At 40.5% G+C, this 70190-nt stretch overlaps 1 protein-coding gene across 2 annotated transcripts; it reads left to right on the forward strand.

Moving 5' to 3' along the window:
• The first annotated feature begins 28503 nt into the window (after positions 1-28503).
• On the forward strand, positions 28504-60188 carry HMGN3 (high mobility group nucleosomal binding domain 3). Of its 2 annotated transcripts, none has more exons than XM_067702730.1 (6): positions 28504-28795; positions 48536-48586; positions 54576-54605; positions 57721-57771; positions 59055-59168; positions 59709-60188. In XM_067702730.1, exons 1-6 carry the CDS (start codon positions 28568-28570, stop codon positions 59742-59744), a joined length of 510 nt encoding a protein of 169 aa, XP_067558831.1. In that variant the 5' UTR covers positions 28504-28567; the 3' UTR covers positions 59745-60188. The 2 variants fall into 2 exon arrangements, with proteins under 2 accessions (XP_067558831.1, XP_067558829.1); XM_067702728.1 differs by lacking the exon at positions 59709-60188 and adding an exon at positions 59289-59702.
• Positions 60189-70190: the final 10002 nt, after the last annotated feature.

Consider the following 70190-nt stretch of genomic DNA (forward strand, 5'->3'; position numbering starts at 1 on the left):
CAGTTAATTTTTCCGACCTCCAAACATGGCAGTTTCACATGGTCCAACCTGATACAAAATGGAAATATGAGCAGCAGGTGAATGATTTCAACTAGCTGCTCAGAGTACATTTTTCCAGTTGGAAGAGAATCATCATAGGATTGGACACAGCTTCTAGATGCATGAGTTTTTCAGTTTATGACCAAAAGGGAAAAAAAATAGAGTTTGAAAGAAAAGATGATTTGAGGATCCCCTGGGATGGGCAGAAGAAGGATCAGCTAAGTGATGAGAGCTGAGCCGGGACAGCTGGCCACTCTGATGTGGACAGTAATCCTAGGATACAGTTTTCAGGAGAAGGAGGGATAGACCCTAAAAGCAGTGTTCAGGTAAATCATGACGGCCAATGGTCGAAAGCTTTTCAAAATTATAAGCAAGAGAAATGAAAGGTCTTCCTAAGGCTACAAAATCAAAGCAAAGTGATAACAGTTGAGATTAGTAAAATTGCTACTTAACTTACACCTCACTTTTGTCATTACTTCAAATCTTAAGCCCAAATAATAATTTATTAAACGATTTTTGTGGGAATTAAATGAAATCGTGTGTATAAAGGACTTTGCACCTGATAACTGCTGGAGAGTGTCAGTTCACTCGGCCTCTCTCCTGGCTTCTCAGGGTTTGATCACAGATCTTGCTAATGAGGGGCAAGTCTTGAAATAGAGCCTAGAATGATTACGCGAATAGCCGCTGGCGAGTGTGTGTCAGAGGGCGCTATGTCAACGCAAAGGTTGCTACATTTTTCTTTACAATACCAGGAAAATACTTATGTTTGCTCTCCCTCCTTCCTCAGCCTGAATGGCTTCTCAGCGATGGCAACCTGGCTTCCTCGGGCACTGCTCTAAGGTGATGTGATGAATGCCAACAATGACCCCCTTGGTTCCAGTTCAACACAGACTCTGAGTGCCGTGCTGCACTGGATACTTATTGATGCTTTCTCTTCCCTCCCTGCCTATGGCTTCTCTTTCCTGGTTTACCTCTACTTCCTTGCATCTATTCTTCTCTGGTTCCCTTTTTAAGTGTCAGTGCTCTATGCAGCTCTTCACTCATTTTCAAGTGTTTCTCCACGACTTTCTCCAAACCCACGACTTCCTCTACCACCTATATAGGCTCCTATACCTGTATCCCCATTCACATTGTCTGCTCCAGTCTCTGGCCTGTAAATCCAACTACCAAATGCAGAGATCCACTTGAGTGTCCCCAGAACATCTCAGATTAAACACAACTCTAAACTCCCCAAGCCTCTGATCTCTCATGTTTTTTTGCTGATGATTTATACTAGCATTTATCACACTATACAGCTGGGGGTTTAAAAATATATTATCATTTTTTTTGAAGACAGGGATTGTTTCCTATTCAACTTAGAATTGGACAATTCTGGCAAAGCACCGGCACACAGTAGGCATCCACTAAATATGAGTGAGAAAGTAAGTACAAGTCTTGTGACACTGCTGACTTGAATCTGACACAGAGCATCTCTGCTCTGCCTAAGGGTTTCCTTCTTCCCTTAGTATGTCTGGGTTATGTTTTGGTTACGGGGTTGCTTTGTTTTCAACTTTCTGATTGTTACTGGGTGATTCCCTTGCAACTCTCTCCTGCTTGCTATGCTTCAAAGACTCTGAGATTTCCATTTGTAGTTCAATGGTCCCATTTTTATCAGCCTCTGGAATGGAACAGGGTCTCGGAGAAGTTCAATTGCAACCACATTCATATCTGTGGACTGTAACAGGCAGGGAAGGAATTTGGCAGGAGTCTCCTTATCTCTTCCCAGAGTCATCCCTCGTGTCTTATTCATCGTCTGCTTCCTCCAAAAGGACCTCGCTTTCTCACTATTCCACACTCCAGTTTGAATGTTTATTCTATTGGTAATGGATCTACAAACCTTAAAAATGAGGGGGTTTATTACCCTTGAAATAAAAATGAGAGGGTTGAAGATTTTTTTTTTTAGCTCTTGTGGGATGTCTTTTTGTTATTGTTTTCCTTTCAAACTTTAAAACAGATACTCCAAATGCAGTAAGAGAATGATAATGTATTTGCAATTCCCATGCTATGTTATTAGGTCAAAATTTGGCCTTTCTTTTCTTTATTCCATGTCTGTGTCTGCCTAAATGTAGAGTGACCAAATAAAAATTAAAAAGTAAAAATATAAAATAAGAAAATAAATTATAAACACTAAAAAAAATTCCAGATACTCTATAACTGTTTTTTTATTAATGGAAGACTTCTACTAAAATCAGGATTTGGGAGAGAAATACAAATTATTTGCCTTTTACAACCACGTTATAATAAAATTCCTTTACCTAGAAATGTTGGGAACTGAGACATTCTGATTAATTGAACATTCTAGTTAATCAATCAAAAAATATTTCTTAAATGCTTTCTGAACACTGTCCTTGACATTGAGAAGAAATCAGAATAATTTTACAGTACAACTGAGGGTAAGGAGAAGTTTAAGACACATGCAAAAATGTATGAACAACTTAAGACCATAGTAGCAAACCGGATAAATCCTTAAATAGGCCCCTGAAACTGACAAAAATCCTCCTATAGCCCTCTGGTCAATTTATTCTCCCATCCTCCAAAATGAGTAGTCAAGCCTTCTCCACTCTCCTCAAGCTTCTGATTCAATATGGTGGCTGCCACGGCCACAACCACTGACTTCAGGTATACTCCTGGCACCTCTCCCACTCTGTGTGACCTTGACTCCTACCTCATAAGACAGAAGAACACACAGAAGCCCTCAGGAACTTCCTCATCCTCCTGATGCCGAATGTATTAACCCACCCCCATCCCTTTCGCTCCACTCTGATATAATAAAAGATCTACCCCTTCTCCTATGTAAGACCAATCCTTCCATGGTATGATGGGCTCCTCCCACACCCTTCCTTCTCAGAATTCTTAAATAGAGATGCTTATTCTTTGTCACTTCTTTCACCTTTTCATCACTCCCTCCCTTCAGAATCTCCCATCAGAATAAAAAGAGAAGATGTTTTTAAACAATTAAAAGTTTTAAACATTTAAAAACTTCTCTCAATGCAAATCAAAACTACAATGAGGTATCACCACACACCAGTCAGAATGATCATTAGAACGTCTACAAATTACAAATGCTGGAAAGGGTGTAGAGCAAAGGGAACCCTCCTACACTGTTGGTGGGAATGCAAACTGGTGCAGCCACTATGGAGAACAGTATGGAGGTTCCTTAAAAAACTAAAAATAGACTTGCCATACGATCCTGCAATCCCACTTCTGGCATATATCCAGACAAAACTATAATTCAGAAAGGTACATGCACCCCTCTGTTCATAGCAGCACTATATACAATAGGCAAGACATGGAAGCAACCTACGTGTCTGTCGACAGATGAATGGATAAAGAAGATGTGGTATGTATTTCAATGGAATATTATTCAGCCATAAAATAGAATGAAATAATGCCATCTGCAGAAACATGGATGGACCTAGAGATTATCATTCTAAGTGAAGTAAGTCAGAAAGAGAAAGATGAATACCATATGGTATCACTTATATGTGGAAACTACGAAACAGGAACAGACTCACAGACATACAGAACAGACTTGTGGTTGCCAAGGGGGAGGAGGGTGGGGGAGGGATGAAGTGGAAGTTTGGGGTTAGCAGATGCAAACTATTATGTACAGAATGGATAAACAGCAAGGTCCTACTATACAGCACAGGGAGGATTCAATGTCCCATAATAAACTATAATGGAAAAGAATATGAAAAAGAACGTATGTATATGTATAACTGAATCACTGTGCTGTATAGCAGAAACTAACACAACATTGTAAATCGACTATACTTCAATAAAATAAATGTTTTTGAAAAACTACTTCTCTCAACTCCCACTGCCCCCCCGCAGAGACCGTGCTGTCCTCTCCCCCTTCACCGGCACGTTTTGTAAAAGAGTAGTCTACACCTGCAGTCTCTACCTCCTCGACTCTCATTCACTCGTCAACCCAATTTGGCTTCTGCTCCATCATTCCTCCAGAAGAGCTCTTGCAAATGTGACCAATGTGCTCCGTGTTGATAAATTCGATGGGTGTTTTCAGAGAGCTTCAATGATCACTTACACGATACTAATTCATAGATCTATCTGTGAGAGGTGACCCCAACCCTAAGGCCAAATCATAGCTCTGCCATTTAATGCTTCTATACCTCAGAGAAGTTACTGAACCTCTTGATGCCATGATTTCCTCATATAAAAAACGTAGCTAAGTAATAACTAAACTCAAAGGCCCGTAGGAATTAAATGCATTAATTCTCTCACACACATATATAAACTAGTCAGATTAGAGCCTAGCAATCATCTTTCTTCTGAACCCTGGACTCACATATTGAACTGCACCCTGGACATTTCCACTTGGATGTCTCAAAGGTACTACATCAGTCTTCTATTTTTGCTGTAATAAAGTACCACAAACAGTGGTTTAAAACAAATTTATTATCCTATACTTCTGAAGGTTAGAAGTTTGACATGGGTCTCTATAGGCTAAAATCAAGGTGAAGGTAGGGCTTCCTTTCTGGAAGCTCAAGAGGGGATTCTGTCTCCCTGTCTTTTCCAGCTTCTAGAGGCCACCTGCATTTCTCGGGTCATGGTCGCCTCTCCATCTGCAAAGCCAGCAACATTGCATCTCTTTCTCTGACTCTCTTCTGCCGCCCTCTTCACTTTTAAAAAAAATTGAGATGTTACTCACGTACCATAAAATTCACTATTTTAAAGTATAAAATTCAGTGGTTGTTAGTATATTTACAAAGTTGTATAAGTATCACCACTAATTCCAGAATTTCTCCATCACCCCAAAAAGACATCCTACACCTCTTAGCAGTGACTCCACATTCCTCTCCTCCCCAACCGCTGACAACCACTAATCTACTTTGTGTCTCTATGGGTTGCCTATTATAAATGCTTTGTATGCATGGAAACGTATCGATACAATCCATGGCTTTTTGTTTCTGGCTTCCTTCTCTTAGTTCATCCATGCGGTGGCACGTTATCAGTACTTTATCTTTTTATGGCTGAAAATACTCCATTGTAGAGGTATACCACATATTGTTTACCCATTCATTCGCTGATGGATATTTGGGTCGTTTCTACCTTTTGGCTTCATGAATAATGCTGTTATGAACACGCATGTACAAGTTTTTGTGTGAACATGTGTTTTCAATTGTCTTGGGTATAGATCTAGGAGTAGAATCATATTGTAACACTATATTTAACCTTTACGGGAACTGCCAAACCATTTTCCAAAGTGGCCGAGCCACTTCACATTCCCATCAGCAGTGTACAAGGAGTCCGATTTCTCCAAATCCTCACTAACGCTTGTTATTTTTTTTATTTTCTTTTTTTATAAAAAAATGTCTATAGCCATCCTATTGACTATGAAATGGTATCTCATTGTGGTTTTGATTTGCATTTTCCTAATGACTAATGATGTTGAGTATCTTTGTATATGCTTATTGGCCATTTAGGTATCTTCTTTGGAGAAATGTCTAATGAAATCTTTTGCCTCTTTCTAACTGAGTTTTCATCTTTCTATCATTGAGTTGTAAAAGTTCTTTCTATAATCTGGATACCAGACTCTTCTTCTCAGATATATGATATGAAACAACTTTCTCCCATGCTGTGGGTTGTCTCCTCACTTTTTTGATACTGTGCTCTGATGCACGGAAGTTTTTAATTTTGATGAAGTCCAATATATTTATTTTTTCTTTGGTTGCGTGAGCTTTTGGTATTATACCTAAGAAGCCATCGCCTAGTCAAATGTAATGAAGATTTACACCTATGTTTTCTTCTGTTTTACAGTTTTAGCTCTTACATTTAGGTCTTTGATCCATTTTGTTAATTTTTGTATATCGTGTGAGGAAAAGATCCAAATTCTTTCTTTTGCATGTGTATATCAAATTGTCCTGGCACTGTATGTTGAAAAGACTATTTTTCCCCCCATTGAATGGTCTTGGCACGCTTTCAAAAATCGACTGACCATAAATATATGAGTTAATTTCTGGACTCCGATTTGTATTCCACTAATTTATATATTTATGCTTATGCCAGTGCCACACATCTTTGACTACTGTTTCTTTGAAGTAGGGTAATTTAAGAACAGAAAGTGTGAGTCCTCTAACTTTGTTCTTTTTCAAGATTGTTTTGACTATTTGGGGTTCCTTGTAATTCTAAATGAATTTTAGGATCAGCTTGTCCATTTCTGTTAAAAAGGCATTTGGAATTTCGATAGGGATTACATTGTACCTGTAGATTAATTTGGGTGTTATTGACATCTTAATATTAGGTCTTCCAATTCAAGAACACAGAATGTCTCTCCATTTATGCAGGCATTCTTTAATTTCTTTCAGCAATGTCTTGTATTTTTCAGTGTATAAGTTATATGCCTCCTTGGTTAAATTTATTCCTATTTTGCATATTAATCTTGTATCCTGCAAATTTGCTGAACTAATTAATCATAATAGCTTTTTCATGGACTTTTTAGGGGTTTCTCTATATAAGATCATGTCATCTGGAAATAGAGATAGTTTTACTTTTTCCTTTTCAATCTGGATTCCCCCCCCCCCACCCGTTGAATAGAAGTGGTAAAAACTGACATCATTTGCTTTTTCCTGATCTTAGGGGAAAATCTTTAAGTCTTTTACGATTAAGTATAATATTAGCTGTGGCTTTTTCATAGATGCCTTTTACTAGTTTGAGGAAATTCCTTTCTGCCCCTAGTTTGTTTTGTATTTTTTCCATGAAAAAGTATTTTGGTCAAATGGGGGTTTTTTTGGCTTCTATTGAAATGATAATGTGGAAGTTTTGTTCTTTTCTTCTATGTACATTTCATTGATTCATTTTTGTACATTGAAACAACCTTGGATTCCTGGAATAAATCCCCCTTGGTCATGGTATATATTCCTTTGTATATGTTGTTGGCTTGGTTTACTAGTATTTTGTTGAAGATTCATAAGGGATATTGGTCTGTAATTTTCTTATGATGTTCTTATTTGGCTTTGGTGTCAAGGTAATATTGGTCTCATAGAATGAGTTAGAAAGTGTTCCTCTCTCTTCTGTTTTTGGGAAAGATTTGTGAAGGATTGGTGCTAATTATTCTTAACTACTTGGTAGAATTCACTAGTGAAGCCATCTGGTCCTGGGCTTTTCTTTGATGGAAGCTTTACTGATTCAATCTCCTTACTTGTTATAAATCAATACATATTTTCTATTTCTTATTGAGTCATTTTTGGTAATTTGTGTCTTCATTTGTGTCTTCATTTCACACAATGAAATGTATCCATTTCATCTAGGTAATCAAATTTGTGGCATATTGTTATTTATAGTATTTCATCATAAGTCTTTTTATCTCTATAAGGTTGGTAGTAATATAAGGTTGGTAGTAATGTCCCTTTTTCATTCCTGATGTTAGTAATTGAAGCTTCTTTCTTTTTATCATGGTCAATCTATACTTAAAAGTCTGTCAATTTTTTTTTTAACGTCTTTATTGGAGTGTAATTGCTTTACAATGGTGTGTTAGTTTCTGCTTTATAACAAAGTGAGTCAGCTATACATATACATATATCTCCACATCTCCTCCCTCTTGCATCTCCCTCCCATCCTCCCTAGGTGGTCACAAAGCACCGAGCTGAATCTCCCTGTGATATGCCGCTGCTTGCCATCCCACTAGCTATCTATTTTACATTCGGTAGTATCTATAAGTCCATGCCACTCTCTCAAAAATTCTGTCAATTTTGTTGATCTCTTCAAAGAACCAATTTTTGGTCTGTTTCATTTCCTGTATTATTTTTCTATTCTCTATTTTGTTTATTTCAGCTGTAAGCTTTATTACTTCCACCCTTCTGATTGCTTTGGGTTTAGTTTGCTCTTTTTTAAATTTTCTTTTATATCTTAAAGTAGAAGTTTAGGTTATTGATTTGAGATATTCCTTCTTTTGTAAATGTAGATACTTACAGCTATAAATTTCCCTCTGATCACTACGTTTTTCTGTATCCCGTAAGTTTTGGTATGCTGTGTTTTCACTTTCATTCATCTCAAAGTATTTTCTAATTTCCTTTGTGCTTTCTTCTTTGAATCATTGGTTCTTCAGATGTGTGTTGTTTAATTCCCTGATATGTGTGAATTTTCAAAATTTCCTTTTGTTTTTTATTTCCTTCCATTGTGGTGGAAAGGACATATTTTATATGACTTCAGTCCTTTTAAATTTATTGAGACTTGTCTAATGGCTTAACATATGGTCTATCCTGGTGAACATTTCATGAGTACTTGAGAAGAATGTGTATTCTGCTGTTTTTGGGTGGAGTGCTCCACAATTGTCTCTTAGGTCTAATTGTTTTATAGTGTCATTCAAATCTATTTCCTTGCTGACCTTCTGCCTACTTACCTATTCATTACAGCAAGTGGGACACTAAAGTCTTATTATTAAAGTGATATTAAATTATGAACGTATTACTGTGTTGACTATTTCTCTGTTAAATCTTGTCAGCTTTTGCTTCATAGGTACTGGATTTCTGTTAGGTACATATATGTCTATATTTACTGTATCTTCCTGGTTGATTGACTTCTTATCACTGTAAGATATCCATCTTTGTATCTAGTAATAATTTTTGTCTTTGAGTCTATTTTGTCTAGTATTAGTCTCTGTTGGTTACTGTTTGTAGGTATCTCTTGTCTACCCTGTTACTTTCGACCTATTTGAGTCTTTGGATCTAAACATTGTTGCATCATGTCTTTTAAAAATTTATCTGCCAATCTCTGTCTTTTAACTAAAGTATTTAATTCATTTATATTAATGTAATTATTGATAAGATAGAATTTATCTGAAGATATCTATTATTCTATACATAGTAAAATCTATTCTCTTCTGCTATTTTGCTATTTGTTTTCTATATGTCTTATGTCTTTTGTGTTCCTCAGTTCCTCCATTACTGCCTTCTTTTGTATTAAATAGATATTTTCTAGTGTAGCATTTCAACTCCCTTGTAGTATTTATCTTTTACTATATATTTCTGAGTTATTTGCTTAGTGGTTTCCCTGGGGATTACCATTAATATCTCAAGGTCAACTAATTAACAACCTTAATTCTATCTGTAACCTTAATTCCTCTTTGCCATGTAATATAATTTACTCACAGGTTCCAGAGATTTGGACGTGGAAATTTTGAGAGGACCATTATTCTGTCTACCACAAGTACCTAAAAGTCAGTATGTCCAAGACCTTTTCATTAAATGTGTGCCCACAAACACACACATTAATAGACTCCACAAAATAAACAAGCAGATGACAAATTCCTGGTGCTCTGCCAGTGCTTCCCAGTCTCAGCAGCTAGCTGAATCATCTATGCTGCTGTGTATACTAGACCTAGGAGTAATCTCTAAAACCTTCTCCCCCTCTCTCTCTCCAAATCCCATTTATCATTAAATGCTAGTGATTTACCTCCCCCCAAATTTCTGTATTTCTACTTCCATCACCCTAATCTAAACCACTTTTATTAACCTTTTTTTTTCATTATTATGCCCCAGGAAGACCTTTTAGACATTTTTTTCCTAATTGCCCCCCCCATGAAATATAAATACCACAAATATACTGGAGAGCTGTGATTTACATATAAAAAGAGTAATTTTAAAGCTTACTCTTTTTGTTCAATAAAGGATTAAGAATGGCTAAGTAGGGCTTCCCTGGTGGCACAGTGGTTGAGAGTCCGCCTGCCGATGCAGGGGACGCGGGTTCATGCCCCGGTCTGGGAAGATCCCACATGCCACAGAGCAGCTGGAAAAAAAAAAAAAAAAAAAAAAAGAATGGCCAAGTTAAATTTCCAAGTTAAAAGGTCAGAATGGCAACCATCAAAAAGTCAATAAATCAAAAATCTACAAATAATAAATGCTGAAGAGGGTGTGAAGAAAAGGGAACCCTCCTATGCTACTGGTGGGAATGTAAACTAGTACAGCTATTATGGAGAAAAGTATAAGTTTCCTTAAAAAACTAAAAATAGGGTTACCATATGATCCTGCAACCCCACTCTTGGGCATATATCTGGAAAAGATGAAAACTTTAATTTGAAAAGATACATGCACCCCAGTGTTCATAGCAGCACTATTTACAATAGCCAAGACATGGAAGCAACCTAAATATCCATCGACAGATGACTGGATAAAGAAGATGTGGTATATGTATATACACAATGGAATATTCCTCAGCCATAAAAAAGAATGAAATAATGCCATTTGCAGCAACATGGACAGACCTAGAGATTATCATACTACGTGAAGTCAGACAGAGAAAGACAAAATATCCTATGGTATCACTTATATGTGGAATCTAAAAAAGTGAGACAAAATGAACTTATTTACAAAACAGAAATAAACTCACAGACACAGAAAACAAACTTATGGTTGCCAAAGGGGAAAGGGATAAATTGGGAATTTTGGATTAACAGATACACACTACTATATATAAAACAGGTAAAAAACAAGGACCTATTGCATAGCACAGGGAACTATAGTCAATATCTTGTAATAACCTATAATGTAATAAACTATATATATATATATATATATATAAAACAGAATCACTTGGCTGTACACTTGAAACATTGTAAATCAACTATACTTCAATAAAATAAAAAACAAAAAAATTTTTAAAACGCTAAGTTAGAAGGCTATCAAACTCTGTATGCTGAATAACTTTTAATGTAATTTATGGGCTTATATAAATTGTAATGCATCAAAAATATGCATATAAGCAAATGAGCAATTTATATAAATACATAATAATAGCCATGGAATCAAGTTCTTAAAGTCATTAAATTGTAATTTCCAACAAAAGTAAAATTATTAAAAAATTGAATTAATTTCTTAAAAATTATTTTTAGTGAACTTAACTTTTGACTTTTGCTTGATATGAGAAAATAATTTTTTTTTTTTTTTTGCAGTACGCGGGCCTCTCACTGTCATGGCCTCTCCCGTTGTGGAGCACAGGTTCCAGACGCGCAGGCCCAGCGGCCACGGCTCACGGGCCCAGCTGCTCTGCAGCATGTGGGATCCTCCCGGACCGGGGCACGAACCCGTGTCCCCTGCATCGGCAGGTGGACTCTCAACCACTGTGCCACCAGGGAAGCCCGAGAAAATAAATTTTAACTTAATTAGCTGCTAGATAGCCATTCAGATATTGCTGCCATTTTTTCTCTTTAGCATTTGATAAATGAATGATCAGTCCATTAACTTGTCAAATTAAATATCAGTAAATATAAACTATATTCATTTAATTCTCAAAGCTCAACTCACACACAAAAGCATGAAGATCAAACATAGACAACATCTACAAGGTGGCCAATAGCAGCCCATACCCATGCTCAGGCCATCTCTTGCAATATGAATTGAAGATTGAATAATCATGCCAGAGAATGTCCTTTGTCACAGCTATAGATTTCCCATAGTTGTGGAGCACTGATCTCGTGTACATTTTGTGTATCTTCCATGAATTCAACGCCAGTGCTGCTCATGCGATACCTCAACATAACACCAAAAGTCAATAAGAGAAATTAAATACTAAGGAATAAGATTTTATCTGCTAGGCTTGGGCTTTGGAAGTTAACAAACCATTGTAATAGCTAAGAAGTTTTGCTCCCAATGTACCAATTTTGTCCTGTCCTGGTCTAAACAATCATCACACAATATTTGTATTCCTAAAATAATCTCCTAGTAGACCTCAATTCAGTAGTCCCTTATCTGGGATTTCACTTTCTGTGTTTTTAGTTACCCACAGTCTGAAAATTTTAAATGGAAAATTCCAGAAATAAACAATTCATCAGTTTTAACTTGCTCATCGTTCTGAGTAGCGTGATGAAATCTCACGCCATCCTGCTCTGTCCAGTCCAGGCCATGAATCATCCCACCGTACCTCTCCCATTAGTCCCTTAGTAATCCTCTCGGTTATTGGCTGTCCCTGGTATTGCAGTGCTTGTGTTCAAGTCAAACTTATTTTACTTAATACCAAAGCACAAGAGTAGTGATGCTGACGATTCAGATACACCAAAGAGAAGCAATAAACTGCTTCCTCTAAGTGAAAAGGTGAAAGTTCTCAACATATTAAGAAAAAAATTGTATGCTGAGGTTGCTAAGACCTACCATAATAAGAATGAATCTTCTACCCATGAAATTGTGAAGAAAAAGAAATTCGTGCTAGTTTTGCTGTGGTACCTCCAACTGCAAAAGTTATAGCCACAGTGTGTGGTAAGTGCTTAGCTAAGATAGAAAAGGCATCAAATTTGTACAGTAAGACATTTTGAGAGAGACAGACCACATTCACATAACTTTTATTACAGTATATTGTTATAATTGTTCTATTTTAATATTAGCTATTGATCATCTCTTACTGTGCCTAATTTATAAATTAAACTTTATCATAGGTATGTATGTATAGGGAAAAACTTAGTATATATAGGGCTCAGTACTATCTGAGATTTCAGGCATCCACTGGGGGTCTTGGAAGGTAGTCCCCATTCATAAGGGGGGGGGGTCTACCTCCTTCTTGCCTCTCTGATCTGTTCCTCACGATGTTGTCAGAATGATTTTCTAAAACATAAATCTTGATCACCCCACCTCGTTCAATGCTTTCAACAGCCCTCAGAATAAAGCCCAAATGCCTAACACTGTCTACAAATCATTCATGACCTGGTCCTAGTTGCCATCACCTCACATAACAACTTTCAACTCTGTCTGCACTTCAGCAATACTGGCCTTCATGTCACTGAACCACCCTCTCACCACAGGGACTCTGCACATGCCGTTCTGCCTGGAAGCCTCTTCTCTGCCTCTTTGCTTGTTTAAATGCTATTTCTTCAGACTTTTGTTTAGTCATTCCTTCCTCAAAGAATCCTTTTCTGTTATCCCCAATTTCATCACATCTGCCTTTAATAAACTGTGATCTCACCATACCCTCCCTTCAATGGCACTCATCTCAGTGGTAATTTTATATTTATTTGTGCTATAAGTTCTATGGTCTCTAAGTTTTATGTCTATTTTTTCACCAGTGTCTCACAAGTATCTAGTATAAATCTGGTCCATAGTAAGTGCTCAATGAACATATTAAATGAATGCATAATTGATGAATTAATTATTTTAAAGAACTCAAAAGATAGAGTAGTTCAAAGAAGTAAAAAAAAAAATCAGTGAGCACCATACCATAATAGTGGGCAAAGCCTTGATGAGGCAAAATTAGAAGACTCCTATAACAAGTATAAACTATAAAAACAAGCATTATGACTAAAGAACTTGAGTTTTCTATTAAATTGTATTCCAGTGATCTTATTATAAAGTCCAATTAAACAACTGTGTTTGCTTCCGAGTTGCCATATTGTGGCTTTAGAGTGCTATCACGTGTAGTAAGTGCTACAACTGTTCCAACTATAATAACTCTTCGGTACTACGCATCGCATCCTAGGGACCTGCAGTGCCTTGGGGACATCATTGCGAACCACAATCATCACAGCACAACTCAGCGGTCACGGACAACATGAGCTTGCTTTCAGGGATCTGTGAAAAATGTTGCAGCAGTATTTTGCCTCCCAGCCTTCTGCTGTGTCTGGGCTGACGACAGAGCCCTGCCGTACAAGCAGGCGTGCAGAAGTAGCTCTCACAAGCCTTAGGAGGTGAAAGCAGCTACTAACCTCCACCCACATAAAACGGCCTTCGCGGCACTTACAGCACAAGCATTTAACGCTGTCCACTCTGAGGTCAGCACTAATGTCATGAAAAGCATGACAGGTTTTAGTCAGAAGTTTGAGACTTCATCGTGTCTCTGTCATTAACCAGTTGCATGACCTTGGAAAATGAATTTGACCTCTTTAGACCTCTGTAGAATGTTAAACGAGATAAGTAGTTGAACAATTTTCACTACTAAGCTCTCCTGCCAATAATTTTTAACCATGGACCTTGTGCTCCAAAATATTCTGTCTAGAAAAATCACTTAGTGAGCAATAATTAAGCATTTCATTGTTTTGTTTTTTTAAACATTCCGACTAACCTCTAAAGGGGATTAAAAACTGTGGTAACACAAATGCGTGAAGGAGTGGAAGGCAGAGGGCAAGGTAGGTGATTGGGCTAGAAGGACACGTCAATTTCATCAGGCAGTTAAGCGACAATTTGATGCCCTGTTTTCACGGAACAAAGACCTATACTGTGTACATTAGCAGGAAAAAAGCCCAGCAAGAGTATGATTTCGTCCAGGTAGTTTGAAATCTTGAAAATAGCTCATGACACCCATAACTACTTTTCTAATTATTTAAAAATCCCAGGCTGGACCTCACTGCACAGGGTGATCTCTGAAGTCCCTAGGAAAAGTGTGCTCCAAAATGAATTTTTACTAAATGAGATTTGGGATCGCTGACTTCTGTAATCAACTTAGGGAAATTTTTTTTAGAGGGGGACATTTATCCCTTGTACATATACTATTACATGTAAGAAGTCAAAATATTTTAAATTATACAGTTCAAGGGGAAATATGTCTTTCTTGCAAATGTTCATTTTATAACTATTTTCTATCAGTGGTGTAATTTCATTTACATTATGCATTCTCAGTGGGAGCACTATTGCACCAAACAGGACAAAACTCGTTCCTTGGGGAATATTAAAAAAAAATCTTAATATTAAAATGGAATGTGGCCCTCCAAAGCTCAGCCCTACCTAACAAAACCTTATTCTTAGTATTTAATTCCTCTTGTTGCGTTTCTGGTTTTTAGGAGAATCACATAAGCAGCATTGACATTGAACTCATGGAAGGTATACAAAATGTATGATGGATCAGTGCTACAAAACTATGGCTAACGGAAGGCTGTGAATTGAGGACATTCTCTTGTTCCACTGTTCAGTCTCACATTATGAGAGGTGGTCTCTGCATGACCATGGGCTGCTGATGGCATGGTGAATGTCATTTATGTTTGTTCCTCATGGTTTTGTATGCGAGTTGGACTTTGAGAATTAAATAAAAATAGTCTCTCTTTTATTATTTAACTTGACAAAAATTATATGATACACTTTCAGTTATGTCAAGTGCTAGAAAGAAAAATATGAACAATATTGGATGAATATCTAACAGCTAAAATTAAAAGTTATATTCTCTTATCAATCAAGAGTCTGAAGTTAATTTTACACAGCACAGAGAAAGATAGCCATTATTTTATAATAACTTTGAATGGAGTATAATCTATAAAAATGTTGGATCACTATGTTGTACACCTGAAATTAATACAATATTGTAAATTAACTACACTTCAATTTAAAAAACCTTAAATATAAAAAAGATAAAGTTTATTAGATAAGAAATTAATTTTTTCAATAGTTTTACTTCTGCTGGAAAATAACACTTTTGAGTGATTTTTTAAAATATTCAGCTACATTGTTATTATTATATATATAATATATTATGTATATATATTTATTTATATACTTAAGTAAAATTTTTATATTTATTTATCTATTTATATATATATGTAGGATTTGCCCCCTCTCTGGAATTTAGTTCCTTTAGACTTCTTTGCACTCAGCAACCATTTGTCTTTTTAAAATGATTTTCTTGGCTTATCTAATTTTTTTCTATTTAAAGATGGAAGTGATTGACACAACTTTCTACATCCTATCTGGAGCAGAATGTCGTTTATTTTAATTTTGCCATTTTGATAAAGGGAAAAAACCAGTAGTATCCAGGGATTTTATGTTCGCTTTAAACCTTTAAGGCAGGAGGGGCACGCCAGCATCTGACATGAGGATTACTTCTCCAGCCTAAAGATGGAGACACACTAGTCAGGTTACTCTGAAGGGGGTCTCAGGACAGGGAAGTAGCCAAAAGAAATACTTAGAAATGGGTCACAACACTGGGGACAATGCTAGTGCTCAGACTGTGGACCAAAAGCTCTTCAAATCCTTCTTATGTAAAGTCACTTGATCCTCACCTTCTAACTAAAATTGCTCATGGTTTCCTTTAAGGGTCAAAAGCAGATGTGAAGCCTCTTTAGAGCCTTTTCTCTTTGGTCTAGCAAGAGATGTTAATCAAAATAGTATAAAATGCCACACTAGATTAAAGATCTAGAAAGGGGTTTCTAATGTCCTTGTAGGGAGGCCCCGTGTAGAGCACAGGTAATAAAGGCCCAGATTTAGAGGAGGTATCTTTCTGAAGTTGTGGGTTCTGATATGTGATCATTTACCTGAAGTGAGGAGTTCTTGTACAACAGGCAAAGAAAGTGACAAGTTAGCCAAAAACTGAGTTAAAAAAAATCTGAATAGAAAAAAATATATAATAATTTTGCCATATAAATAAGATTTGATTTATTTATAACCTCATTCATCCTAACTCTTTAAAATACTTCTTCAGAAACCACTGATCATTGCTCAAAGCTTCCCTTCAAGTACAAATGCATAAGTAAATCTCTCTAAGCTCCTTTCCCTTGTCTTTTGGGAAACAGAAGCCAAATGAAACACAATTTGTTCAGGGTCTGAAATACAAAAAGTGTTTCTGAACTTAACCAAAATGTTCAAGGCTTTCCCCATCATTAAGAGAAGCCTAAAAGCTTGTTTTACTGTATCTAGTATTATATGGTTGGACCTGAGATTAAGGAACTGTCCTGGCATCTTGTCCCCCTGACAGCCAGAGTGATGTATTGTGTGTGTGACAGCTGGCCATGGTGAAGGTCACTCTGGCTCTGGTACCTCAGTTTTGCAGAACTTTGTAAATTAGGATGCACACTATCCAGTTTTCATGAGGTAGACAGTTAAAGCAAAACCCACTGGGGTCTTTGGGAAGCTTCCAGGCATAGCCCAACACCTCTATGTTTCAATTTTCCCATTAATTAATAATCTCAAGGCTTAACGAATAATCTTAAGGCTTAATAATTATATCTAGACATCTGGCTATGGTTAATTGCCAATGGAATTCACTGAAAGTAAATAAATGGGAAGCCTACCAAGCATTTGGGAGAAGCATGTTGTCAAAGAAACTGCAAACTGTTTAATCCCCAAAGCAATCCTTGGGCCCTCCAACCCATACCAGGAAGAAGCGGGATACCAAAGTTTAGCAGCTTCCAAACAGTATGGACTCTTCAGTGCCACTTCATACTGGCCCTGGAGGACGTAGCACAAGGAAGACCTTTCCAGAGGGCAGAGTAGGGGAGTAGCTGGGGAAAGTGGGCATGGGAGATCGTCCTGGAGGAGACCCTGCCATCCAGGCTGCCAGATGAGCCCATCAAGGGACTGAGTGCTAGAGAATGAGTCTTGTCTACACAATCTCAGTGTATCAGGTGTTTGGGGAGCAGGGAACTTGGCTACATCAGGACCTGATGGAGAGGACTGAATAGCTCCTGGAGGTCCTGGACTTTCAGCTGGACAATGTAAATGGAAGAGATGGATGGGATTTGAGAAGTTTCTCCCTTGGCCAGAAGGTGAATCTGTTCTATGTATGAAAAAAAAGATTGGGCACGGATATTTGGGTGGCCAAATGAGGGCACCGTGGCTGAGAAGCCAGTGTATTAGTTTTCTTTTTTTATTAATTTTTATTGGAATATAGTTGCTTTACAATATTGTGTTAGTTTCTGCTGTACAGCAAAGTGAATCAGTTACATGTATACATATATCTACTCTTTTTAGATTTCCTTCCCATTTGGGTCACCACAGATCATTGAGTAGAGTTCCCTGTGTTATACAGTAGTTTCTCACTATTTATCTATTTTATACATAGTAGTGTATATATGTCAATCCCAATCTACCAATTTGTCCCACCCTGCCCCCCTCCCCCCCATTCTGCCCTTGGTAACCATACGTTTGTTTTCTACATCTGTGACTCAATTTCTAGTTTGCAGATAAGTTCATCTGTACCATTTTTCTAGATTCCATGTATAAACAGTATTATATGATATTTGTTTTTCTCTTTCTGACTTACTTCACTCTGTATGACAATCTCTAGGTCCATCTGCATCTCTACAAATGGCACTATTTCGTTCCTTTTTATGGCTGCTGTAACAAATTACCATAAATTCAGTGGCTTAAGACAACAGGAAATTACGATCTTATATTTCTACAGGTCAGAAGTTGAACATGTCTTGCTACTGGGCTAAGGTGTTCCCTGCTGGAGGCTCTGGGGGAGAATCTGTTCCCTCGCCTTTTCCAGTTTCTAGAAGCCAACTGCATTCCTTGGTTCATGGTACCCTTCTTCAAAACCAGAAGTGGTGGGTTGACTCTTTTTTTATATGGAATCTCTCTGACCTGCCTTCTGACCACAGCCAGGAAAAGTCCTCTGCTTTTAAGAGTCAATGTGATTAGACTGGGCCCACTTGGATACTCCAGGAGAATCTCCCCAACTCAAGGTTCTTACTGCAAAGTCTTTTTTCCATGAAAAATAACACATGCACAGGAATACTCTGAGAATTAGGATGTGGATATGTCTGGGGGACAATTATTCTGCCTGCCATAGGCGTATCCCTCAATATCTGCTTTCCGCTTCTTCAGAAGTAGGACCTTCATGTTATTTACTGAAAGCAGGGGACATCACTGCCCAGAATGAAGACCACGCTGCCCAGTTTCCTCTGATATGTTTGATGTCACTGAATCTACCATGGGATGGAGGCAGAAGTGGTATATGCTGCTTCCTGAAGTTGCCTTAAAGAAAGAGGGCATGTATCTCCCTTTCTCATTTTCCTTCTTGCTGGACAAAATGCACACATGAGGAGTGAAGCTGGATCAGGTATCTTGAAACGTGACAGAGAAGCTGCATAATGAGGATGACAGAGTCATGGGGTAGGAGACTGGGTCCCCAGGGGTCATGAGCTACCATATCAACCCTGTGTTATTAATGCAAGGGGGAAATTAACTTCTATCTTCTTAGCTTCTGTTATCAGGGGGTTTGGAGGCTGGGTCAAGCCTGCTCCTATCAAATAAACAGTGTGTAAAGACATTGCCAATCCAAAGTATAGAAAACAAGATAAATGGATAGGAAATGAGAAGAAGGGATTTGAAATTTCTCCAGGTTCTGGCCAGCTAAAGAAGAAGTCATGAGTATGACAAAAACAAAGCAAAACAAAACCTCAAGAAAAAAGTGTAACTAAAGGAACACAACAGAAGTACAGGGCTCAAATGCAGCTACACTGTGGGAGCCTCTGATCAGTGTCTTTCTCTGCAAACTTTGAAAGAGTTAAATTTTAGCTTTAAAAGTTAAAACCTTACCAGTTTTCACTGGGGGATAAAAGGACTCCCAAATCCCAATGGTTTAAAACAACAAAGGCTTATTTCTCGCTCACTGTACATGTTCAGTGTGGGACAGCAGGAAGCACCACTCATTTTAATAATTCAGGGACTCAGGCTGAGAGAGACTCATCTTAACATGTGCCTCTTTGCTTGTGGCAGCAGGAAAAAGGGAGTATGGTGAACCATATACTGGTTCTTAAAAATGGTGCTCAGCAAAGCAGCACTATTCACAGTAGCCAGGAGGTGGAAGCAACCTGAATGTCCATTGATGGATGAATGAATAAACAAAATGTAGGATGCTCAGATGGTGGAATACTCTTCAGCCTTTTAAAGGAAGGCTATCCTATCACATGCTACAATGTGGATGAACCTTGAGGACATTATGCTAAGTAAAAGAGGCAGTCACAAAAGACAGATACTGTAGGGTTGATTGCACTTGCATGAGTTAGCTAGAGAAGTCAAATTTATAGAGACAGAAAGTAGAATGGTGGTTGCCAGGGGCTGGGGGGAGGGGAGGATGAGGGGTTGCTGTTCAACGCGTAGAGTTTCAGTTCTGCAAGATGAAAAAGTTCTGGAGATCTGTTTCACAGACACATTCATGTGAATATACTTAACGCTACAGAATTAATTGTACACTTAAAAATGGCTACAATGGGGCTTCCCTGGTGGCACAGTGGTTGAGAGTCCGCCTGCCGATGCAGGGGACGCGGGTTCGTGTCCCGGCCCAGGAAGATCCCACATGCCGCGGAGCGGCTGGGCCCGTGAGCCATGGCCGCTGAGCCTGCACGTCCAGAGCCTGTGCTCCGCAACAGGGAGAGGCCCGCGTACAGCAAAAAAAAAAAAAAAAAAAAAAAAAAAATGGCTACAGTGGTAAATTGTATGCTATGTGGGTTTTACCACAATTAAAACAATGGTGCTTAGGAAAGATAAATGTCACTTCTGTTCACATTTAATTAGCAAAGTAAGTTACAGTAGCTCAGCCTGACTTTAAAAGTGTGGGGAGGGGAGGTATAATCCTTGCATGGGCCCATTAGCAGTAAAGCAAATCTGTTTGGTGAACAGTATTAAGTATTATCACAATCTCTTCCCCCTGGCCATGAAATATTTCTTTCACCCTCCTTCCTGCATATAAAATGCATTCATTCATTCCCTTTCCAGGAAAGACAACTCAGAAGTCCCAGTGATAGCATCAAGCTCAAAGCCCAGGATCCCTGGGGGCTGCACGGTAGTCTTTATATCAGAAGGGAACGTGCAAGCGGCCTCTCCCACAGGTCCAAGTGCACTTCCTCTTGATCCAGAGACCCACCCCTCCTCCAACACACACACACACACGCACGCACGCACGCACACACACTCTCCAGTGGTAGAGCAGCATCAGGATAAATTAAATAAATGCTCACATTAAAAACAAGAAGAATGGGAAACACAAGGTAGTCACTGGCCTATTACAATTCTGTTATTAGCCTAGGCTGAAGGTTTAGGTTCCCTGACCCGAAGGGTGAGGAATTTTCCCTGAAGAGGCTCCATCTGGGTTTCCTAGGAGCGGGGTCTCCATGGGCCTTGGATTTTCCCTTTAGGAGACTCCTCCTTTTCCATTATTATCCTTCTTGGCCTTGTCTGAAGTAGGCACTGAAAAATACAGAGTCAGCCCTCCGTATCTGCGGGTTCCACATCTGTGGATATGCACAGCCATAGGTCCACATCATTTAATACAAGGGACTTGAGCATCCGTGGAGTTCGATACCTGTGGACGTCCTGGAACCAATCACCCAGTGGATACCCAGGAAAGACCTTACCTGCCTTAGAGGTTGAGCCACCTTCTCAGTTTATTTCTTGCTCATCTCTGGTAGGGAATCCAAGGGTCATTTTAAGTCTCAAATAGCCAGGATCACATTTAATCCAAGTTGGTGCCTCTTTGAACCGTAAAACAGTTTTTGAACTTAAACTTGTTTGACTTCTTACCTACACCCATGTTTCCTTTCTAGACATATTTCTCTGCCATATTTCTCTGCTCTGTTGCCCCAGTGCCTGTCTCTCTCTCTCTCTTTCCCTGCCCCCCTCCCTAATTGTAGTTTCCTTGATCCTAGCAGTGAGAGCAACGTCTCTTCACCTGAACGGTGTTTAAGTCATTTTGAGCCATTTGGTCCAATTGAAGGGAATTTCAGGCCACCACACCCTAATCCATGTTCAGTGATCTGATCTTCACTGCAAAGCTGGGTTTTAATAGGCTTCGTTGCTCAAAGTATCGACTTTATCTTTTTTTTATTTTTTAAATTTTTGGCTGCATTGGGTCTTCGTTGCTGTGTGCAGGCTTTCTCTAGTTGTGGCGGGCGGGGGCTACTCTTCATTGTGGAGCACAGGCTCTAGGCACACGGGCGTCAGTAGTTGTGGCTCACGGGCTCTAGAGCTGCCAGGCTCAGTAGTTGTGGCACATGTGCTTAGCTGCTCCACAGCATGTGGGATCTTCCTGGACCAGGGCTCAAACCCATGTCCCCTGCATTGGCAGGCGGATTCTTAACCACTGCGCCACCAGGGAAGTCCCCAAAGTATCAGTTTTATCTTTTAGTGTTTGGGTTGAGAAGCAATTGCCTTTCCAACCTTGTAAGTCCCTGAATTTGTAAACTTTCTCATCTCTTTTACTCATCCTTACCAACTAAGCAATCTTCTCCCAACATATCTCTTTCTTGTAATATCTTGCCAAATAGCACCCAAGTAAACAGTAATAATAATAATTTGTTTTCAATCTCTTCCCTAAAGTTAGGTGTGCTTCTTACCTTCCAGCTTACTGTCGGCAACACTTTCAAATGTTTCCCCACTAGAAAACATGGATTTCCAGTCCTCCCATTTCAGGAATAATTTCCTTGACTCCCTCTGACCAGCTGTAAGCCAGTGCCACATATTTTGGGGTTTATTTTATTATTAAAGCAGCGGCTCACGCTTAGGGTCCAAGTTCTGTGTCATTTCAGGATAAGATAGATAATCTTGTGGTGACAAAATTTCCCCCAAATATCAACAGCTTGAATAAGAGGTTTCTTTTCTCTTGTACCCCGTGTCCCTTGGAAGGGTCTTCAGATGACTCTGTTCACAGTGCTAACTCAGGGACACACATGGCCAGTCTCTGTCTCAACATCTGTTGCCATAAGCAGAGCTCCAGGGGGAAGAGAAGGCGCCTCTCAGAGCTGGAAATATTTGGCTAGAAGCAAGAATAGAAGCTCTATAGCTCTGAGTTCAAATGCAAGGAACAGAACCCACTGTATCTAATTTAAGGAGAAAGAGAGAGATTCAAAGATTCAATGGCTCATGGATCGTTGGGAGGACTAAAGAAATAGACTGTAGGTTGAACTTCCAGAAAACCCTCCCAAAGTCTCACCCCAGAACCGGCTCATCAAAGGAGCTGTGCTTCTCCTGCAATCAGGAATCCACTAGCGTTAGGACCCCTGGAGAATGAAAACCCTCTCTCAATCAGGAAGCCACCATTGCCACCAGTTCCAGACCAGGCTACACCTGCCACAGTCTATGTCCACAGGATGGATGCAGGGAAGCCTGCCCCTCAAAACCCACAAAGCTGGTGCCTGGCATCTCTGCTGATATTGTCACAGGAAAACGAAAAGCAGCAGACACGACAGACAGAGCTAAGTGTGGCCTTCTCCTAGTCTCCACTTTCTAAATCTCTTGCTAGTGCATCTGATTGGCCAAATCCAAGTCACACCCGGAACCCCGGCTGCAGTGGGCTCTAGGTATGGTTTTTAGACTCTAGCATCTTCCGTCCAGGGAGGCACACCACAGCAAAGACGAAGTTGAGAAACAAGACAACACATCCATCCCTTAACACACGGCAGCAAGCCACAGTGTAGGGTGGCACATGCCACACCAACAATAAAACTTGTTTATAATTTTTACCCCTGCCTACTTTAAAGTTATGTTAAGAGGTTTACACTAAACATCCAAAATCAGGCCCCTAGGGATTCAGGAAAAGTTAATTTTTTTCTGTGCTCTCCTCTACAATCCATGGGGGAAGATATATACTTTCGTCAAACAAAATATGTTAAGGACTGTGCTTCAGGATTTTGTGCATCCCCATAGTTTATCGTCTCCAGTTCTCACACCAATTCTTTCAGGTCGTGTATCAGTGAGGGACTGTATTCAGCTTCATGTCACAGACACCCAGCTCCAGTGGCTTGAACAAGCAAGGTGCTTATTTTCCATATGTAATAGGCAGTCTGGGAGGGAGCAATCCAGGGCCAGGACAGGGACCCGGATGTCTATCTCTCTGCTCTCCTGTCCTAAACTTGTGGCCTTCAACCTCACAGACATAAGACAGCTGTCTTACTTCCAGACATTACCAGCAACTTCCAGAATGGAAAGGGGAGGAACGAGGGCAGAAGGCAGCTGCGGGGCTGGGTCCGCCCTGTTATAGGTGATGTTTACACTACAACCTCATGACTCCCGCACACATCTCGTTTCCAAAACAGTGTCACGTGGCTACCTCTCCCTCTGCCAGGGAACTGGAGGATGAAAGGTTCTGTTTTGTTTTGGCCAGAACTATTACCAAAATCAGAATTCTGTTAATAAGGAAGAAAACCAGAGTGAATATTAGGCAGGTAACTAGCAGCGTCTGCCTCAGATAAACATTATTCTCTTCGTTGTACAACAAGGAAACCAGGGTTCAAAGAGGCTGAGTAATGTGATCATAGCTTGGGATTTGAATTCAGGCCTTATGATTGCAAAATCAGGGCTTTTTGATAAGAATTTATTTATTGGGGGCAGGAATTTTTTATGAGAGCACAGTTGATTTACAATATTGTGTTAGTTTCAAGTGTACAGCAAAGTGATTCAGTTATACACACACACACATATATATATATATATGTACACACACACTTTTTCAAGTTCTTTTCCATTATAGGTTATTACAAGATATTGAGTATAGTACCCTGTGCTATTCAGTAGGTCCTTGTTGGTTTTCTATTCTATATATAATAGTATGTATCTATTAATACCAAACTCCTGACTTATCTCTCCCCTCCCCCATCTCCCCTTTTGTAACCATAAGTTTGTTTTCTGTGTCTGTGAAAGAATTTATTTTTAAACTAGTTAAAACAACAAAAAATTTTGACCTCTTACCTTTATTCAGAAAACAAACAAACAAACAGAAACCATTTGCTAAAGATTCTGGACAGCAGAAGTGGGAGTAGGAATTAGAAGGGGGGAAAGGATGAGATTTTCTGTGGGAACGGCACAATCTCATGTTTAAACAATGACAACAAAAACCCTCCATGCTTGAAAGCAGCCTTAAAGATTATGGAACATTTTCAGGCTAGTTTCCCACTGCTGGGTAAAAATTCATTGCCTTGTGGTTAGAATTCATTCTGACGTGGCAAAGTCATTTTATTGCTTCTATTAACTCTTACCTAGTGCTTGAGAATTAAAGCAGCTCTTAACAAACCTAACCTGAAAATCATCTCCAATTGCTATATGGTGTTTTCCAGAATGATTCATTTGATTCTCATTTCCCTAAACCTGGCTAGTTTTGCTGTTGTTGTTGTTTGGTGTTTTTTTGCTATCGTTGAGAAAAGGAAATGGTTTGATCTGCCCTGAAAGGCAGGTCCCCTGTGAATAGTGACAGGGATGGGGCTATTGGATATTTCCTACCAGCTCCCAGGGATTCTGAGGTTTGAAGGAAATGCAGAAGACATCAGAAATGGGTGCCAAGATCCCAGCTGAGAGGGGAGGGGTGGGCCTGCTTGACAGTGCATCGCCCTGGCCGTAGTGTGCAAGAACGTACAACCCCAACTGGTCTTGGGAACCTGACAGCCTGTGGTTTTTCACTGAAGGGGATGGGGTGTGTCCTTACTTTGCTGTGTCCTTGCCTTGAACCTTGGGGATTCCCCTCCCTTAGCTTTCACCACCTTGAACCTGGTTGGCTCTTGGCGCTGGACACGCGGACAATCTGGCCAAAAAGGATGGGCGAACAAATGTAGCCCAGTCCCTGGTCCCAGCTGCTGGGCGTGGCTAATTCTCAGTACTTAGTAATTCTCAGGAATTAGCATGGCTAGTTCCTGCCCAAACACTCATTCGGCAGCTACAAAGAGCAACGTAATTACACTCCTGTGACTTTAAGCGGCAGCAACAAGAAGAAGGTGAAGTAAATAACACAGAGATTGGATCTGAAAAGGACCAGGGGTGGGAAAACTGTGTAAGACACACTTGGGGTAAAGAATCTGCACACAGATTAAATGTGATTGAAGGCTGGGAAAAAGGGGGTTCCTGTTGGAAGATCACAGAACGCCCTGGCCCTCCTTGCTAATGCAGTTACCAGGTGTGCTTGTCCAATCACTGAAATAATAGAGCCTTCAAAGGATGTGGCTTGTGGGGTTTTGCTCAGCTTGGGTTCCCTTTGAGGATGGGGGGGCCAGGGAATTTAATCTTGCCAAGGGCTGAGGAGCTGCCTAGCGCTGCCTGGGAAGCTGGGAGGAGGTGCTCTTCTAAGGATCTTGGGGCGGGACGTTTTTAATCTTGCAACTAGCGAAGAAGGTGGGTAGTACCTGGCAAAACTGGAATTGGGGAAGGAAGGAGCCCAAGCAAATTCTAGTATAAAAATCACATGAGAAGCTTGTTTGAAACGCAGATTCCCAAGGCCAGCCATAAAAAATTCTGATTCAGTAAGTTGGGGTTAGGGTCTGGGAATCACAGGCAGTGTCTATGATTTGGGACCAGTGGCTCTCTGTCCCAGTTACTTTGCAAAAACTAAAGGTGGTCTCTTCAAAAGTTAGCACTCAATCCAATTAGAGACTTGACTGATAAAAATACAAAAAAAAAGACTATTCTTTTGCCACTTCTCGTTCATTCACCTTTGGAGTTCTTTGGCCTATTCACTGAAGAATAGTAACTTACCCAGGAATTACAGAACTATCAGAGGCAACAAAATATAATTCTAGTATCGATTTCTCCACAACTGCCATTACTTAGAGCAAAAGCCTGTCTTTGCCTGCCTGAAAGAGGGAAGGAGGGACAGATCAAGAAGGAGGTGATCCCTTCCTTTCAAGATTTCCTTTCGAGATCTGAAGACTAAACACCTTTCTTCCAGAGGAAGAAAGTGCTGGGACCCCCAGAGATCCACAAGATTCATTAGGACTGTGCAGTAGCTTTAAGGTTTTTTCACCAAGACCCATCCTAAAAATATATTTCAAGACACAACCTACGACACACACACACACTCCACATACATGTACCTATGCGTGGTATGTGTTTACGTGGAAACATATGGAAAATGGAAACGCTTTATAAAACACGACTTGCCTTTACTGTGTGAAATGCACTTATATTTTCTATGCTCTGCCCTTTTTTCTTTTCCCTTCTCCCTCCCCCATCTTCCTTAATGATAGTCATGGTACCATAAAATGGTTTCATCTTGCTGTTTGAAAAGTGCTGGGGTCAGTGTAAGATTCCAACTGTTCTGAGTAGGAAAGAAGGGGAGAGGAGTTGGAATTGGAAAAGAGGTTTGTTTACTCACTTTTTCCTTCTTCCTTCTTCAGGAAGTAACTCTCTTCATTTATCCATTGTCTAAATTGGCTAAGACAGCATCCACATCCTGCAGAGAAGACTTTACAGTTTTAGAGGTTGATACATCAAAACAAGAGAAACACTCCTCGGAATTTACTGATAAACAAAGAAGTCTTTTGGGGCAATATGAGTATCAAAATAAAGTAATAATGGCAATAGATTGAAGCATGCCAAATATATAAAAATCCGTGAGTTCCTAAAGATATTACAAAAAAGAAAGTCATTGACCACTTCTGGAGTTTTCTAGGATACGAATTCATTACTCTGAAAATTAATAAAGAAAAATGTCAAGCATTAAAATTAATTACCTGATAATGTTATTTAATACCTATTTGTAGCCTCTGCATGACCAAAGTGGATTTGGCCATATTTGTAGCATAAGGTTTCATTAGTGTTTTCCTATAATGTGAACTTTTGCCTTCTAATATGATTATAAAACTAACCATGCCTAATTTTGCTTTTTTAAAAAAATAATTTCATATGAGTGGAATTATTCAGTATGGTCTTTGGTATTTGCCTTCTTTCACATAGCATTTTGTTTTTGACATTCATCCATTCAGGAATATTTTACTCCTCTTTATTAAGCTGAGTAGTATTCTACTGTATGTAGTTACCATAATTTGCTTAACCATTCACTAGTGCTTTTCCTGTATCTATTGAACTGATGCGTTTTTTTTTCCCCTTTATTCCAGCAATACGGTGAGTTACACTGACAGATTTTCAGGTTAAACCAATTTTGCATTCCCAGGATAAACTTAACTGGTCATTCTCTTAAATGTTGTTGGATTTGATTTACTAAAAAGAACTTCTTTAATTGACGTATACCTGATGTACAATATTATATAGATTCCAGGTATACAACATAGAGGTGATTCACAATTTTAAAAGTTATATTTCATTTATAGCTACTTGATTTACTAAAATTTTGTTCAAGGTTTTTGTGTCTATTTTATGAGGGATATTGGTCTGTAGCTCTCTTTACTTTTGTGGTTTTTCACTGGTTTTGGTATCAGGGTAAGCATGATTTCATAAATTCAGAAGTGTTTGCAATGCCTGTTAAATAAATGCCTTGCAGAACTTTGAGAAACATTAAATTATGCATATTTAAATTGTCATTTAAATATGTTTCAAAAATAAAATAATCTGTTCTGACCTTCTTCAGTCTTCTCTAATTTCCATAACAAATACGGAAGGTGAACTCTGTTCACCTTCAAGCCTGGTTTGAAGGTGGCTGAATTAGTGAGTGATTTGTAATCAGATTTCAGGAAACTATTCCTAAGCAATTTTAGGGATTATTGTCACTAGAAACCTAGAAGGGGAAACCGAGACCCTTAAAGGTTGCCAGACTCTTCCAGATCAGAGTACCTTCCCACTTTCACAGCGCTCCATCACACAGCATTCATTACAAGCTTTTACAGGAAACTATATAAAGTGCCTGCTGTGTATACATTTACCGTATAAAATTAATGTGTCCATCCTTACTCTTTTTCTTCCTTATGAAGGCCTACACTTCCAACTGACACAATCCAAAAAGGGAGCGGCAAAACAATGAAACTACAGGATCCTGTGGCTTGGGGGTTACTAGTTGAACTGGGCATGCTCAGTCGCCAGGCAGATTTTTTTTTTTTTTTTTTTTTTTTCGGTGAAGTGGCAACTACAACAGAGCGTACCGTGCGCACGGAGGTGGGCGTGCCCTCGTGGAGTTTAGAACGTTGCCGCAGCCAATGGGGCCTCGCGGCCGGCTGCCGGGGCTCCTCATTGGAGGAGCGGGGAGGCAAGCGAGTAGAGGGCCCCTGGAGGGAGCCGCGGAGGTTCAGGTCCGGGAGGCCGGGCTACGCCGAGCCTTGCGCGTGAACAGCTGCGGCGGGGGCAGCCTCCAGCGGCGGTGCCAGCAGTTCCAGCCCGTTGCTTTACTTTTTAGCTTCACCAACGTCATTATGCCGAAGAGAAAGGTAAGTCTTACCAAAAAACATTTCAAAGGCCTTCAAATTGCGCTAACAGCAAATCTTGTCATTGCAATGGATGGCGTGCAGTGCACTCGGTAGTAACTCGGGGGTTGCGAATGTCTTTGCTTCTTCAGTGCTTGTTTTCAGTTGCCTGTTGCAGACATTGCGCCCTCCCTCTGTCCCCATCGATCTCTGAATGTTACTTTCTTTCCGGCGACCCGGCTTCCCTTCTTTTTGAACTCATTCTAGCCGGAATGGTTTCCACCTCGAACAAGAAGCAAAAGCGCTTTTCACCCCCGCTTCCAGGAGGGGAGTTTCCTCTTTACAAACTGCTAGGTTGCGGTTAGTGTGGAGGAAAAGCAGCGCGGGGTGGGGAACAAGTCCACGCATAGGGAGATCGAAAATGAATCCAATAAGTCGGGCAGATGTCGGGGTTATTCCCATGTGGGCCGTGCCCACGCCGGTGCGCAGCTATGGCTCTGAGGCTACAGGAGAGGGAAAGCCATGTTTAAAATAGCGCTCACTCCCCTGCTCGCCTGCGCTGCAGACCCGTATGTACCAACTCCAGTGTAAGGCAGGGCTGGGGACGGCGCAGGCGGGGCCGGGGTGGCTGGACTTGCCCGCAGTTGGCGGCGGCAGCCGCGGAGTTGGCCACACGCAGGACGGGACGCCGTCGGGGGCGCGCGCTCCGTGGCTGCAAAGGGCAGGGGCCACCGGGTCCGATGCGGGGACCCAAACTCACTCTCGGTCCCGGAAGGCGGGGTCCGCGTGCTCCCGCGCCCCTGGGTGTGTAGGGGGCACTGGGGTCACTCCTGGCGGACTATTATGTCCCCTTCCGCACAGGCCCCGGACACCAAGTAACTCGCATGGGGACGCATGTTTCCCTCGGAGTCCGGCTGCGACTTGTCATTGTCCCAGGGAGGAAGGGAAGGCTTTCCTCCCACCCCGAGGCAAAACCGCTGTGTAGCGGCTGTGTCTAAGAAAATGCCTTGCCCTCGTGTTTCCAACGCTGTTAACCAGTGAGGGTGTTAAATCTGAAGCAAAAGGGCAAATAATATTCTGCTTTATCCGTTAAAGATGGTGGAATGATTTGTGTGTGTGTAAATGACTGAATTATTTTTGAAATATTGACGCTTTAAAAATACAGAAGCTTTTGCCATTTTATCTGTCTTTACTAAGAATTTGGTGGAAACTTGTCGCCTCCATTTTTAAAAAAACATTATTATTAAAAGTTTAAAAAAAAATCTTAGAGTTTATTGTGCGCATACTATGTGCCTCATAGTGTGGGCAGAGTTTGATTTAACATCTAGTTTAATCCTCTCGTTTAACCTTGACAGGGATATTCCATGGAACTGGGGCTTAGAGACAGGAATTACCCAAGGGTCTCAACAACCAATGGCTAGTACCAGAGATTTAATGAGATGCTGCAGGTCTAGAGGCTTTATTTTCAGACATTATTTACTCATTCTCTTCATTTAGTGGTGGGTGTGTCAAGAGGAGTTTGAAATGCAAAGAGACTCCCAGCCTAAGAAGATGGATGGCATATTGAGTACTAATAATTTAGGTTCATTATTTAAACTTAATTTTTATGAAAGTATTGTTTTTGCATTACTAGAACGAGGATATTAGAATGAGACCACAATTTTCAGCATTTTATCTTTGGTTTAATGACGAAACTGGGAATTCTAGTAGAGTCACCAAGAAATGGGTTGCTGAGTGAGTTGATGCCATCTCCTTTCTTGGGAATTATTAACAAATTTAGACAAATAGTAGGTTAGAGGTGCACAAATTCTTTATTATAATGGACCCTGATGTGCCGGAATCCTTGTTGTCCAAGGGTCAGAGTTGGTGAAACCATTACTCTTACTTTTCCTCATTGCCCACCTCTCTTAGGGAAATAGAAGGGAAGAAAAGAAGAGCGGTAGAGGAACTGGCGTTTAACTATTGTTTTATTTCCCTAGAAGGCAGGGAAGAAGCTAGCCATAAGGAAGCTAGCCAGGCATCCTGGGACTAGGGGAAGACCTGTATGCAGGCACCTGTGTGGCATCCTAGGGACATCAGAGTGTTTTCAGAGGTGGGAAAGCTCTCCTTGATGAATAGAAATGCTCTTCATTTATACCCATGGCCAAAAGACCTGGACGGGTACCTGGCCAGGAGCAGCCACAAATTAAACATGGCTTCCATGGCCATCCCATCTACAAGGCAAACCGTGGAGCCGCTAAGGGAACCCTGGAGGTCACGGAAACTTACATAGGAACCAATAGTCATTAGGTAAAGGCTGCCTAGACGCAAAGAAGAGAACTGGAGCCAGTCTGTTGCTCTGCAGGATCTGTGAAGCTGGGGTATCATGTACATATTGCTCCACGATCTTTTTCTTGGCTGCAGTACTGCCTGTTGTACATTATAAGTTTCGAAAGTGTCCCCACAATGTTTTTTTTCTTTTCTTAACCATCTTGGCCCCTTTTTTTTCAACTTTTCCCAGAAATCAAGAAAGGTTATTTAATGAGCACTGTTGAGGCTGCAGAGTAAGAAACAGCACTAATAAAGTCAGTAGAAACATCTGGAATCCTAGCACTGCTTGCGTGCCATAGGGATATAAAGTTTACCCTCATGGAGCTTCTGTTTAATTCAATGAGGTGGTAAGGGTAGTGGCCACAAAACAATTGAATAATATTAAGCCTGTATATATGTCCCAGAATACGTAGTATAGATTCTAAAAGCTGTAGGATAGATAAAGAAAGAAGGTTGAACTGGGGCCAGTCTTGAAAGTGTGTGTTGGCGGGGGGCGGTTTCAAATATACAAGGAGAAAAGCAGGCATTTTCTGTTTTCAGGCATGTGGCTGCCTCTTCTGATTGTATCTCAACATGACCAGGCCTCAGGTATATACTGTACCTCGAAGGCCACAGTATCCACATTAATAGAAAACAGTCTTATGACATTTCTTTTCTTTAAATATATATATATATTTATTTTATATATTTATTTATTTATTTATTTATTTATTTATTTTTGCGGTACGCAGACCTCTCACTGTTGTGGCCTCCCCCGTTGCGGAGCACAGGCTCCGGACACGCAGTCTCAGTGGCCATGGCTCACGGACCCAGCCGCTCCGTGGCACGTGGAATCTTCCCGGACCGGGGCACAAACCCGTGTCCCTTGCATAGGCAGGCAGACTCTCAACCACTGCGCCACCAGGGAAGCCCTATACAATTTTTAAAGGTTACTTTCCATTTACAGTTATTACAAAAAAAATTGGCTGTATTCTCCGTGTTGTACAATACATCCTTGAGTCTGTCTTACCTTTGTGAGTTTTATCTATATCTTCGTGTGTGATAGTCATAACTACACGCAACCAAATGGTTTTTATAACTGCGGGAGTATTTTTTGAAGCAGTATAGCCCTCAGTGGTGACGAGTTCTTCAGTTAGCGTTCCATCCCTTCCCAAGTTGGTGAGATTTAAATAAAGTTGAGTTTCCTCTATTCATCACCTAATGGGTGGTGGGTCACCACCCACTAATTCCCAAACTCAGGTGGTGGTGGGACAGTGAATGACTGAGTTCTAGACTGTTCTGGTCAGACATCCACGAATGCTTACAGTGATCACGCTGTGATGTGATGACCTGATGGTCTACACAGAGACCTCAGCCAGCAAGTCCTAGAGCCATGGTCCTGGCATGAGTAGCAAACACATTTTCACATCCTTCTTTTTATTTTTCCAGTTCTTCATCACTGGAACTATTGGAAATGTCTAGTGGATCACATCAGAAATTTTCTCTAATGAGGCAGTTTTCCAGGAATTTGCGATGTAAACCCTAGTCTCTCTTTACAGTTAAAGTAGAGGTTTAAGGAAGAAAAGTCTGTCTGCCTCTAGCTTTGAGATTTGAAATTACGTTTTATCTCTTTTCATAAAGTAGAAAGGCCCTGGGCTTGGCACGTGGGATGCTTAACTAACAATACTCAAGGTTTCTGATTAATCTTTCAAAGGAGTATCACATATTATAACACCAGAGACAGATTCTGTAAATGAAAATAGAGATAACTTTGACTACATAAAAATGAATATGTCAGTATGGCAAAGAAAAGAAAACTCTGTTAACAAAATTTTAAAATTTATGAACAACTGGGGAAAAAGTAATTTGTACCACGTATCACTGAAAAAAGTGTGCTATTTTAGAAAGATAAGGAGGCTCACATGTCCTTATGGAAAAGATGTATATCCTTATAAGAAAATAACAGACTCAATAGATGAAAATGTTTAGTTTTACTAAAAGTCAGAGAATAGTATATTATTAAGAATAATGAGATGTGAGTTTTTAAAACCAGTCTGGTTTAAAGAAAAGATTGGAAGTGTTACTGCCCAGTGCTTAGTGACACTGACACTTCAGCAACTCTCAAGCAATGTGGATGGGGGTATAATTTCGTTTAAAAAAAAAAAAAGCTTTATTGAGGTATGATGTACTTACCATAAAATCTGTTCATCTATTCAAAGTATACAAATCAGTGATTTTTAATAAATTTATTGAGTTGTGTATCATTACTATAATCCAGTTTTAAACCACTTCTGTCACTCCAGAAAGGTCTCTCCCATTGTTGGCAGACAGTCCCTACTCCCACCCCAGTCCTAGACAACCACTAACCTACTGTCTCTATAGATTTGCTTTTTCTGGAAATTTTATATAAAAGGAATCACACAGTATGTAGTCCGTTACGTCTGGTTTCTTTCACTCAGCGTAGTGTTTTTGAGGTCCACCCATGGGTTAGCATGTATCTGTAACCTCATTCCTTTTTAGTGCCCAATAATAGTCTACCGTGTGGGTATTCGACTTTTTGTTTATCCTTTCACAAGTTGGTGGACATTTGGATTGTTTCAATTTGGGGTTATTATAAATAACGCTGTTGTGAATATTTGTATGTAAGTCTTTGCACGGACATAGTTTCATTCCTTTTGGGAAGTTTCCTAAGGGTGGAACTGGTGGGTGGTATGAAAGTCTATCTTTAAGAAACTTCCAAACTGTTTTCCAAAGTAATTGTATCATCAGTGAATGAGGGTTCCAGTTTTTCCACATCTGTGCTCATAGCTGGTATTGTCAGGGTTTTTTGCTTATAGCCTTCTAATTAGTCTAATTTACCATAATAAGTAATGATGATGAGCACCTTTTCATGTGTTTACTAGCATAATGGATATCCTAGGTGAAACATCTATTCAAATATTTTGCCCATTTTGAAATTGGATTGTTCATCTTATTATTGAGTTGTAAGTGTTCTTTATATATTCTGGACACAAGTCCTTTATCAGATATATGATTTATAGATCTTTTCCTTCAGTCTGTGGCTTTTAAAGAAATTTTGTCTTGATGTCTTGCAAAGAACAGAAGCTTTTTAATTTTGATGGAATCCATTTGGTGTCCTGTCTAATACATCTTTGCCTAATCTAAGACCACAGATATTTACTTCTAGAAGTTTTATAATTTTAGCTCTTATATTTAGGCTTATGATCCATTTTGAATTAAATTTGTATATAGTATGAGATAAGGGTTTCAATTCTTTTGTGTGTGTGTGTGCGCGCACGTGCGCAATGTGGATACCTACCTGTCTCAGCACCAACTGTTAAAAAGACCATCTTTTTTCCACTGAATTGCCTAGGCACCTTCGTTGAAAATCAATTCATCATAATGTAAAGGTTCGATTTCTATCCTCTGAGTTGTGTTGCATTATCTATAGGTTTGTCCATATGTCAATACCACATTATCTTGATTACTGTGGTTTTATAGTAAGATTTGGTACTGGTAATGTCAGTTCCTCACTTTGTTCTTCCTTTTCAAAATTGTTTTGGCTATTACATCCTTTGCACTTCCATATACATTTTCAAATCAACTTGTAAATTTCTACAATATGCCTGCCATGATTTTGATGGGGATCGAATTGAATCTGTAAGTCAGTTTGGAGAGAACTGCCTTCTTAGCCATATTGAGTTACCCAGTCTGAATGTGAAAGGGCCTGCTATGTAGTATGCCATCCATAAATACTTGCTGAATTTAATTGCGCCAATATTGATATGAAACCTGTATTTGAGTAAAGGCTCCAAAATGCCAGGGTTATACATTTTATTCATTCCTTCACTCACTTCATGTTAAATAAACATTTATCAAGCATCACCTTTATGCAAAGTACCTTCACCTTGGGAAAGTAAGCGCATTATTGTTTTTTCCAACCCTTTTTGAAGTGAATGAGTAAAGGCCCTTATTTTTAAGGATCTTTCAGTCTGACAGGGTACGTAATATACAGTCAGTGTTCATAATTCAGGGCAAGAGGTGATAATGAGCCACAAGAAAAACTATGAGCGCTGAGCGTTCAAAAGTTTGGTCAGACTCTGTGTCCAAAGAAAAAACACTGGCAGAAAGTTGTTTGGTTAAAAGGGTTGGGGAGGGCTTCCCTGGCGGCGCAGTGGTTGAGAGTCCGCCTGTCGATGCAGGGGACACGGGTTCATGCCCCGGTCCGGGAAGATCCCATATGCCGCAGAGCGGCTGGGCCCGTGAGCCATGGCCGCTGAGGCTGCGCGTCCGGAGTCTGTGCTCCGCAACGGGAGAGGCCACAACAGTGAGAGGCCCGTGTACCGCAAAAAAAAGGGTTGGGGATTATAGTTTCTTTTTTTTAAATCACAAGAGGATCAGTGCTAGTTTGTTAATAAAGGTGATCTCTGAAGTCTTGCTTTCTTTGAAGTAGAAGGAAGTTAAATTCAAGGCCGGTTCCAACATTTGGGGTTAGATTGTGTACGGTAGCTACCCTCACTCATTAGTAAAGATTCAGTGATTTCTTGGCCCCTATGCTTTTCTGTAACCACCCTCTTGTGTTTAAAAGGTGGTTGTCTGGGACCATGTTTCTAAGTTGACACATGTTATTTGATTGATTACCTAATTTTGAATTAACTTTGTAATCCTTCTAATTCCACTTGACCATGAAGTCTTGGGTGGCTCTGGTCTTTTTTTAATCCCCCTACCTCTCCTCGCACAGGTACTGTAACTGTTTGCTGAACGAGTGCATGAATGAATTGTTTTCAAGGGAAGAAGGTAGTAACTTTAATTATTTCATATCCTTGTTGGGGAGATAGTCCAATATAGCCTGGCTTTACTGTTTACTAGCTGTGTAATTTAGGGCAGGTTACTTAACTCCTCCCTAAGCTTCTGAGTTCCTAATTCTCTGAGACTCGGTTTCCTCATCTGCAAAACTGGGCTGAAAATATGTTCTACCTCGTTGGGTCGTTGGAGGCGTTAAATGAGATGGTGAATGCACAGTTCTTAGCACAGGGCCTGGCGTGTGTGAGACGGTCAATGGATACTCATTATTGTAGTGCTGATATTTTTAATTATTAAGAGAACTACAGTGAAATAACAGGCTTCTGATAAGCCAAGCTTCCATTTTGTAGGACCAATGGTGCACAGATCTCACCCCGTACGGCCAGTTAACTGCAATTATAGGAGTAGGTAGTGTTTTTGAAAGAACATAAGCTTTCATCTGGTGCATTTTTACACGGTTGATTTTTCTCAGAGAAAAAATTATGCTTAAAAATATTGCCACATAACATTAAAATCCCCTTGGCAGATCAGTTACCAAGTGATCCTCTTTTCCTATATTTTTTCCCCGAAAGCACTGCCTTTGTTTACACCAAAGTTAAATAGATTCCACTTTCCTGCAGGGTACAATTTGGAAATGGCGACTGAAGTAAACACCGTTTAATCTGTCTGCTTTCACAGTACCTGGTATGTTGAAATACGATGTGAGTCTCCTGAGTAATTTAAAAATCAGTGTTGAAGATAACGAACCGAATCAAAATGTTGAATATTTTCTCCCACTGGCTGCTTATTTATTGTACATTTAACTGCGTTCTTGGAAGAGTTCAGCGGAATCATGTGTGGGTTCCTGGTCAAGGTATTTATTGAGTCCAGTAGTTTTACATCTTGTGAGCATGTCCAGAAACAGGGCCATTTATATACGCCCAAGGCAAATGCATGTTCAGTCCCAGAAAGTAAATGATATGCATAATCAGAAGTAGGGAGATACAGAAAAAGGTTTTAAATCTCAAAATTGGTTCCAAAATTTAATATTTTAAGAAGAACTTATATCCGTAACAATATATACACATATTTATTCCCATTAAAATTTAAATAGCTACCACTTATTGAATACCTGGCTGTACCGGACCTGAGCTTTGTGCTTTATAGTCGTTAGAATAAAATAAAAATTAAATAAAAATATGTGAAGTCGTTAGAAATAAACCTGTGTGGCAAGTATTACGGTGCAATTTCATATTATTTCATTTTATTCTCCCTGCCGTCCTACGAGGCTGTCCTCATCTCACAGTAAATAACATGTAGGTGGCTTCCTGTGACTCAGTCACTGTTCCCAGCACTTTGCGTTAATGAGCTGAATCGTCCAACCACCCGGTCAGGTGTGTGCTCTCCACACTGACATCTTCAGAGGTAGCGGATGGCCAAGCCGGGAGTGCAGTCCTGGCTGTCTGGCTCCAGAGCCTGTGCTCTGAACCACCGAGCCCTGTGGCCGGTCCCATCCACATCCACAGTGAGAAGACTGGGATTTAGTGCAATGAAGGCATTTCCCCTGGGTCACACAGCTGGGAAGGGACAGAGCCAGGAATTCTACCCCAGCCCTCTTTTACTCAAGCTTTTTCTCCTAACCATGACACCACAGTACTTCCCGTAAATATTTATTTCTATTGGCCTCGTGTATTTTTATTTAAATCAAGGTGCCCAACAAATGAAACAGGGAAGATTCAGGAGTTATGTAAATATGTGAGTGTCCATCTGTTTAAAATGTTGTCTTTATTAAGATATAGGCTGATGCCGTTGTTTCTAGGTACCAGTCATAGGAAGGTACCCCACAAGTCATTATTATCTGTGATCATGCCCTAAGGCTGCCCTCAGGGTCCAGGCCTCTGGCTTCTGAAAGATGTACGTTATCATGAAGCCTTCTGGGTGTTTCAGGATCTAATGGACTGTAGGGTCATATACAAGGTATATATATGACGTTTCCTCATCCAAGCCTTGGTATCTGAGTATTGAGGGTCTAAAACTTCATATTTTCTCAAATTCCACCATGAAACTGCTGGATTTACTATTTCTAAGATGTATTGTCTTCGTTAATTTGTTATATTTCAAATAATAGGGATATTCCCCTGAGACCAGAAACATGTAAACACACTTGCACATTATACAATATATTGAGAGGTTATAATGTAAATGTTAAGCCACCATTGCTTACACATTGGATTTTAAAAATGAGCAGGTGTTTTGTTTTAGCAGGTGCTGAAAGCCTCATAGTTTAGCAAAGCTGTTGGACCTAGAACTGGATGGAGTTTCATTTCACAGTCCTGGATTACCAAATGATTCATGTTTAATTACAAAAGTTATTTTTAAAAGATATAAAGTGATATTATTTTAAAATTATATCTTTATTATTCTGACCCCATACAAAGGTAAATACAAAGTTTACCCCAAGAGATTTTTTTTTCTTTCTTTCTCTTTGTTTTTTCTTAATTGGGTACAAGCTGTGGCTTTTTACAGTACAGTACTGGACAGAATTTGTTAAATCCTACTTCGTGGGAAGTTGTGAGTCTTGGGCCTGGTGTATGTAGGAGGTAAACATACCAAAGGCTTGAGGTGATCAACGTGTGAAGCTTTGAAGACTTCTTCTGAAGTTTCATATATATGCCACATAATACAGTTTTTAACTGTATCTTTTCTATCTACTTCTCATTGCTTTCCTTTATCGCTTCTCTTAATTAAAATTTTTAATTTTACTGTTCCCCCTTTGAGTGGTCACATGTCCATCACATCAGAGCTAGCTGATTCATTTTGCAAAAATATAAGAAACATCATAACTGTGTTTATCATTTAGTAGAAATAAACTCATGTCTGAGCAAATAGGAAAATAAAGTCACTATCTGATAATATCCCTTTAAAATCCCTGGTGTAAAAGTTGGAAGACTGGGGTCTAGTGTGGTCTCCACAACTCTTTATTGGGGGAAAGTCACTTGACCTCTTCGAGTCTCTATTCTTCATCTGTAAAATGGGAATATTAAGACAGTCCCTGTGTATCTCAGTGCTACTGAGAGGATCAAATACAGCAACAAGGTGAAAGTATACAGAGAAATGTAAAGTACTGTTAAAAATGATAGAACTGATTTGGTGTGTTGCCTTTACTTTTTTTTTTTTCTGTGGTACGCGGGCCTCTCACTGTTTCGGCCTCTCCCGTTGCGCCGCTCCGCGGCATGTGGGATCTTCCCGGACCGGGGCACGAACCCGTGTCCCCCGCATCAGCAGGTGGACTCTCCACCACTGCGCCACCAGGGAAGCCCCTGCCTTTACTTTTAATAGTGAGATAAAAATACTTGTGTCTGTGTGTGTGACCATTTAAAAACCCAGAATAGTACATTTATGTGCATCTCAACATGTAATTTTTTTCCTTTTTTGTCAACATGCAATATTATTTATTTTAATTTTAATTTTTAACTTTTTTTAGAATTATCTGACAAAAATTTATTTTTGTAAGTTTAATCTTTTTTTATTTTTATTTTATATTGGAGTATAGCTGATTTACAATGTGTGTTAGTTTCAGGTGTGTACAGCAAGGTGATTCAGTTATACATATATCTGTTCTGTTTCAGATTCTTTTCCCATATAGGTTATTACAGAATATTGAGTAGAGTTCCCTATGCTGTACAGTAGGTCCTTGTGGATTATATATTTTATACATAGTAATGTGTGTATGGTAATCCCAAGCTCCTAATTTATCTACCCCCTCACCTTCCCCCTTTGGTAACCGTAAGTTTGTTTTCTAAGTTTATGAGTCTGTTTCTGTTTTGTAAATAAGTTCATTTGTATCATTTTTTTAGATTCCGCATTATAAGTGATATCACATGATATTTGTCTTTCTCTGACTTACTTCACTTAGTATGATAATCTCTAGGTCCATCCATGTTGCTGCTAATGGCATTATTTCATTCTTTTTTATGGCTGAGTAATATTCCATTGTACCTATGTACCACATCTTCTTTATCCATTCATCTGTCGATGGACATTTAGTTCCTTAAAAAACTAAAAGTAGACCTACCATATGATCCAGCAATCCCACTCCTGGGCATATACCCAGAGAAAATCGTAATTTGAAAAGATACATGCACCCCACTGTTCATTGCAGAGCTATTTACAATAGCCAGGACATGGAAGCAATCAACATGTAATATTTTTAATGGGAAATTGTGTCTTGCTATTCCAAGAGGCTCACAAATGAGGGGGAGTAGGAAACACTCCATTACATATTATGTGTTGCTTAGCTGGGTCTACAGGTTAAGATATTTCCCACCCTGGAAGCGCTTTGCTCTCCTAGCATCCCAGATCTGCACACAGTTTTGAAATTGGGAAAGCCAGCAGAAATGACTTAGAGTGGTGTACTGGATGAGTCGTGAACCTGAGCCAGCCTCCCTGGCTCTGAATCACAGCTCTTCCACTGACCAGCAAGATTACCAGCTGGGTCATCTTGGGCAAGATGCTAGGTTATCTTGCAAGATGCAAGATTACCTAACCTCTCTGGCTTCAATTCCGCATCTAGACAATAGACATGATACTGTTTACCAACCTCACAGGATTGTAATGAGGAGATTAACTCATTCAGATCATTGTCTTGCACATGAATGCAGTACAGAATCCATGTTTACTGAGATTATGGTTGTTCCTTTGGGTCTGTTCTCGTGTCCTTTTCTAGGACTCCCATACCTGGCATCTCTGTCCTAGACACTTACATAATGTGGTTAGTATGTACACGAGCATCTCACAAAGTCAGGCAAGTGAGAGCTTCGGGTCCATCCTATTCGTTTTCCTCATGAAGAAACTCAGGCCCAGGGACATAAGATACAAGCCAGACTGGGGTCAGGCTTCGAACCTCAGCTGGGACCTTCGCCCACGATCCCATTCACACAACAGGGAGTAAGAGATAGCTGTCATGAAAGAGGCAGCTCAGACCAAAGAGATGTGTGAAATATTTTAAATTATTTCATATTAATGATATACTTCCATTATTAAATTATGTGTATTTATGTATATTAAATTATGTGTATTTATGTGTATTAAATTATGTGTATTTATATAAGAAAAGTTCACTGAACATACTTGAAGAGGGCTTTTTCTTTGCCTCCAGTTATCTTTTGTAATGGAGTACAGTGTGAGATAGTTTCCCTAAAAGTATCTCTCAGAAAAGAAGAGTTGCTGTTTACATCATTTCAGCCAAAGCCTTCTAAAGCAGAGTTCTTACTCAATTACTTTTATCTTGAACAACAGAATTTTATGTGGGGAAGACATACTAGCCTCATGGCCTTAATAAGCTCTTTGGGTTTATAGAAGTTGATGAAATTAATAGGCACAAGCAAGGAAGGAGGTAAGAATGAAATTTGATATCAGTTTGATTATTAATCCTTTGCATGTGATCTCTCAATCCTAAATGCTGGATTTTTAAGGGTTATTTTAAAGAAAGCAAGGCAGTATTGGAGGATCCCAAACATATACTTACAGCACGAATGAAAAGCAGCCATGCTGATGTTAAACAATGGTCCTTGTGGCTTTGAATAAAATTTTCAGTGTCTGTTTCATATGTCAAATTCAAATATGTGAATATTTGAGTTTAAGGGAAGTACCTGGTATTTGGAAAACTTCATAAGAATTTCCTGGACAGTGCCTCCATTTGTGGAGGGGAATTAATCAAGTAGTTGTGTTTATGTGTTAACTTTAGCAGAAAAGTAAAGAGTTAGTTATGGACACATTTCAGTCTTTCTCGGGGTAGGTTGTTTGGATTTTTGTCCTAGAATGGTTTCTCCTCCTCTAACCAGCTTACTAGTGGACTGCCTTCTTTTCTCCAGCCTTAGGTTTATAACAGAAAATGTAAATTGATTTTAAAAGAAAATGTAAAGAAAAATAATCATAATTTAAACATATTGACCAGCAAGTTAGAGAAAAGTCCCCTCAAAGTAATACATTCCCCAGGTGAAAAGAAGTGGTTGTTGGTTTGTTTGCAGGGTTACGTCTGCTCCCAGCTTTTGTGCATCAGCACGGATAACCCAGGAGCTGAGACTGGATTTGTTCTATAGCTGCTGGTAGATGGTTACTTGAATTTCATAGGTACTCTAGGCTCTCAACAAATTCACTTAAGTTATAAGCAGTAGCCCTTGTCACTTAAAATCTTAGAAGGAAAACTCTGAGAGCCTACACTTCAGTAAAGACTATTTGGAACTTTAATACAAGGTCCAGAACTCTTTGCTGAGAACCCTGAGCCCTGCTCTTTCTCCTGTGGCTGAGAAATATGGCACCAGGAGGTACTAGCCTTTTGTTCCTAGCTTCCTGCCACACCCTCAATGTTTTTCTCTGTAGTGACAAACTTGGAGGCTAAGGCCATGTAGTGCTTGCTGTTCCCAAGCAACTGTTGAAGGCTATAAGGATTTTCTCATCTTCTCTGATACCTTCCTGAGTTTGGAGCGAGAAAACTGGGTTCACGACCCCCACAAGAGCCCCTGTGTAAGGTGGTAACCACTGTTACCAGGGGAAGGAGAAGCAGGAGAAGCTCAACAGTTGGTAATTTGTCCTGTTGATTCCTGTGGATGGTCTACAGAATGAAAATTCCAATTTTCTTTTCTTGGTTCCCTGAGAAGGGCTGCTGCTACAGTTATCTTAAGGAAACACTGTTGTGTCCCCTTCAGTGCATTTCCGTGTCTTCAGATGCAGGACCCAGGCATCTTTGTGAGATGGGAGAATGGAGACAGTGCAGTTGGTCGGCTGCTGAAGGAAGCCGGGCTCCCTCTGCCCGTCTCTCATCCTACACTCACCCAAGAGGGACAGTTCTGAATTCACGTTTGTAATGCTCTTGGCTTCCTGTTTTACCCAGCTCCAGATTCCTTCATATCAGCACAATGAAATGACTATGAATTGTATGTCTTGAACAGAAAAGGAAGAGGCAGTGTGTGGGCCAGACTTATAAGCCATTTAAGAAATACAGAAAACACTGGGACTTCCCTGGCGGTCCAGTGGTTAAGACTCCACACTTCCATTGCAGAGGGCATGGATTTGATCCCTGGTTGGGGAACTAAGATCCTGCACGCCGCATGGCTTAGCCAAAAAAAATAATAAAAATAAAAATAAATAAAGAAAATAACTGTTTTAAAAAAAGGAATACAGAAAGCACAAATAGTCATGGAATTTGTGTTGGGAGTAGATGTGGCACTGCCAAATGGGCTTTGCTTCCACTCCCCTACCCCCTTAATATTGGTAATCTTTTTAGGGGGTTTCAAGTACAGAAAAATTCAGGAAATAATATAACATACCTATTCACCCATCACTCAGAATTCACACATTTGAACTTTTTTTTATCCTATTTGCTTCAGATCTTTCTAAAAATAAAATGTTACAGATAAAGTTCAACTTCGGAACACCCCCTTGGTTCCCTTCCCTTGTCAGCCTCCCTGGAGAGAAGCATGATCATGAATTTGGTGTGTATCCTTCCAGTCCGTGATTTTATATGTTTATGATGCATATGTCACATATAAATCCATAATATTGATTTGTTTTAAAATTCGTAAAAGTGGAATCATATACCTGTATTGTTCTATGTCTTCTGTTACTTGACATTATAATGAATTAATATAATTTCTTTAGGTATATTATGATAACTAATATATTTGGACTTTTTTAATGACTTATTTTGTGGTTTCTATTTATTATGTGTTTCCCTTTGGCTTGCTTTTTTCTCCCCTGCCTTTGATTGTAAAATTTGCCTTATTCCATTTCTCCTGATTTTTAAGTTTATAGATCTTACTTATTTTCTTAAAATTTTTAATGCCTGTCTTTAAATTTTGTTTTAACAGAGTCTAAAATGACTCTGTGTCAGTATCATTCTCCAGAACAAAACCAGGACCCTCCCATGCTGGGGGTGAGGATGATCTGTTCCCCCTCCTCTCATCTTTTGCGGTTGTTATTGTCTAGAATTGTGCCATCCAATATGGCAGCCATTAACTGCATGAGTCTATTAGCCAATGAGAAAGAATGAGCTGAATTTTTAAAATTTTAGTTTTAATCAATTTAAGAACTGGTATTAGATTCCATTATGGAAAATTTTAAATATGTTTGCAACAACCTGGATATGTGAAACTACTATAAACTCTATGATCTCTAGCATATTTAGAGGGTCAGGTACTCCTGGTGAAAACTTAACATTTGAATGGAGGTGTGCTGTAAGTGAAAAATACATGCCAGGTTTTGAAGATTTAGTACCAGGAAAATTTGTGAACTATCTCATTAATAATTTGGATATTGATAACATGTTGAAATGATAAAACTTTAGATATGTTCAGTTAAATAAAATCTGTTATTACAATTAATTTCACTTTCTTCATGTGGCTGTTAGAAAATCTAAAATTACGTGTTATAATTCTATAGGGCAGCACTAATCTAGGATTTCTACTGAAATATTTTTAAACACACAAAAATTACATATTAGTATCTACAGGTAATAATTAGATTTGCCAATATAGTTTATACATTTTTTCTTACATATTTTCCTTCCATCTTAATTCACTTTTCTTATCGCTGAATTTGATTATTTAGTACTGGATCCTTGTTGAAAGAAAGGCTGTGTTGGTAGTAAACTCTCTTAGTATTTGTATTCTGACATGTCTTGATTTTGCCTTCACTCTAGAATGATAGCTGGGTACAGGATTCTAGGCTGACAGTTTTCCTCAACTCCTTGAACATTGCTTTGTAGTTTCTTATAATTTATAGATGCTTGAGAAGTAATTCTTTGAAAATTATTCATCTTTTAATTCTCATAACTTTTAAAGAGTTTTCTCATTTTCCTTGACCTTCTGGAGTTTTATTATGTCTCATTGTATTTGTTTGCTTTGTTTTGTTTCCAGTTTGTTCCTTGGTGTGAGTTTTCCATCTGGAGATTCATGACTTCAGTTTAGGAAAGTTCTCACCCATTATGCCTTTGTTAGTATCTCTGTTCTCTGCTTCTGAATGTCTATGAGATACAGGTGGAACCTCGCAGTTAGCCACCATGTCTCCTAACCTCTCTTTCATATTATCTCTTTATTGCTCTTTCCTACATTCTGGGCTAATTCCTCAGCAGTCCGTGACAATTCATTATTTCTTCTACTGTCCCTGGTCTAGAGTTTATGTTTTGAGGTTTTTTATTTCAATGAGCCTACTTTAATTTTCAGAACTTGTAATTTTAAAAAGGTCAACTACCTGTTGATTTTTGCCAAATTTCATGCTCTTGGCTGACTTTGGGTCTCCATTGGGTCACCAGGTGTTCAGTGATCCATCTGCCTGCCAACTTGCCCTCAGATCATCTCTCAGTGGTGCTTCTGACTCCCCCAGAATCCCTGCTCTGCCTTCCATCAGGCCACCACGTGTGTCCCCCACCCCTTGCTGGCTCTCAGCTCGGTCCCCATCTACTTGGGTGCTGAAGGAGCCTCAGATATGTGAATGAGATCTTTTGGTTAGACCATGGTTCTCTGCCCTTTTGACCATTGTGGGTTCCAACTGGATTAGCATAAGCCTGCCCTGTCTGGGGGAGTGGGGCAAGACCCCTCTGCCTTGGAATTCCCCACATCCCGTCTAACTCACTTACCTTCCCGTCAGCCCACAAGGTGGTTGAAGTACATCTGAGATCATCTATGTACACCCCCAAGCCTCATTTCTCCCTTTTCTTTGTTTTTATTCCTCAAGATCCCTTGGGACAAAATCTTCGGGCTTCTCTTTTAATCCCTTCATACCATGATCTCCTGCTCTCTCCAGCCTCATGGCTAAGTGTTAACGGTGGACAGAGTGTGTGATAAGACAGCCGGAAACGGTAGGTCTTTCCGAAATCGTGTACCTGTTACTCTGTGTAACAAAAACAGACGACAAGGTTGCAGGGACTCTGGTTATAAGGAAATGTGCTCAACCTCAAGGCCCTGTTCAATATGATATATCATATTTGATAATTCAGGAGACATATATTTTGTTGTACAACATCTGTATAGCGATTCAGTCTGAAATGCTCTCCCCAACATCTGGCTTGAACATAAACATGACCCTCTGAGTTAGATGTCATTATCATCTATCAGATGAAGAGACTGACCACAGTGATGAACTCACTGCCCCAGATCACACGTCTCCTAGGTAGAGAGCCACGACTGAAGCAGTGTCTTGACCTGCATGTGTGCCACCGTACCCCACTGATCCCAGGGTGAAGGTCACTTGGGTCGTTCCTGACTTGCAGTTTTCTATGTGCTTGTTCATAGAATGCTCTTATGGAGAGGTTGAGCTTTGCTGGAGTTGTATCTCTTCCCCTCTCCAGTCTTAGGTTCATTCGTTCATGCATCTGAAAGTATTAACATTTTCAGTTACACCTGCTTTTTTGGTGGGGTCTTTCCAAGTTTCTCTTTTTCAATAATTTGCATCCAATACAAACATTGTTAGGTCAGTGTTTAGAGAGTGATCTTTCCGTCATATTGCTGTCACAAATCCACTGCCTAGAAGAATATTGAACGTAATGTCACTAGCATCAGTTTAAGCAAATCTTTTAATGTCAGGTAACATCAGTAGTAGCTGTGTGGTGCTTCTTTCAAAGCCTATCAGTTACAGCTGGAGGGTACCCCAGATTGGATCTACTGAGTGGCCTGATAAGTGAGAATGAGAGCCCAGCACTTTAGACAACAGAGGATCTGGTTTGTGGCCAGAAGGGTCAAGTTTGTAACCGTGGAAATGAGCAAAGCCAAATGGCTCACCTAGGGATTCGATTTTCTAAGATTTTTCTGTCTCTAACTCAGCTGGCTGATATAGCATGAGATCTGTGAGCCAGACATTCTTTGCAAGAGAGTGGGGACAGAAAAGAGAAGTTCTGGGACTCCACCCCGTCCCCCGCCACCAGTCCAGTGGTTAAGACTCTGAGCTTCCACTGCAGGGGGCACGGGTTTGATCCCTGGTTAGGGAACTAGGATCCTGCATGCCATGCAGCATGGCCAAAAAATAATAAATAAATAAATAGAAATTTGCACCAAGAAATTTAACACAATTTAAAAAAAAAAAAAGAAAGAAAAGAGAAGCTTTGTTTTCCTTGATGATAGAGAAGATTCCATGGATGAGGGAAAAATAATTGGTTGATTTGGGAAACAGGAGAGAGCTCCATGGATCTGGGAGGTTCTGAAGAGAGATGAATCGGTAGACGGTGGGTAACAGTGGGTAACAGGCAGCCCCAGGGAAGAAGAGAAGGTTTACTGTGTCTTGAAGAAAAGCTTTTGTCTTTCTCAAAGTCTTTATCTACTTCTGACCTATGTTTTACATATTACTTTATAATCTAAGTGTTTATTTTCTTTGGCTGTGCTGTGCGACTTGTGGGATCTTAGTTCCCTGACCGGGGATCGAACCCGGGCCCTTGGCAGTGAAAGCACAGAGTCCTAACCACTGGACCACCAGGGATTTCCCTATAATCTAAGTGTTTAAATTTAGCCTTAACTTCATGTGGACTTTCCATGTATTCACATAGCCTAACTATTTTTAATCGCATTGCGTTAGTAATTATATCGTTTATTTAAATATTTCTCTGTTATTTACTGATCATGTGAGTTGTTTCTAGTTATTTCATATTAGAAACAGTACAAACAAAACGTATTTTTACAAAGTCTCTTTCTTTGAGTGTTCGTGCCAAAATTGGAATTACTGGGTCATTATATGATTTGTCCTAAGTGTCTTTTTCATATTGCCAGGATGTTCTCTGAAAATATTATATTAATTTACAGTGTCACCAACCCCAGCAAACAGTGGGGTTTGAATGTTTTTCTCATTTTATCAGATGAGGTGTTACCGCATAGCTGCTTTATTTTCCCAAGCCAAACATTTGTGCCAAATGTCATTTGCTCTTTTTATGCTTTCACCCTGGGAACTCCGTTCCTATCTTGTGTTAAATAGTTTTAATTTTCTAATTAGTTGAATAGTTTTTATCTTATTTATTGTCTTTAGCCAATAAAAACATATTGGGATAATTGATGTGTCTCATAAATGTAAGTGTATTTCCCCCGTTGGGAGTCAGGTTTGAGCTGTCGTGAGAGTGGGAGGGTGCCCCCCCCCGGGGGGCGGGGGGTGGATCAAAATCAGGAAAGAAATCGGCTGGCGTGGCCGGGCGCTGGGCCATCCTACCGAGGCTGGGAGTGTGGGAGAGAGCCTGGAGCTGACGATGGAAAAATAGGAACTCCCGATAAGTGTATCAAGTCGTATCAAGAAATGGGCTAGAAATCAAAGCTAGGCGAGTATGGGGTGAAAGTACGCTTTTGCGCTGGGCTTAGGTTTTCCCTGCTCTCACCTTAGGGAAACAAAGTGACTGGAACGTGTGTTGGGTCCCAGGCACCCCTGCTGCTGACTGCTGGGTCGCTGTTCTTTACCCGGCAGCAAGAGGTCAATGAAAATTCCTTGAGTGAATGTGCATTGGGAACAGGGGCTCAGATCAGTTCTTGCAGTACTTCCTGGTATAATCTTAGAGCAGTTATGCAGGTAAATGCAGTGTGTGTGTGTGTGTGTGTGTGTGTGTGTGTGTGTGAAACATATCCTCTTACAAACTTACTTTTCCCTGCAGAATATCATTGGCTTATGTGGTCTTTTAATATGCATTTTCCAATTTAAATACAATTCACCGAAATTCTTTCTTTCTAGTCTCCAGAAAACCCAGAGGGCAAGGATGGCTCCAAAGTAACTAAACAGGAGGTAAGTGTACCTTTGAAATCCTGTATTATTAACTGGAATTTTTAATATCATTATGATGGTCTACATCTGAATGAATACTCTTCGAAACCAGATTGTTGAGACGACATAAACCAGAGATAAAAGTGTGGCTGTGTAGCCTCCCTTAGCCTGGATAGATTTCAGTTAGGGGCACTCATGAGGCATTTTCCACTTGCTATGTTGTTTATGTTTCTACCTGTTGGTGCTGCTGTCTGTTAAAAGGGATACTGAGAATTCCTTCTGGGCAAGGAGCGAGATAATAGGTAAATTCATCAAGGAAAACAAAGTCGGCCTTTCACAGCAAGGAAATGAAAGACTTGATTTAATAAATTCTCTGCTCCGGTGAGTGAACTATAGATTACTTTTTGGGTTCCGAATATTTGCCTAAAAGGAGTCATCTCTAAAGTCAAAAACTATGAAGGATACATAAAATGTCAAAATATTAAAGTTTTTTTTTTAATCAGGAAAATTCTTAGGGTTTGGGATAGTTAGACAATAAGTCAAAGAAGCTCTGTATAAAATACAGAAATCTCCAGAAAGCTAGGAAGAGATGCTTGCATTTGACCTTCCGTGGTCCTATCATGAACTTCTAAAAGGAGATGAGCTAAAAAAGCAGCCAGTGAGATGGTAATTGTGATGACAGCCATTCCCTTGTGCACAGAGCTTTACAGTGTGTGGAATTCTTGAACTTATAACCTAAAAGGGGTCATGGGAGAGACAAAAACAATATCTAGTTACGGATTCTTTGATTGGGTGACTCATACTGTGTTAATAATTCAGAGGTTGTCATGATAGCAAAACCCCTACACACGATTTGTACAAGGAAGTTCGTTCTGCTGAATGGAAAATCTTTAACGGAATCTGTAAAGAAATCATTTAAAAGCAAAACAAACAGAACTGCCGATAGCCAAGTCCCCACCATCCATTTACCCAGTATTCAGTGTCTAACATAGAGTTTGGGAGGTGAAGTTGGTGATCCAAAGTCAGGTCACTAAACAAATGCTTAGAACCAACCGAAAAATGTTATCATACCAAAGTTCAAGTGCTTGAATTTTCTTGAAAATGGCAAAATACAATTTGTAGGACAGTTGACTAAATGTAATACCCCCTTAATGTTTTTAGATTTGGGCACAAAATGCATTTGGGTTTCTCCTCAGGGACTGCTATTTAAGTTGATTTGACAGTCAGAAAACCTAGAAACCATTACACACAGCAGGTCTTGGGTAGTGAAAACAGCCTTTCCCTCCCTTCCACACTGAAAACCATCAAGCTGGTTGGAATATATGTAAAAGATTTTTGCTTACACACCTGTCTTATGCATATTCTTTTATACCCCAGAGTTTTTATTACTTATATTTTTACATTATTACTTCTAATATGTTATCTGATTACATGTATTACCTTATTGCTAACAAAAGTCATTCCTAGAAAAGACTCTTTTCCTGTCAGTTAAGCCAACACCAGATTAAAACTTGTGATTTGCCTTCAGGACACCAACATAGTTGTTTGAAAAGGGACAAGGTCAGTTAGTTGGTGGTGCTTTGGGGTAAGAACTGTCTGACCGTATATTGATTGATTTTTTTCCCCCCAGTGAATTGACTGAATTTTCTAGTCATGAGTGTGCACAGCCTAGGCTACAGCCAATAGATATCAGTTACAAAGGGGGATCCCCTTTTGAAAATCATCTTCCACGCCATGATATTTGAAGGGCATAGTGCAGAGTATAGTATCCGGACGATAAATGACCAAAACAATATGCTACAGTCATTACACTGGGCAGCTTTCAAAGCCCTTTCACCTCCATTGTTTGATCTGATCCTTAAAATCACCCTGGAATGAGGGCAGAGAGCCTTTCAGCATTTTCAGAGAGACGTTCCAACCAAAGCAAACAAAAAATGTAGGGAGCGCTTGAACGCACCTGGCTGCACAGATTCCACAGTGAGCAAAAGGAGCAAAAGTCTCTGCCTTCATGGAGCTTCCATTGTAGTAGGGGGAAAGAGACAGTAAATAAAAAGTGACTGAAAATTTGCTATGAAGAAAAAGAAAGCAATGAGAGAGAGTAATTTATGTCAGAGAAGCGCTGTTTTGGTCAACACGTGGGAGTTATTATCCCCATCTGAAGAGAGCAAACAAGGTACGCAGAGAAATACGTGATTTTCCCCAGGTGTCACAACTTGTAAATTGCAGAATCAGGAAAGACGTCTGCGTCTTCTGACTCAAAATCCCCTATCCTCAAGCCCCTTTGGGGGTCATCATAAAAATCTGGTCATGGGACTTCCCTGGCGTTCCAGTAGTTAAGACTCCGCACTCCCGATGCAGGGGGCATGGGTTCGATGCCTGGTCAGGGAAGTAAGATCCCGCGTGCCGCAGGACACAGCCAAAAAAAAAAAAAAAAAAATCTGATCACCCAGTGCCTTTTCTCTGTCTTCATTCTCCAGCCAAAGCCCTGATACACATCTTGCCCCACTTCCCAGTTTTGCAAAGAAGGGAAATTCTAATTAGCTCTTCATTTGGTTTTGAAAGTTAAAAGCAACTTGACTTGTGGGCTTTGCTTGGTACATGGTGCAGATCAGAAGCATTAAGAAATCTCATAAAAATAAATATGCTTCTGAATTCCAATGGAATGGCCCATATGTTTCAAGCAGTATTCAGCAAAGTCCAGTGATTCTACTTGCGTCTAGCCCCGCCCCCAGGGAATTTTGTCATATTGAGATTAGACTTCTATGTTGCTTTTGCAACCAGGACATTAAAGTGAAAGACTTCACGTCTTTCATAGTAGCCTTCACTGTAATTTTCTCCAGCCCGGGGAATTACCAGGTAATCAATAAATGCTTACTGAATAATACCATAGTGCCCAGCACCTGTGTACCACAGTGACAAACCCTCACATTGTTTCTGTAACTTTTAGCGATCTGTCATTCTAAAAACCTTCCTCTTTTCCCTTAGAGATGCTCTTTTGGCCACTTTTCCTGAGGACTCACAGTCAACAGATGGAGAGAAATTCTCTCTCTTTTTTTTTTAAATTGAAGTATAGTTGATTTACAGTATTGTGTTAGTTTCAGGTGCATACAAAGTGATTCGGTTATACACATATATGTATATATCTGTATTCTTTTCTTTAAATTCATTTCCATTGTAGTTTATTACAAGATATTGAATATAGTTCCCTGTGCGCTACGGTAAATCCTTGTTGTTTCTCAGGAAAAATTCTTATCTTTTTTTTCATAGTAGTTCTGCCCCACAACCTGAGTCTTAAATGAATACTTTGAATTCTAGTGTTTGAAAGAGGGAAAGAGAGCAGTCTGGTCTATTTTATATCTGGTATATATGGTCCAATCATTTATAGATTTGAAGGCTTGCGAAAGCTGATAAAACGTTCCAGGAAGGTGTATACACCTGGTGCATAATCAGTACTGCTGACTGTGAGTGAAGGATCGTTTCAGCCTCCTGTGTCTGCAGTGAAAAAGAAAATCTCTTAGGATGGTTACCGAAAAGGAACGTTTAAGAGAAGTCTCTTTTTTTTTAGCATAGAAAGAAGAGCTGGTAAATATTAGCAGGAAGTCATAAAATCATTTTACAGTAAAACGTGGTTTTTAGAGACGGCTTGGTTTAGACAGCCTAGAAAGGCAAACTCTGTTTTTGCATTAATTTCCTAGGCTTTTTATTTTGGAACTCTTGTACTCGACCTGAATTATGAAAAGGTGGCGAGTCTTTTGGATCGGAACAGCTTGCAGGCCTTGCAGAGCGGGGCTTGGTTGGAAGTCTCTCTGGAAATCCCGCGGAGGGGGGTGGCGGATGGGGCATGGGGACCGGGGTTGGGGGCGGGGGATTTTTCAGAGGATTTGGCTTCGCTTCAATGAGATCTTATTCAGGACAGCTCATTGGTGGACAGGGAAGCCCTTGTAAGTAACGGTTAACCTGTTGGCCGCTTTTCAGGCTCCAAACTGGATGGTAAGTGAGGAGCGGCCTTGGCATTGCAGCCTGCAGGCTCACACTTGCATGTCTGGCGTGTCTGACCACTCCATTCACCTCCACGTTTTACTGAGGGCTCCCGCTACAGAAGTGCAAGAGAAGGGGGTTCTGTGCAGATGGGGTACGGATAGGAGACAGGGGAGAGAAGGCCAACCGGGCACACGCAGGGCGACACCAAGTGGGGGCGGGGGGATTCAGACAAGACCTGTTCAACCCCCTTTAGCAGAGAGGCCGCCGATTTTCCTCTCAGAGGGCGTCTTTCTGAGCACTCCTCTGCCGGCTGCACTCTCCTCTTGAGGCGGTGTGGGCGGTTCTTGAAGCCACACAGCAGCGTTAAGCTGAGCTCTGGTTGGTAATTGGAGGATGCTCTCCAGCACGCCCAGAAAGCATACTGAAGAAGCACAGGTTACCCACTTGCTGCCCGGTTTAAGTGATAATGCTGCCTCTTCTTCGGGGATACCCAGCACCTGCAGTGAACCAGCCTGGGAAAGGCACTACAGGATTTGGGTTCTGGTTCCCAGCATGGTTATTGCTTCCGATTATCCCATGATAATCCAGTAGACGCCATGGCGATTCCCATGGAGCATCTGGTCCAGGCCCCGCCTCCCATACTGTGCACCCCTTACCCCTGCAGTGACGCGTCACAGCCGACACGTAGCCTGCACAGTCTCCCCGAGTCGGCACGTTCTGCCTACCAGCCTGAAGTCCAGCTCAGCTCTGCACACGACCCCAAGGTTAAAATTATTCCAGAAGGCTCTGGCCCTTCATTTCCTTCTGTAGTTTAAAGAAAGATGACTTTAGCTTCCTCTAGCTATTTTCAGCGAGAAAGTTCTTCGATGTGGAGATGGCAAGAAACATTTCTTTGACTTTGGCCTTGACCAGCTGACCTAGACTGACAAGAGAATTCCATGATTCCTTGCAATCCTGGGCCAGGCTCCTGCTGACCCCCTTAAAAGATTATTTGAGACATTTCAGCTCTTGTAATGAGGCGAAGCCTGCCTAAGGCAGCAAATTAGGGAAAAGCTTGAGTTTATTTTTTTCAGCCAGTATTCTTGCATATCCACTGTATGTTAGGTGGTACACTATTCTACTGGAGATAGAGCAGTGAACAAAACAGGCAGAAAGGGTGGAGTATTTGCTTCCGGAACACTTTTAAAGAAAGGCAGTTGTACTTTTAGAAAGTGAAATCCCTCGGGGAGCCATCTTTTGCTGGTGGGAAGTAGAATATCAATTCTATACGCGTGCTTCTGAAATGCCTAGAACGGTTCTGCTCTTAGAAATTTTCTTTGCCATGTCGTTTGCTGTTAACTTGCACCATCTTTGAAGAAAAGATTTCCTTGAAAAATACCAACCTCAACCCAGTTTCTCTAAATTTGTAAACTTCTAAATGAAAAGATGATTATTAAAATGATTATTTACATCTTTCAACGTGTGCATTTCGTAGATAAATAAATGTATTTATTTTGTTACAGGTAAAAGGAAGTCTTGCTTGTTAACTGCCTAAGATTTGGAGTCATTCTCTTTTCTAATGTAGTAACCAGGGAGGGGACTCCTGCTATTTCGGTTTCTGCACAATTATATAAGTCTCGTTTAGTATTAATTTATAAGCTTTAGTTCCATTTGTAAGGAGCAAGAGTCAGACTGGACTGGTTCTTAAATAGCACCTCCGTGCTCCTGTTGCCAGTTTTATCACAAAAGTTTGGGTCGGAGCCTAAATGTGTCTTCTTTGCCTTTTCCTTGTCCACCCCACCCTCTACTGCAAAAGGCCATTTCTTTGAACCGTGAGCCTACACCTCTTTAGGAACACGTCCTCTGGAATATTCCAGTGCCCAGGGCACTTGGGGGTATGTTTCACTGTGCTTACCTGGGGAGGGTAATGGGACTCCTGCATTCTATTCTTTCAACAAAGTAAGACATTAAGAATGAATTTTTAAAACTCAACTTGGTTGTGTATAATCACCAAAACATATGTTTTTTTTTGTTTTCGTTTCCTTTGTAGCCCACCAGACGGTCTGCCAGGTTGTCAGCGGTGAGTACTTTGGACCCCGTTGTTGTTAGCTCTTATGAATACACGTTCCCTCGGTCCAGAGCAAAGCAGCAAAAGGAAGATGAAGGTGGTGTTTCCCTTGAGCTTTTTTTATTTCCTTTTTAGAAATAACCTGGGTCAGAATTTCTAGCAACTTTGACCGGTGTTGCCAGCAGCTCACTTGATCAGACACGTTGGTGAAAAACAGTGGCCAGCCCGTTTAGCAAGCGTTCAAAGCCCAGGAAGCTGTTTGATATCACTGGATCCCTGAGATGGAGAATTAGGTTAGCAAAGTCCTAGCCTCCCATTCTACACCTGATCTGCTAAAGGAGTCAAGAATTCCAGTTCTCCCTCCGTGACTCATACCTTAGTCAGGACGTTCTGAAGGTTGTCTGAATCCATAGGCTCTAGCCTCACTTCAGAACTAGAGAATCTGAAACAGTAACGATTTCCACTCTGCCACCTGGGGTCTCCCTCTGTGGGCCAGGCCCAGGGAAAGGACAAGGGTTAAGATCGTTAAAGCTGGGACCGGCTGGTGTGAGCGAGCCTTGGCCAGGAGTGTGCCTCAGCCCTTGTCACCACGCTGTGCTCCCGGCTGGCTCCAGTACTCATCCCTGCCGCCCTGCTCATGCACCAGTACTCCTTCTGCCAAGACAGGGCAGCCTGCCTCTCTGGTGGAGGACTTGGGTTACTTTATGTGCACTGCCCACTGACACGCAGAGGGAAAGGCATTGACCTCTTGGCTGACGGCACGTATCCCGATACTAGATAGCCCGGGAGCTGCAAGCTACTGTGACCTTCAGGGAAGCATGGATTCCCTCCTCAGCCCACACCTGTGCCTGGCACAGTGTAGGGAATCCAAGCTGAAATGGATATTGGAAACTTGTTTCTGAATTTAAAAAAAAATACTAGTTTCTGGCTTTTCTTCTCAATATATTTTTGCTAAACTTGTTTCACAAATTAAAAAGTATATATAGCAGTTACTGGCTTTTCTTCTCAATATATTTTTGCTAAACTTGTTTCACACATTGAAATAAAAAAAAAAAAAGAAGCAGGTACTGGGACCATTCACAAGTTCAGAAGTATAGCCAGGTTTGGGTTGGCTGAGCCAGTGTTTCACATGAGTCCCAACGTAGGAAGCAATGTCAGAGTTACCGGGAAGGTTAAGACCTGGGAGGTGTGGTCGTGTGTGTACCCAGTTAATCCAGATTCTGCCAGAACCCCTCAAAGGTGGTGTGCTTGTCCAGTGGTATAATTTTCACTGTGGTTGAGAAGTTAAGTTTTAACTCTTTTGTAGATTTCACTGTAGATTATACTGAAAGCCATTGTATTCCATGGATATCTAGCCTTTCAAGGGGGTAGATCATGGAAGTCAAAAGCCAAATTTTAAAATAAGGCGTTTCCTGAACACCAGGGACCAGCAATATAATACCTTCCACTGACATCGTTGCCCATGGTGCTGACGCAGAGCCTCCTTGGAAGCCAGTGGGATTACAGACTACAAAACCTCATCATTTCCTGTCCCATCAAAACACGAATGCTGAGTTTGGGGGAAAGGTCTGTCTTAACAGAAAATAATATGAAAGGACATCATTTGCTGTAAATTGAGAAAACAAGGGCATGTTAATACACTATATCAAAGCCCAAAATAAAATTTTTTTAATCCTGAAAATTTAGGAGCCATGCAAGCTGATAGATGTGGGGAGCAAGGTACAAATATACAGTGGTCAGAATGTTAAGGAAAATAGTCCCTACTTTTCAAGCTCCACTTTCTTTTTTTTTTTTTGCGGTACGCGGGCCTCTCACTGTTGTGGCCTCTCCCGTTGCGGAGCAGATGCGCAGGCTCAGCGGCCATGGCTCACGGGCCCAGCCGCTCTGCGGCATGTGGGATCTTCCCGGACCGGGACACGAACCCGTGTCCTCTGCATCGGCAGGCGGACTCTCAACCACTGCGCCACCAGGGGAGCCCTCCACTTTCTTTTTTTATTTGAGAGGTCGTGTCCAATGGTCAGTCTTCCAGAACTGAACTGACTACAATTTCAGTTTATGCCCTTGATGGAAAGGGCCAGGTTCTGTATGATCCTGAACATCTGGAGGTATTGGGGAGGAACATGGTTTTTTCTCCACGTGGGGGCAGAGAGGGACTCTGGGCAGTGTTCTCTATTTAAAAACCATTCTCCCTGGTGCCAGGGAAGAAGTGTAATTTTTTCCTAACTCAACGAGAGAAATATTTGCCCTAAGGTAGCTATAGAAAACCATAGGTTTACACTTCCGTGGTATCCCCATGTGCCCATCTCAGACCCCTAGGAAGCAGCCGGGCTGAAGCCCTGCGTGAAGGGGCCTGGGGCCACGGGACAGGTGGGCACTGCTCCCAGGAGTGGGGAGAGCCACACGAGGCAAGAGAAAAAGAGTTGCCCGCTGGGCTCTTTGGCTAATAGGGTCTGTGAAAGATCTTGAACTTCGGGAGCTAACAGTGGACATTGTATCATTATAATTGTGTTCTTAATAACAAGCTCTAGGGACAAATGAGCCCAGGGTCTGGATGGGCAGGAGAGTCTCCTCACCTTGAGCTGGCCTTGGAAGAGGAAAGTAGGAAGAAGCTCAGCCTTCAACAAGCGCTTGAAACCTGCATCGGAGGTGGGAGGATTTGGAACTGGCTTTGGAACACTTCACGGGCAGCTCTCTTATTCCCAATGGGCTTTTGCCTGTGATGGTGCTAGGATTTCTAGACTGTTCGGGAGGCTGGTGTCCCTGAATTCACCGAGTCATTTGGCCAAGGGCCTGAGTCGTTCCTCTTGCTGCTGTGTTGTGATAAAAGGAAGTACAGAGACATGGGACACAGAAGCTTAAATCTGTTCCCAGAGAGCTGTCCTGGCCCGGGGAATAGTGAGTTGGCTTTCAGATCTCACCTGCCATTCACTTGAGAACCCAGGATGAAAATAGTTATGAAATGCGGAGGTCTTTTTGCTGCTACCTGATGCTGAAAATAGGACGACATATTTTTTTGAAATGAACATCATAGTCAAAATGGACTGTCTTTAGCAGTCTTGTCGCTGTTCCTTTTGGCGCCGAGGGTTGTCTTTTTTCAGTATTTGTATAACTTAATTTGTCTTTGCAGAAACCAGCTCCACCAAAACCTGAACCTAAACCAAGAAAAACATCTGCTAAGGTAAGAGGTGGTCCCCCGCCCCACTTTGGCTTTTTCAGCAGTGAATAAATTATAATCCCATATCCCAGAGTCATCCGAGGCACGAGGACATTTTATGATCCAGGCTCAACGTACAGACTGGAAAACTTCCGCCAGCTACAGACAGGCTTTCTCCGAAGGCAGAGAGCACAACTTTATGTTTCACTGGGAGTGTGTTTTCCGTTTGGTCCGTAAAGCGAAGGAGGTCAGAGCGTGTTGGCGTGAGAAGCCTCATGTCCAAGGCGGGCTTTGGTAGCTGCCTCGAGAACACGCCGTTCAGGTGGGGCTCAGAAGGGGTGAGCCTGGGCCCAGGCGACACTGCTGCCAACAGCTGGAGGCGTGGGGAGGGGCTTCTGACTTCACGTAACTGATCTGAGGAGGTCAGTCTGAGGACTAATAATAATTCCTATAATAGTCAATACCAGCAGATAATTAATACCGGCAAACAGTTACATGGTGCTTATCCTATGCATAGATCCTCCCATCAGCCCCACTGAGGTAGATACACGTATCCCGTTTGGCAGATGAGGAAACTGCAGCACAGGACTGTTAAGGAATTTACCCCCAAGTGGCCTTTCTGTACCCTGCCCTCCAGAGCGTCATCCCTTGCTGTGAATTTTTTGAAACGATGTGTATGTTATCATGGTATGAGTAGGCAGTTCGGAAGCGGAACTCATTTCTGTGGCTTGGTTCTTTTTATTTTTTTTACTTTTTGGCCGCGCCGCACAGCTTGTGGGATCTTAGTTCCCCGACCAGGGATCGAACCCGTGCCCCCTGCAGTGGAAGCGCAGAGTCTTAACCACTGGACCGCCAGGGAAGTCCCAGCTTGGTCTTAAAATCAGGAATTTTTCTTCCTCTGGGCCTTCCTTTTAAGCGCTTTCTCAGCTTTCTTGTCGCTTAAGCCCCAGGTCCCCACGCACAGTGTTCCTCTTGCTGGGTCTGCCCTGGCTTCACCACGTCCCCCTGCTGCTACTTCGCCATGGCAGAGCCACTTCTCACTTTAGCAAGAGACGGTGCTCTCCAAAGACACACACGAGGGGAAATCAAAGTCCAGTGGATTTTCTAAGCCGCCTGTTACATGTTCACGGAGCCTCAGTGGAACTCACTCAAAGCTCAGGGGAACCGGGTTTCCATTTTCCCCTGAAAGCCACCACATTGGCCTTGCTCGTGTTTCCCCCTGTGCTTGGACGGAGGCTGGCTGAGTTTGCACAACATCACACCGTGTCTAACACACTCTGTTTCCCTGTGCTTTGATCCCCTGTTAGAAAGAACTGGCAACAAAGGTTAACAAAGGTGCGAAAGGGGAGAAGGAGGAAAAGCAAGAAGCTGGAAAGGAAGGTACTGCACCATCTGAAAACGGTGACACTAAAGCAGAAGAGGTACTTTCCCGAAATACCTCCCGCTGATTGAATCAGTGTCTTGAAAGCAATTGCTCGATCCTTCAGCCGGCGACCGCATGTTCATAACGTCTCTCTTTATTGCCTGTAATGTTATTGCAGATCCACATCTCTCGCTCAACTGTTAATGTCTCAGCCTCCAGAGGTACCCCACCCAGCACACTGTCAGTAAAGGGGCAGATTGAAACAGTGAGAGTTAAGGGTACAGTAGAAAATTCCGCACGTTTGCAGTGACTAGCATCAGATAGTAGTGTGGTGTTCTTTTTATCGTGAACCGAGGGAGCTCACAGGTAAAGCTTCCGTGGTCGTTTGCAAAGCAGAAAGCAATAAAGGCAGCCAAGCGTTTGTGTCCTATTTTCCTGCCTTGTCTGTATTACACCCAGAGTTGAAGTCGGTTTTGCAGTAGAGCTGCTAAAAAACAGATGTTCCGAAGTGTGTGTGTCGGTGGGGTAGAATCTTCTTTGGCTTATAGTTGTTTTAATAGTAACTCTATCTTTTTTGTCTTCCGTTCTTTCTCCACAGGCACAGAAAACTGAATCTGTAAACGAGGGAGAATGAATTGTCATGAAAATTGGGGTTGATTTTATGTACCTCTTGGGACAACTTTTAAAAGCTATTTTTACCGAGTATTTTGTAAATGCTAATTTTTTAGGACTCTACTAGTTGGCATACAAAAATATATAAGGATGGACATTTTACCTTCTTGTAGTCATGCTTTTTGGAAATTTCCGTCATCCTTGAGTAAAAGAAATACCAATTTAATATTGGAAGCTGTCTGTAAAATTGATTCAGCATTCCATGCACTTGCTTTAAAAATTTAGTCCTGTGCATACTGTGGTGTTTTTACTGTGTGTATTTGAATTTTTTCATGCAGTTTTTCTAGAGCAATAATCAGTGGTGCTTTTGTACCTAGGTTTTATGTGATTTTAATGAAACGTGGATAGTTGTGGCCACCTGCTGACTATTTGTGGTTTAAAATAAAAGGTTTTCCTGCCTGCAAAATACCTGCCTCTTAGTAGTGTCTTTGCTAAATTTAGGCAGTGTTTCATTTTTTTGTTGCAGAAGATGTAAAGAATTTCTACAGTCTGTTCTGTGATGGTTTCTCGAATAAGTCAAATAGGACTGTTTCTTAATTTTCTGCCCTTTAAAAATGTTATTTTAATAAAATCATCTATGAGTGCCAGCATAGAAGAATTACGTCTAATATCCTTTATACCAGAAGTGGCCCACAGTGGTCACCATATAATAAAACTTAACACAACACTATTTTATTGAAGTCCTCATCAATAGGGTAGCATTCTGCTAAACCGGAACAGTGAAAAACCATAAACTTGGACTCATCCTTGAAAATGTTCCCACCTTCAAAATAATACGAAGTTACACATTCGTATTAAAATATTTTCCCATTGGTTGAGGACTTCACAGTTTTGAGAGCACTTTATACCCATGTGACCACATTTCAGCCTTGTGTCAACATAGGAAAGGACTTGGCCTAGGTATTGTCAGAAAGAAATAGGAGAGTATGTGACTTACTTCAGGCCCACAGGAAAGAGAAAAATGGGGACTTGAACCTGGTCTCGTGAATAGTGTTCCTTAAGTCTGTTTGGGCTGCTATAACACCAGGCTGGGCATCTTATAAACAGCAGAAATTTCTTGCTCACGGTTCTGGAGGCTGGGAGTCTTGAGATCAGGCGTCAACATAGTCAGGTGAGGACCCTCTTCAGGTCTCAGACTTCTCCCTGTGTCCTCACATTGGGGAAGGGTCTGGGGATCTCTGTCTTTTATAAGAGCACTAATGCCATTCATGAGGCTCCAGCCTCATGACTTAAACTCTTCCCAGAGGCCTCACCTCCTACTACCATCATGGCAGTGTCCTTCTGTTTCTGGAAGGACAGTGGAGCATAGGGGCTGTTTTTTAAATGTAATTTTGTTTGTCTGTTTGCATTCCTGAAGAAGTTGGGTAACTGCATGAACACCCCAGAAAAGCTGAAATCTGCAGATTCCTCCTAGATGAAGATTTGAATCTTTTAAAATGGAGACTAGTAACTGCCTGTGCTGCTCAGGGACTCTTGCAAAAAGGCTGTTGTTTCTCGGGGCTTCCATGCATTTCTCTTGTTATCAACAAAAACAAGTTCCCTCCTCCAGTGTATATTTTGGGGCTCAGAACTTAAACCTGTTTCAGTGTCCCAAGTTTGTCGTTAAGCTACTGCAGATATCAACCATGTTATATACAGAATAATCTCGTTTATAGTTTCTTTGGCTTCTGATTATGAAATGTACCTTAACTCACGGGTGTTAGATATGCCAAAAACCACTTTTGCCCCAAAGAAAAATAGCTGGTATCCTGTGAACACTTTACAAAAATATTTTCAATGTGCAGTAAGTACACAGTTGAAGTACATTGCTGGCTAGCTTCCAGTTCAGAAGTGGAATATAAACTTAATAGGTTTACTTTTTAAAAAGTTACAAAAGTGCTACAGGTGATTCTTGTTGTTGTTGTTTTTTTTTTTTTTTTGCAGTACATGGACCTGTCACTGCTGTGGCCTCCCCCGTTGCGGAGCACAGGCTCCGGACGCGCAGGCTCAGCAGCCATGGCTTACGGGCCCAGCCGCTCCGCGGCATGTGGGATCTTCCCGGACAGGGGCACGAACCCGTGTCCCCTGCATCGGCAGGCGGACTCTCAACCACTGCGCCACCAGGGAAGCCCGAGGTGATTTTTTTTTTAAAACATCAGACATTACAATGGTATATAAAGTGAAAGTCAGAATCCTTCTTTCCCCCATTCCTATCTCCCAGAAGTAATCACTGCCCACCATTTTCTCTACTTTACTATGTATATATGCGTGTATATGTGCATATACGTGCACTTGTATGCACACGTGTATATATGCACGTATCATTTTTAAATACTATACATTCAATTTTGAATTTAATTCAACCAATAAATTGTATTTGGAGATAAAGATTATCTCTGATATTGCAATGCTGCCAACGGTACTGCAGTAAACATTCTTACACACAAAGCTTTGTCTACTTACATCTTTCTACTCAATTAAATAATTTCCTAAAAGTGGTATGTCTGAATCAAAGGGAACGTACATTTGATGTTTTAAGTATTGCCCAAAAAAGTGATGCCCCTCCACTTCCATCAACAGCATATGAATGCCAACTCTTCCTGCCTTTGTCAGCACCCTTATTTTGGTCAGTCTTGTAAATGAAAAATAATGCCTTACTGTTTTAATTTTCAATTTATTTTATTACTAGTAAAACTGAGCTTTTCATAGTTGAATGTCATTTGAATTTCGTCTGTAAATTGTGATATTTTTCTATTTTTATATTGGGGAATCAGTGTGTTTTAAATCATTATTATTTACAGTGACCACCGAGCCATTACTTTTAATTCAGACACACGAAGATCAGTGGTCTGTAGGCCATTGGTATATGTCTCTTAAAGCTTATGGGTATTATCACTGCCACATTGACAAAGCAAGGGAATACTATAGAGCAGACAGCTACCAAAATAGCCAGAAGGCCCACACTGGTTCCCGAGAACTTGAAGACCTGAAGGGTACACTGCCAAGGGTATAGATACACTGCCTGCAAATACATAGAAGGTCTGGGAATCCCATCCACTGCCACGCTGCCTACCCCTTTGGTGGATGTATTCAAGTTAGAAAAATATGTGTTCTCCAAAATACCTGTCTGCTAACCTGCTATGAATCTACAGTGGCTTCGAGTCCAATGCCCGGTTCCTGAGCAATGCACTGCTTGTCCAGTCATGAGTGGTAGTCCTAAAATTCTCCCTGAGGCTGGCCCATGGATCGTGGTGGAAGAAGAGTGGGCTTTGACGACCTTAGGGTTACCGGGGGAAAGGGGTGAGTGGGGGACGGATAGATTGGGAGTTTGGGATTGACATGTACACACTATTTAAAATAGATAACCAGGGCTCCCTGGTGGTGCAATGGTTAAGAATCCACCTGCCAATGCAGGGGACACGGGTTCGAGCCCGAGTCCAGGAAGATCCCACATGCTGCGGAGCAACTAAGCCCGTGCACTACAACTACTGAGCCTGCGCTCTAGGGCCCGCGAGCCACAACTTCTGAGCCCACATGCCACAACTACTGAAGCCCACACGCCTAGAGCCTGTGCTCCTCAATAAGAGAAGCCACCGCAATGAGAAGCCCATGCACCTCAACAAAGAGTTAGCCCCCGCTCGCCACAAGTAAAGAAAGCCTGCACGCAGCAACGAAGACCCAATGCAGCCAAATACAAAGTAAATAAAAAAAAAATCTCAACAAAAAAATAAGTAATAAAAAAAAAATAAAATGATAACCAACAAGGACCTACTGTATAACACAGGGAGCTTGGCTCAATATTCTGTAATAATCTAAATGGGGAAAGAATTGGCAAAAGAATGGATACTTGTATGGTATCCAATACTGAATCACTTTGCTGTATACCTGTAACTAACACATCATTGTTAATCAACTCTACTCCAATATAAAATAAAAATTAAAAAAAAGAAAAGAGTGGGCTTTGAGAAGCAAGTGATTCTGAAATTCTCACTTTTACGTTCTGTGAAAAGATAGCGTGAAATAAAGTCAAGATACATTGGCCCAACGGTAGGTGAACTGTTTCATAAAGTCTTGAATGTACATTTACATAATTAAGGAGTTTGAAACAAGGTTATGAAACCATTTTTTTCCCTGTCCCCAAATTTTAGGAGACGTTACTCTTAGCTAGAGGTACAAATATTGTCCCTCAGGTTGCCAATCCCAGCAGTCACAGGGAGGCCATCTCAACATTTAGCTGTCACCTATGCTAACGTCTCTCTTCTTTGAATCCTTCTCTCTTAATCGTGAGTTCTAAACTTCCATTATTATTTTCTATTGTTTTTTTCAGAACATTGATATAAATATCTTGCAATAATTATAATGATTAAGATAATAATAAATAGGCACAATTTATTTAATGTCACTTTTCATAAATTAATTTGGGAGAAAATTTGTGAATTCTGTAATTATTTTAATCTAATGTTCCTATGTCTCGGTAAAAATAAGCCTGTTTTTCCAATGCCAAATAGAGGGTCAGGCTCTTTTAAAACTGCAAAGGGAACTTGTGATTATATATCTCTCCCTTGTGAGAGAGAAGAAAGCGAAAGCCCAGTTTTAGAACTTCATGACCTTGAATTAGGCAGTGGTTTCTTAGGTGTGACACCAAAAACGCAAGCAACCAAATAAAAAATAGATAAATTGGACATCAGATTAAAAACTTCAAGAAAGTAAAGGGACAGTCCGCGGAATGGGGGAAAATACTTGCAAAATCTGATAAGAGCCTAGTATCCAGAACATATAAGGAACTCTTACAATCCAACAATAAACAATTAAAAATTTTAAATGGGCAAAGGATTTGAATAGGCTTTTCTCCAGAAACATATAGCAATAGTCAACATACAAATGAAAGGATGCTGAAAATTATTAGTCATTAGGGAAATGCAAATCCAACCCATAAAGAGACAACACTTTACACTCATTACGATGACTGTTGTTTTAAAAAAATGGAAAATAAGTGTGTTGGAGAGGACATGGAGAAATGGAAGCCTTCACTTATTGCTGGTGAGAAAATGGTGCAGCATCTTTGGAGAACAGTTTGGAAACTCCTCAAAAAGTTAAACAGTTACCAAATGAACCAGCAATTCTACTCCTAGGTATATACCCAAGAGAATTGAAAACGTATTCACCCAAAAACTTGTGCATGAATGTTTACAGCAGTATTTTTTATTTTCCCAAAAGTGGAAACAGTCCAGATGTCCATTCACTGATGAATGGATAAACAAAATGTAGTACATCACAGTGGAATATTATTCAGACGTAAAAAAGAATGAAGTACTGACAGATAGGATGAACATACCTATGTATATTCATACCACAAGGATGAACTTTGAGAACATGCTAAGTAAAAGAAGGCAGTCACAAAAGCCACTTATTATATGATTACCTGCATAGATAATGTCCAAAATTGGCAAATTCATCATGGCAGAAAGTAGATTCATGGAGGCCAGTAGGTAGGGGGAGGGGAGAGTGGGAAGTGACTTACTGGGAACTGAGTTTCTTCTGGGGGGATAATGAAAAGGTTCTGGAATTATTGGCGATGGTTGTACATCCTTGTAACTATACTAAAAACCACTGACTTGTACACTTTTAAAAATGACATTTACAAAGCTACTGAAAGCACAGGACTTAGAATCAGGAGGCCTGGGTTTACATCTCAGCCCCATTTGTCACTAATTGTGTGAACCCAGTAAGGTCATTTAACTTCTGCCTCTGTTTCTCATCATTAAAATAGAGATAATATCTGTTTGACAAAGCTGTTAGGGTTGAATGAGATAGTCACTGTGGAATCACGTAGTGTCGTGCCTCAAGTGCAGTAGGTTTTCCATAAATGCCAGGTGAATTGAAATTGGATGAATACAAACAGGCCTTGTAGGCCTTGCGTATAGATCATGTATGTCTGTCATAGGCAGTCAGTCTTGGGTCAGTGAGTCTCCTTTGTGCAAAAGAAAGATTGTGCTTCATGTCAAAGGCAATATAATATAATGGTTAAGCTTGTAAACTGAAACCATGCTGCCTAGGTTCAAATCCTTTCTTTGTTTCTTACTGGCTATATGACCATGGACAGATTACTTAGCCTATACTCTGCATATCTTAGAGTTCCCATCTATAAATGAGAATAAAAACAGTACTTACTTTATGGGGTGTTAAAAGTGTTAAACGGTGCAAAATAAGTGTTCAGGAAGTATTGAGTCAAACCATGGAGCAGGTGAGATGTTAGCCCCTAGAGGGCAGTGAGCATTGTCTCATTCACCTCTGTGATACATAGTAGAGACACAATAAGTATTTGTTGAACTGAGTATGGTCTTCAATAAACAGGGAAGAACCAAGCTCAGGGCTATACCATTGCTCTGTTTGTCTCCAAATTAAGCTAATTGGACAGTGTAACCCAAACAAATCGCAATTCATGCTCGTATTCCTTGGAATTAATGCAAAAATTAAACCATCTTTATTTCGTTTAGTTTGTATTTAAAGCTAAAGCCTTTTAAAACACCAATACCATCATTTTAAGAACATCTTTCTGTTGGTTGTGGTACTATTCTTAGGACAATACTAGTTCGACCTGTGTACGCAAGTATTTACTTTTAATTTAGACCCAACTTCACCTTTCTAGAAAAATTACACCTTGTTCTATAATACCTTTCTTTCTAGATCACAAATTACTTAATAATTGAACAGGGAATATTCATTTAGAGATAAATACACCTGGACCTAGGTTGACGGGTCTCACTGAGTTCCCTGAAGCCAAGTCATCAACTCTGAAGATGGAAGAACCCCTGAGGTCATCTTGTTGCCCTCAGAGGGAGTTTAGATTCCCCTTTACAACAGCACAAACAGTTTCTCAGACTTATTGAATTCCTCCAGTCATGAAGTTATCACCCAAACAGCCCTGAGAGTTACAAAGTACTTTCTTATTTTTGAGCTGAGAACTGTATCCTTGTAGCTGCCAACTGTTGACGCCAGGTCTCCTGGGATCGGGCACGTATAGAACTGATTCTTCATCTAGTGATCCTTCAAACGTTTGAAGACATCTGTCACATCCCCTTGGAAACACCTTGGTTTCTCAAACTCATCTATAAAGATAAGACATAGAGCTCTTTTAAAAACGTAATGTATTTAAATTAGTCTCATAAATTCAGACTGGTTGAGAAATGAGAGAAGAGTTTCAAAACAATCAATTATGCTGAACTATGTGAAATGCCTATCTTATTTTCTCTTTGGACCTTCAAAAACAGCAGTTTCACATGGTTCAACCAATCCTTATCCTTAGTTTTTCCCCCTTGTGAAAATTTGATTAGTGTATCTTCTGTGTGTTCATCCTGACCCGTAATAACTATGTTTGCAGGGCAAAGAACACTTCAGGATTGCACCAAAGTCTGTCTTCCACATTCATGTATTCATCAAAAATATCCTGAACATCTAAATGCTGGGCATTTTGCAAGGCATTGGGGATGCAGTGGTGAGAAGGTCAGTGTCCTGCTCTTACGGAGCTTAGAGTCTAGCAGGGAAGCCAACATTATTAGTTACTTAGTAACACAAATAAATGTGTATTTATAAGAGCCATTACCAAACCCTAACATTTTCCACAGTAAAACCTGCATATAATTACTCTAATGGATTTCATGTTGAGAACAGATTTTAGCCACAAACACATAAAACTAAGTAAGTTAACTTATTAAATAGCATTTTTTAAATATTATTTACCTGGTTGCTATAGAATGCCTGTGAAAAGTGACTCTTTGGACTTGGCATAAATGTTTAGTTGTACTTCCAGGAAATAATTGGTCTTGAGTACTTCCTGTGGCTCTTCCACTGATGTCTTTTAGGACTAGAAGACTCCAGTCTGTCACACAAATGACCTGTGGAATTGGAGTGACTTGAAAGGTAAAACAGAATTTGGGGAGAGTGGAGGATGGGAGGAAGGAAGCCTCAGAGACGGGACTGACCTTTATAGGTATCTTATGTAGTTTTGTTCTTAGAGCCAAGTCTCCTTTGAATTCCAGAAGAATTGCTTTTTTTTTCCTGTGAAATTTTTAAGGTCTTCTCATAGTAGGATCTAAATCAGGATAAGATAAAATTTTACAATGTGCATTCATTCTTTTTGTTTTGTTTTGTTTGTTTTTTAAATTTTTTCTTTGTTGCTCCTATTAAGTACATTGATTTTTTTAATTTAATTTTTTTTTTTTTTTTTAAATTTTGGCTGCATTGGGTCTTGGTTGCTCGTTTGGGCTTTCTCTAGTTGGAGTGAGCAGGGGCTATTCTTCGTTGTGGTGTGCGGGCTTCTCATTGTGGTGGCTTCTCTTGTTGCAGAGCACGGGCTCCAGGCACGCGGGCTTCAGTAGTTGTGGCACTCGGGCTTAGTAGTTGTGGCTCGTGGGCTCTAGAGTGCAGGCTCAGTAGTTGTGGCACACAGGCTTAGTTGCTCCGCGGCATGTGGGATCTTCCCGGACCAGGGATCGAACCCATGTCTCCTGCATTGGAAGGCAGATTCTTAACCACTGCATCACCAAGGAGGTCCCTGCATTCATTCTTTCTGGTGGAACTCAACTTGAGTAATTGATAATGAACGATACTCTTAAAAACTGGTTTACTTAGCATATACAAAGCCCCCATGAACTGCATTTAACCAGTGACTGTTGAGCAGCTCCTGTGTTCTAGTACTTTGCTAAAGAATTGATAACAATCCCAAGAAGAGATGTAATTTGGGCCTTCATTCTTATGATTCCAGACAGGCCTTTGGCCATATGAACTTCTAGGTTGTTTTTTTGGTTTTTGGTTCTTTTTTTTTTTTACAGTGAATTGAATACTGATTCATCAAATTGTATAAAATCCTCAGTTAATCCATAGCTAGTGAGTGGCTATACTGTACCCATGATGGAGAGAAACAAATGGACATTTGACTGATCTTTTCTGTCACAATGAGTTGCTTTGCCTCTTGCATTCTTAGAGCACCTTCTTGACCTGTGTTTTATACTGATTCCATTCTGTCTGGTACTGTAATATCATGTTCCCTTGTCTGTTTCTTCAAGTAGAATTTGAGCCTCTAGAGGCAAGTCCTTCATCTATTCTCCAAAGCATTCTTATATTCTTGTGCCTGGTGCATAGGAGTTACTCAATGAATGTTTATTACATGTTTAGGTGAACTAAATGAAAAGTCCAAGTTGTTTAGCCAACTCTGTGAAAGTACTACTGACTTTAAAGGGAAGCAAAACTAAAATGCATAAAAGAAAAGACTCCAGAGTAAAAAATCAAGTATTAAACGTGTGCAGTTCAGTCTAACAAGGCTCTAGGAGACCAGAGCAGGGAACCATTTTGAGCATCTGTGGAAGGATTATAGTGGAGAAAGCACATATGCTCCCAATATTTGAAGGAGGTCTGGATGAGTCCAGGAGTAGCAGGAGGACTTGTCAGACAGGGAACAACCTTTTTAAAGGCTAGAGGGAAGTATGTGTGGTCAGATATACCTGGAGTAGATTCATCTCCCAAAACCATGTTTTGGATACCTGAGCAAATAGATTCACTGTCTCCTGCTTCCATTTCTTCTGTAAAATGATAGGTCAGATTTGATTGATGGCTTTTTAAACCATTTTTCAAAGCAATAGGATACCAATAATTCTTTTTTGATGGTGGTGGAGGCAACTGCAAGAGAGGTATGACCCACCCTCGTGGCCATCACCTCGCCTCTTTGGGCAGCTCCTAAGGCTCGTTGGCTGAACCCATGGGACACAATTTGAAGACTAGTGCACCAAGGGACTTCTCAAGGCCTCGGTGAGAGGTTGGCTCCTCTCAGCTATTAATGTGCGCAGTATGTGTGGGAAGATGGGAAGACACCATGACTGGAGAGGAGGGTTGCTGGTGGGAAGCAGCGGGAACTGGGCGAGGCCTGGTACACATTAGGCACTCGGGAAACGTTATGTCAGTGTTTGTGGGAATGTGCTATTGTAGGCTGGGAATGTGACGTCCACACCGTCAGAGAGGCCTTGCATGGTGGTCACCAGTGCTTAGCCTTGAAACACAGAGCCACCAGAGAGTCTTCCACAGGGGCAAGACAGAATGAGGGTGCAGTTCAGGGAAAAAAACGCCTGACGACTAACTGGATTCCTCACCTCACTCATATTTTCCCTTTAAGCAGAATGTAGGCTGGATGTTGCAGAGGGAACTATAGTTCGTTTTCTAAGGTGAAATATGGTATTGCAGTTACTCTTAGAAAATGTGTACTAAAGTTTTTCTTTAGGGATGAAGGTTTGTAAGAGCTACAACTTATTTTCAAACAATTCAGATCTAGAAATATATCTAGATCTAGATCTGAATTGTTTAAAGATAAGTATTATATATAGTGTATCTATTATACATATAATGTATATGTATACATAATAATGTATATTTAACATAT

The sequence above is a fragment of the Pseudorca crassidens genome, chromosome 13 (genome assembly GCF_039906515.1).
Source record: "Pseudorca crassidens isolate mPseCra1 chromosome 13, mPseCra1.hap1, whole genome shotgun sequence".
In the NCBI taxonomy this organism is placed as follows: domain Eukaryota; kingdom Metazoa; phylum Chordata; class Mammalia; order Artiodactyla; family Delphinidae; genus Pseudorca; species Pseudorca crassidens.

What these genes read in the sequence shown, in the direction of transcription:
- HMGN3 (XM_067702728.1), top strand. Translation starts at nt 28,568, where the DNA reads ATGGGGCCTCGCGGCCGGCTGCCGGGGCTCCTCATTGGAGGAGCGGGG. An exon ending in CCAAAGTAACTAAACAGGAG is followed by an intron (nt 48,587 to 54,575) that starts GTAAGTGTACCT and finishes TTTCCTTTGTAG; the next exon opens with CCCACCAGACGGTCTGCCAG. An exon ending in GGTCTGCCAGGTTGTCAGCG is followed by an intron (nt 54,606 to 57,720) that starts GTGAGTACTTTG and finishes TTGTCTTTGCAG; the next exon opens with AAACCAGCTCCACCAAAACC.